General features: G+C 41.5%; 1 protein-coding gene across 1 annotated transcript; it reads left to right on the forward strand.

Annotated features, from left to right (window-relative positions):
• The first annotated feature begins 906 nt into the window (after positions 1–906).
• LOC134624318 (NLR family CARD domain-containing protein 3-like) lies at positions 907–53,668 on the forward strand. The gene is made up of 7 exons (XM_063469292.1): positions 907–943; positions 3,036–4,818; positions 7,176–7,346; positions 48,451–48,624; positions 49,371–49,544; positions 52,917–52,963; positions 53,139–53,668. Exons 1-7 carry the CDS (start codon positions 907–909, stop codon positions 53,666–53,668), a joined length of 2,916 nt encoding a protein of 971 aa, XP_063325362.1.
• Positions 53,669–57,824: the final 4,156 nt, after the last annotated feature.

Below are 57,824 nucleotides of genomic sequence, written 5' to 3' on the forward strand. Positions count from 1 at the left end.
GCATCTTCTTACTCTGCAAAAACATAACTACACTTGCTGTGGACCAATGAATGTGTAGACTATCACCATGAAAACATGTTGTTCGATATCAGAAAGAGTTCAGTCTCAAAGTCAGATCTGAGACCATTTAAAAACCTACAAAAATCTCTTGCTGTTGTTGTAGATTTCACTGCAGCTGACAAACCTTTACGGGACAAAGGCTGCTAAAAAGAATGAAGAGCAGGAACAATGCACAGCTCAAAGTCCAATACTAAAGTACACACTCAGGATAACCATTCGTATACTTAAGAGGTATATTCTTTAGTTAAATGAAGTCTCATACTTTTTTTTCTGAGCTCCAGCATGATTATCTATCACCACAGACAGTTGATAAAAAAACAGGCAAAACTGCCTGACACTTTCAGATTTTAAGATAGTTAGTTATTTGAGCAGAAAACTACTGGATCTTTATCCTATGCTTAAACTAATTCTTCATTATTCCTCTACAGAGTGGACCAGGAGAGCTCAGAGGTTCCTAGTGGTCAGTCTGCCCAACAGCATCAAACACACCTGGACTCCATATTTATAGTGAGTACAGGTACAACAACTACTTGTTGTACATGTTTTTCATCTATTAGTTTCACAGTCATCCCCATGCTGCTCTTTATAGACCGGTGGATTTTCAGTGTGTCCAGCATGGATCTGATGTTTGACTCCATGATTTCAGTCTGATTGGGTCATTCATAAAGTATTCTGTTCCAGATGCTGGAGGACAACATCATCACTTTTGTGAAGAACGAGCTGAAGAAGATCCAGAAGGTTCTGAGTCCAGATTACCCAGAATGCTTAGAGAGTCAGTGGGAGGATGATGAGCAGACAAGCAGCAGAGAGGCATTTCTAAAGCTCACACTGAACTTCCTGAGAAGAATGAAGGAGGAGGAGCTGGCTGACTGTCTGCAGAACAGTAAGAAACACAAGAAAATTTAAGCTTATTTTTACTAGCTGGGCCCACGTTCTCATTTTAGGTATGACAGCATTTTATTAGGGAAAGGTGAATGCTTGCACATGAACTGAGCCTTGGTTTGGGGAAGGCCTCAAAGGGGCCTTCCCCAGGGCGGGGGCAGCCATCTGCCGTACACTGGTTGGGGTGAGATAAGGACAACAGGACAAAGATAATAATAATAATGGATTGGATTTATATAGCGCTTTTCATGGCACCCAAAGCGCTTTACAATGCCATTATTCATTCACTCTCACATTCACACACTGGTGGAGGCAAGCTACAGTTGTAGCCACAGCTGCCCTGGGGCAGACTGACAGAAGCGAGGCTGCCATATCGCGCCATCGGCCCCTCTGGCCAACACCAGTAGGCGGTAGGGTAAAGTGTCTTACCCAAGGACACAACGACCAGGACAGAGAGGCCGGGGATCGAACCGGCGACCTTCCGGTTACAGGTGCGCTTCCCAACCTCCTGAGCCACGGTCACCCCAAGATAAGGGCAGGGAGAGCGAACATCATCACTCCATGGAGTGGAATGGATGAGCTCGGACAATAAGGAAGGAATTGCAGGAGAAGAGATCAAAGGAAACTGTGAACAATGGAAATCTTAATAGATGAATGAAGGGAACCCTCGATCAGGTAGCGATGTGGCTCAACATTGAACTGAAGCTCTAACAGAGAAGTATGCTGGATTTAAGATTTGAGGTAAGGCTTGACGGCTCGTAAAGTTTGTGCGAGCTTGTCTTTGAGTAGAAGATGGAGAGGGGGTGCTTAGCTTGTTAATCCCTTCAGATAAGGCAGCAATGACTAATGTGCTAATACCTGAAATGAACAGAGGTGACAGCAGCTGCTTGCGAAGGGTAATGAATCGAAAGAGTGATTAGAGGAAAATGATCTTCTACAATAATAACCCCCAAAATCGTCAGAGAGCAGATAGTGAGACTTATGAACTTCATGGCAGATGGTAAGCTGTTTAGACATAGTCAGAACCGTGAGTCGACTTAGATAGCAGTCTCAAATGATTGTGTGGAGGGTGGACGTTAGATGATGCTAGTGAAAGCACATGAGAAGTGAAGGGACACCATGAAGAATTATGTGCACAGCGCAGTTTGGATGTCTTAAGAGGAGTGATAGAGGACAGAGCCTGGCATCCTATGCCTGTGCTTTTCAAAGGAAGGAAAGATGGCAGACACGTTGGCATCTCTGTGCCAGTTTGAGAGGCTGGGAACCTGTCAACCCGGTACCAAGGTTTGCTGCAGAATTTTGCAAGGCAGGGATCAGGTGCTGGGAACCTGGCAACTCAGTGCTGACGTTTGCTGCAGAGTTTAGCAGAGGAGGAATGAGTGGCTAAGAACCTGGCAACTCTGTGCCGAAGCATGCTGCAGTTGCTATGGAGGGATGGAGTACTAGCAACTTTGTGCCTTTTTTTTTCTTTTAACTATGCTGAGAAACTGCCAACCCGATGATTAAAAAGCTTGCTGCTGCTTTTGCGAATTAGGATAAAGGAACCTGGCAACCCGGTGCCAAGGTTAGCTGCAGAATTTTTGAACGAGGGATAAGTGGCTGAGAACCTGGCAACCCGGTGCCGAGGTTTGCTGCAGAATTTTGCGAAGGAGGGAATAGGCTGGGAACCTGGCAACTCGGTGCTGCATTTACTACAGAGGAATGGAAAACTGGCGACTAAGTGCCTTTTTGTGTGTGTGTGTGTGTGTGTGTGTGTGTGTGTGTGTGTGTGTGTGTGTGTGTGTGTGTGTGTGTGTGTGTGTGTCTTCGCTGAGAAACTGGCAGTTCGGTGGTTGGAAGCTTGCTTCTACGTGATAGAAAACATGGCAGCGATGGAGAAACAGTTGAGTGTGGAGCTAGCGGCAGATTTCCAGTTTGCATTAACCTATATCGATGACAACCGGAAGGAGCGTGTTTGGAGGCGTGGTGCCGCTCCAATATAAATGAGACATTTACTAAAGTCTCGCACATAGATTAAGATCCATGAATGTGCACTTAATACATACTTGATTGAGACTTTTGTTTGCTTGTTCCTTTAGGAATTCCCCTTGGAGGTTTTCAAGATCATCTTAAGTCTGTCTTGAAGAAAAAGTTCCAGTGTGTGTTTGAGGGGATCGCTAAAGCAGGAAACCCAACCCTTCTGAATGAGATCTACACAGAGCTCTTCATCACAGAGGGAGGGACTGCAGAGGTCAATGATGAACATGAGGTCAGACAGATTGAAACAGCATCCAGGAAACCAGACAGACCAGAAACAACAATCAGACAAGAAGACATCTTTAAAGCCTCACCTGGAAGAGACAAACCAATCAGAACAGTGCTGACAAAGGGAGTGGCTGGCATTGGGAAAACAGTCTTAACACAGAAATACACCCTGGACTGGGCTGAAGACAAAGCCAACCAGGACATCCAGTTCATATTTCCATTCACTTTCAGAGAGCTGAATGTGCTGAAAGAGGAAAAGTTCAGCTTGGTGGAACTTGTTCATTACTTCTTTAAAGAAACCAAAGAAGCAGGAATCTGCAGCTTTGAAGACTTCCAGGTTGTGTTCATCTTTGATGGTCTGGATGAGTGTCGTCTTCCTCTGGACTTCCACAAAACTACAATCCTAACTGACCCTAGAAAGTCCACCTCAGTGGATGTGCTGTTGATAAACCTCATCAGGGGGAAACTGCTTCCCTCTGCTCGCCTCTGGATAACCACACGACCTGCAGCAGCCAATCAGATCCCTCCTGACTGTGTTGCCATGGTGACAGAGATCAGAGGGTTCACTGACCCACAGAAGGAGGAGTACTTCAGGAAGAGATTGAGAGATAAGACTCAGGCCAGCAGGATCATCTCCCACATCAAGACATCACGAAGCCTCCACATCATGTGCCACATCCCAGTCTTCTGCTGGATCACTGCTACAGTTCTGGAGGATGTGCTGGAAACCAGAGAGGGAGGTCAGCTGCCCAAGACCCTGACTGAGATGTACATCCACTTCCTGGTGGTTCAGGCCAAAGTGAAGAAGGTCAAGTATGATGGAGGAGCTGAGACAGATCCACACTGGAGTCCAGAGACCAGGAAGACGATTGAGTCTCTGGGAAAACTGGCTTTTGATCAGCTGCAGAAAGGAAACCTGATCTTCTATGAATCAGACCTGACAGAGTGTGGCATCAATATCAGAGCAGCCTCAGTGTACTCAGGAGTGTTCACACAGATCTTTAAAGAGGAGAGAGGACTGTACCAGGACAAGGTTTTCTGCTTCATCCATCTGAGTGTTCAGGAGTTTCTGGCTGCTCTTCATGTCCATCTGACCTTCATCAACTCTGGAGTCAATCTGCTAAAAGATCAAAAAATCACCTCAAATAAGTCTGAAATTAAAGAATCTGCAGAGAAAGACTTCTACCAGAGTGCTGTGAACAAGGCCTTAAAGAGTTCAAATGGACATCTGGACTTGTTCCTCCGCTTCCTCCTGGGTCTTTCACTGCAGACCAGTCAGAGTCTCCTACGAGGTCTTCTGACACAGACAGGAAGTAGCTCACAGACCAGTCAGGAAACAGTCCAGTACATCAAGGAGAAGCTCAGTGAGAATCTGTCTGCAGAGAAAAGCATCAATCTGCTCCACTGTCTGAATGAACTAAATGATTATTCTCTGGTGGAGGAGATCCAACAGTCCCTGAGATCAGGAAGTCTCTCCACAGATAAACTCTCTCCTGCTCAGTGGTCAGCTCTGGTCTTCATCTTACTGTCATCAGAAAAAGATCTGGATGTGTTTGACCTGAAGAAATACTCTGCTTCAGAGGAGGCTCTTTTGAGGCTGCTGCCAGTGGTCAAAGCGTCAAACAAAGCTCTGTAAGTAAATATGTGATCATACCTTTTGTGTGCAAACATTGTTTTGAAAAAAGGAATTGGCCACCACATCTTAAAAGAACTTAACTCTGAAACTGAATGGAATAATTTCAGCACTCAAAATCAAGTAAAACATACTTCTGTTTCGAAGCAGCAAAGTGTCAACTGCAACATTAGCCGTGAACCATGTACCATGCCGACTCAGCCTGTGTTTAACTTCCCAACAAAAAATACATAACTATGAAAAACTGTTTAAAAACTGATTAGTACAGTAACACATTTGCTTTCATATAAACAGTTTAGTTCTCATTCAGTTCTTCTCTGATTTTCTCTGCATCAAATTCATCCCCACAGCATGATGCTGCCACTACCAAGCTTACCTTTAGGGATGATATTTCCCAGGTTATAAGCTATAGCTGCTTTCCTTGGGACATGACTCTTGGCATTCCAACGAAAGAGTTCGAACTTTCATCAGACCAAAGAATTTTGTTTCTCATGGTCTGAAAGTCTTTCAGGTGCCTTTTAGTAAGCTAGTGGCAGACCTTCATGTGGTTTTTACTGAGGAGTACTTTGATCTGCCAATTCTACCATAAAGTATTGCATAAATGGCTGTACTTCTGAAAGTTCCTCAAAACTTCACAAAGCAAACCTGAAACCCTGTTAGAGTGAACATCGGAATCATCAGACTATTCAATTAGGAATATATAACAGATTATAAGTGGAAACAGGATACACCGGAACTCAGTGTTATGGTTGTTAAAAATTATGTACGTGTTATATTTATTTATTAGTTTGACCAATTTAAGATGATACGGAAACAAAATGCTGCCACCCCAAGTCTCCATTTCAATTTGTGTTAACGTGGGACTCAAACTATGAAAAAGTTTTAAATTGTATTGACAGGCCACGTAAAACCAGTGTTATGATATAAAATATACACAATGTTTTTCCCTGGATACTATCGTCGTGTTTACTGTGGGAAGAAATAGTAAAAACTGTGTATTCTAAGGAATGGGCTCGAAGCACTCTGCACATCTTTCCTTTTGGTGGAAAAATATACCATGTCAATCAATCACAAAATTATATGATTGGACGTGGCATTTGGTTGTTTAGGAACAGAGGGAAATTTTGGAAGTGATGGTAATGAGTGAGTGAGCATAAAGAAAGAAAGCGAGATTGTTTTGATACACACAACAATGACACAACGGCTGAATGCCACAGCTGCTGCTAAAAAGCAACCAAAGGCAGACTGCAGTGTAAATGCTGTATGCAGGTGGAAAACAGGAGGAGTGATAGACCTCCTGCTGTCATTCCTGCAGGTATCAGGGTTGTGATGAGCTCATCTGTCTTACAGTGGACAAAAACTATTTTTTGGAGTGGTGCAAATAATTAGTGTGGCATCTTATTTGATATAGAAAACCTGATTGTTCTGTAAATAGTTTTATTGTTAGAAAAAAAGTTACAAATTATATTTCCATTTCAAGTTTAACAAAAATCATTTATTAAACCTGTTTGTGGTTTTTACAGTAAAAATGTAACTTATTTTTTCTTATAGGATTTTGTTTTTTGACTTTTAGATCAATTGTGTTAATACGGTAAAAACAAATACCAGTAAATTCAAACATGTAAGGTTGTGCTGAAAAGAATGATACCAAACAAGGCAAGGTAAATAGTTTTTAAAGGGGAAATATAGAGGTGAAATCAAAAAGTAGTGAAAAAACGGCCAATCATGCCCCGGACGCCAGAGCGTTAAATACATTTCAAGGATTGCTAGCATTTTTTTCCACTCTGTCATTATAGGGTATTGTTTGTAAAATTTTGAGGTGACAAAAATTTTTTCTCCACTTTGCAATGAGGCTATAACTAAATTGGGTAAAGTTAAGTGCTCTGAATAATTTCTGCATGCATTTTAGATCTGATTCTTCGCCTCCTCTGAGAGGTTTACTAGCCTTATGTTTATCGCTCACAATGTTGCCTCCAAGTCCAGGAATTTTGTTCTTTTTCTATTGCATAAACTTTAGCTAATCATAGTTCAGTTTGTAACTCACCTTAAGTCTCTTTTCTCATTTTCATATCTGCTATGTCTGCCATAACACTATCTAGTTTAGAGAACTTGGATACCAGGTCTTTGGTCTGTGCCAGGGACACTTAACAGTCCCTGAGAAGAGATTTGTTTCGGCCAAGAAAGTGATCACTAGTGCCCTTACATCTATGCCAAAATTTGTATTTGGACAGAGCTCCACCCCAAAGTTTAGATAAATTTCTTAACCATGATGTGGGAATACAAATACCTTTTCTTTAATTTTGCCCAGGTTCAACATTTACAATGATTTACTCTTATCACAAATATTGCTTTTCAGAATAGGTGGCTGTAACCTTTCAGGGAGAAGCTGTGAAGCTCTGTCTGTTCTCAACTTCCAGTCCTCTAGTCTCAGAGAGCTGGACCTAAGTAACAACGACATACAGGACACAGGAGTGAAGCTTTTCTCTGCAGGACTGGACAATCCACATTTTAAGCTGGAATCTCTCAGGTTAGGATTCAGTCATTGCCACAGATCATAAAACATGGAATTGCATTAATACTTTAAGAGCTTACCCTTTATAAAATTTCTACAGTTAATTATTGTTTAACTGTTTTGTGTAGTGTTGGATTCTCAATTACTGCACAATTTTATAAATTTTTTTTAACATTCAAATTTGTTTGATTATGTTTAAGAATTCATCAAATAAGTGACTTCATTCACTGGCCCACTGGTTCACTTTGTGTTTGTGTTTATATTAATTTCCCTTCATTCTTAAAAATTGTAGATTTATGATCCAGATGAAGGAAGTGAAAAAATAGAATACCAATTCTTAAACAATTTTGAAAATGGGAATAAATAAATATTTAAAATTCTTTTGTAGAACAAAGAAGAAACAAACAAAAGTACACAGGCCAAAGGGAAATAAGACTGTTTACACAAAATGGGAAAGAATTTTGTTATACATATTTCTAAAGGATGCTTATCAAAATTACATTTTTATAGGGCACTATTCAGAGTGTAAATATACAATCAAGTGCTCTGAGCCTTGCATACTGCATGACACTTTATTGACTGTATGACTGTATTACAAATCCTGGTTGTGGTACACACAGACACAATACAAACAATGAGGAAATCCTCCAGTCTCCCATACACGACCCCCCCCCCCCCCCCCCCCCCCCCCCGGATCCACTGCTCCACCCCCTCCCTTGCAGCTCAGCCACCAATCACACTCTGCCACACAGACCTTACTTGACTAAAAGAAAACCTATGACTCAGTGCTTACACATGGATCCTGGAATGCCTAGAGCTATATAAGATCAACAGGACCCTAAGGGACGTCATCAGGAATTTGATGGGGATAGGGCGAACATAACTAGAGGCCTTCAAGTCAATAGCACAAGTCAACATCAAGTGCAGGATTTACCAAGGGAATGTTCTGTCCTTACTGCTGTTTTGCATAGGTCTGGACCTCCTGAGCCAGATCATCAGACTAGCTAAAGATACCAACTATGTAATGGAGTGTCCTTAGCCAGCAGCTCTACATGGATGAGATCAAGTTGTATGCCAGGAAGTTAATGAGACATTGATTCACTAATTCACACTACTTTAATGTTAAGCAGTGACATTAGAATATCATTCTATTCTATTCTATTCTATTCTATTCCGACTGGAGAAGTTTAGTGTGATGGTGGAAAAGCAAGGGAAGGTTGTCAGAACTGGGGGAATTGTTCTACCAGAAGCCAACACTGCAAACATCAAAATAGTTACAAGCACCTAGGAATCCCAAAGGCAAATGAGGTGTCTATGATAGCCACAATCCCCTGCAGAGAAAAGGCAGGTTTTAAGGAGTCTGCTGAATGGGAAGCACAAGATCCGGGCAAACAATACCTATGCCCTACCGGTGAGCAGATACACTGTTGGGATAATCAGCTGGCTAAAGGAGATGGTACAAGTAGAGGAAGATGACTGTAGTGATAGATGTTATACTGAGTTATAGCAATATCAGGAAGAAGGAATATGGGAAACCTGGAAATTACCATGGGATGAGAGAGGAGCTCAAAAAGATGTGGAGGGAGAAAGCAACAGTGATCTCTGTTGTAATCAGAGCACTCGGGGCAATAGCTTTCAAACTGGTCAAGTGGCTCCAGAAGGAGGAATGACATCTGAGATCTCTTTCCAGAAGAACGCAGTCCTAAGAACGGCAAAGAGACTGTGCAGGACCTTGGGGCTCTAATCGCTGTGTTGGCATTCTGTCCATTGAGTAAGTGGTTTAGAAGTTACAGGAGTTACAGATGTATGAAACAAAGTTGTAATACATTTGTGTGATGTCAGCAACAGGTTAGGCTTTAGAGGGTTAAAGAAAAACATAATACAGAAACAGCATGATTGAAATTCCAGAAGTTGATTCTGTTCATTGGGACGTAGCGTTTTGAGTGGGAGAAGCATTTTACTGCCCATCCAAGTGACCTTATTAGTCTCAGCTAACTGCAGGTTTCTCCAACCTTTATAAGTAGTACATTTGTATAATGATCAAAAGTAGCACCCCCAACTAACAATATGTGAAAACAAAACCCCAAACTTACTCTGCCTTATTATCATAATAAAACTTTTATTGTGTTCTGAATTGTTGCTGCTATAAATAAAGCTAAAATTTGCTGACTGCATGGAATGGGTGAGTGACAATCACTCTACACACACAAAAACACAAAACCCCGAAATAAAAAGTGTTCAGATGGATTGTTTTGTCTGCAGTCTCTCAGGCTGTCTGATCACCGAAGAAGGCTGTACTTCTCTGGCCTCAGCACTGAGCTCCAACCCCCATCTGAGAGAGCTGGACTTGAGCTACAATCATCCAGGAGATGGGGGAATGAAGCTGCTGTCGGCTGGCCTGAAGGATCCATGCTGGAGACTGGACACTCTCAGGTATGGAGAGGATGTCTGATAGAGGAACAAGAACACAATTTCCTCAAGTATCAATAGAGTATTCTAATTCTGAAATGTTTTCTCTGCTGTTCACTCAGTTCCTTTTTGTCATGTCTGTTACAAAAGCCAAGTTTGTTCTTTGATCAAATAATATACACTAGTCTAGTTAAATGATAATGACATATTTATGTTTCGGAACTCCAGGAGCTTCTCCAGAGAAAAATAACTCTCTTTTGTTTCCATTTATTCACCATTTGGTTCAAACTCTTTATAATAGTCATTTAATGAACATATTTAGATATATTCTGGATCCACTGAACCAAGGCCAACATGGGTGAAATATGACTTTCATTTAGCATTGCTCATTTTGAAATATTTATTTATAACTGTTTTTTTTATTTTCCATTAAATCATAAAATTGATTACTTTATGTATAAATAATTCAAAGAAACAAAGAAAATGTGTCAATTAATGTGCAAATCTGTATCCCAAAAAGTTGATTCATTCAGTGGTGCTAGTTTCAGTCATTGTGCAAATGTACTGTTTATAAGGTTGGGGAAACCTGCAGTCAGCTGAGACTGAAGAAGTCACTTGGATAAGTGACAAAATGTTTGTCTCACTGAAAACACTACGTCCAGATGAAAAGAATCAGCCTTTTGGGATTTACTTACCTGGATGATTGAACATGTGTCAAGATGCTAATTTGTATGTTTTTCTACATTTCATTTTTACATCAGAAAAAAACTGATGCAATTTCTTCTATTTGATATTCAGCTAAATTACCAATTTCTAAAGTACAAATAGTCATGGGAGATCTGCAAACATGCTTGCATGACAGTCAAACACAGATGGAAATAAACTCACTACCAAACATTTAGCAACAACATAATAATATAGAATCCAACTTTAATCAGTAAAAAAAATCAAAAAGAATTGCACATCATTGCATTGTTGCTCATTTATCTTTGAAATTCTAATATTCCCTGTGCAATTCCATTTAGCCAGTTGTCCTGTTGACATAAGTAAAGGAAGTGACATTGCAAGTTATTTTTTATATATATACAGACTGAACTTGTCAGGATAAATACTATAACTCTCAAAGCGGATAGTGTACAATTATATAGGGGAAAAAAATAAGCAACAATTCTGAAAATACTAAAATTTTATGATACTCCAGTTTCAATGTGGCATCACTGTGTTAGCTACAATTCTGCTTACTACTGCTATTAACCAAAAACATCAACCATATTGCATTGTTTTACTGCAACAATGTTGAATCACTATGACAAGTTTGAATCTTTGATGGTCTTTTCAGCTGGGTTTTGAGTTTGAGTTGGTCCTGCACTTCAATACAAAAGGTTAGAAATAATTTTTAAGCTATTTTTGCACCATATTTCCAGATGAGGCCATGACAAAAACGGCAGCACAAGGGCAAAGAATGCAAGAGAGACTCTAGGATCGAAGAAAAGAGAAAATATTAGTAGCAACTAATGGGAGGCAGACAAAAGAAAACAAAAATAACTGCAAAACACCCGGAAGCTGCATCTCATACTGTCCAGGCCTCATTAACTTGTTAAAGGTAAAAGTTCATGTGAGTGCCATTAAAAAAAGATTGAAAAACTGTTTCAAGGACTAAGATGGTAGAGCCATGTTGTTAATTTATAGATTTATTGCTGTAACAGCCAATCCAACAACTTCAAATAACTGAAAGACCCAGGATCAGTCCAAATCATCAGCAGTTTCATCCACGTATAGATTGAAGTGTATTTGTGAAAATGTTGGACTGTTCCTTTATCTCATACACATACTGTGTATGAGAGCCATGTCCATGTGTGCATGCTGAAAGAGACTGTGCTGCTCTGACCCCCCTCCTCCTTTCAGGGTGGAGCCTGCTGGAGTCCGATGGTTGACACCAGGTCTGAAGAAGTGTAAGTGTATTTTTAATGTGATTCATGAAAACAAAGCAGCACACATTCAACCATCTTCAAACTGTCACATCTCTGATGTCAGGAGTCATCATCAAAGTGTCAATCAATGAACAGATGATGGATCAATAACTGCAGCTGGATTGTGTTTGTTCTCTCATCAGATTCCTGTCAACTCACAATCGACACAAACACAGTACACACAAACCTCAAACTGTCTGACAACAACAGGAAGGTGACACATGTGGAGGAGGTTCAGTCATATCCTGATCATCCAGACAGATTTGATGTTTGGCCTCAGCTGCTGTGTAGAAATGGCCTGACTGGTCGCTGTTACTGGGAGGTCGAGTGGAAAGGAAGGGTGGACATGACAGTGAGTTACAGAAGACTCAGAAGGAAAGGAGGCAGTTATGACTGTGTGTTTGGATACAATGATCAGTCCTGGAGTCTGAACTGCACTGAAGAGGGTCCTGACTCTGTCTGTCATGATAACAGTCGAGCATCTATCTCTTCCCCGTCATCTTCCTCCTCCTCCTCTGTCTCTAACAAGGTAGCAGTGTATGTGGACTGTCCTGCTGGCACTCTGTCCTTCTACAGAGTCTCCTCTGACACACTGATCCACCTCCACACCTTCAACACCACATTCACTGACTCTCTTTATTCTGGGTTTTATTTATTTCCTGGTTCCTCAGTGTGTCTTTGCTGAGTTGAGTGTCTTCCTGTTAGAGAAACTCTGACTGTTGAACAGATAGTTCAGTCTGTACATGTCTGTCTCTTTCACTCAGAAACACGTTTTCAGATTCATGGATTCAATCAGTTGATGTTTTAAACTGTTCTAAATGATTCCTTGTAAACTTCTTCCTCTTTAGTGCTTTAAAAATGGAAGCTCCCATTATTCCAGGATCCAGGTGTAGTTTTTCAGTTTTTTTTCCACTCAAAACTTCACAGTGAATATCAGTATGTTTCTCTAAAGCCCACTCCACAACCAGCTCCTCTATATTTTGAACAAGTCTGAACTCATTAAAATGAATCCAAATGTTTGATTTCTCTTTCTCAATGTGATTTTTGTTTTCCATCGTGACTGAATAATGGACATCCAATAGTACTCAGTGTATAAAATATTAAAGACAGTAAGTGTCTCTCATGTTTCTGTCCAACCATTATCTTCCAGTTATCCTTTTCAGGTTTGGGGCTGAGGGAGGCCTTCTTAGGACGAGAGGCACGGTACTCCATGAACAGGTTCCCAGTCTGTCGCAGCGTCAATGCATAGACAAGGACAACCATTCGCACTCACATTCCAATTAACTTATCCCACTAATTGCATCTCTTTGGACTGTGGCAGGAAGCCGGAGCATCCAGAGAGATTCCACGTTTGAGCAGTAAACCTAGTAAATGTGGTAACTGAGGTAGTTGCTGCCACACAAATGGCAGAGAGAGAAATGCCAGATTGTCTGTACCGCCCAGTGGAACAATCAGGACTTGCCCTGGAACCCCTGATAGAAGGCAATGAACAACTAGTTCCTTGTCTGATTTGGCCAGGTACGCCTGATGTACACCGCCAGTGCTCAGACAGGGCTGTGGGCCTGCAGACACTGAGCCACTTCTCTGTCCAAGCTCTCAATGGGAGTTAATCACAACTTGACTGGAAGAGGTGGAAGTCAGACAGGGTTTTCAGCAGGCATGCCATTTTAAATCTGTGTCCTCCAGAGGCCCAAAGGGAAGGCGCTAATACACCAAGAGGTGACCAGTCTCTATCGATAGGTTTAGGCAGTCCTACTAGATGGTGCACGAGTCTCCTTTATAGTTTGAAGACAGGGGCAGGCGGCCTGAAGTGCGAAGTCTCTCCTTCTCAGGGGCCAGGCTGCCAGCCTCCGGTTCCAGACCAAGGAGGTGAGGCTAGTCCTTGTGGCCCCTCTCTGGCCCTACATGTCCTGGTTCTCAATGATCTCACCCCATCTATATATTTTATATTTATATATTTTATCACTCTCTCTCTCTATCGCTATATCTCTCAAGCCCAGAAATGCTGTCACCTGAGATGGATTCAGCCTTCACTTTTTCAGGGGCAGCACCAGAGCCTGTACATGAGAGACCAGCAGGGTGATATGGCTGTGGCACTGGCCTGACATTCCCTGAGGTGCAGAATCTGACGGAGCCCTACACCCTGCTTGGAAACCAGAATGTAGAGGAAGAAAAATCCCTCTACGCTTGGCTGTCTCCAATGTTCACCTCCCCTATAGAAAACTTTGCCACGATGGCTGCCAGTTCTTCCCAAAGGATGCAGGTCTGCTGGAGGTTGCCCAGTGAGCTGAAGGCAAGGGCAGTGGGGGGTCAGGGGGGTCGGTGGAAAAACTGCAGGCGGTGGCCCTGGGTTATGGTGGAGACCACCCAAGGGTGAACCCCAAGAGCCAACCAAGCAACGCTGCACTGTGCTGCAAACAGGGGAGGGGGCTGGGTGGCCTGGCCCAAAAAGATGGCAGTCTTGTTTTGTTTTGTTTTGTTGTTAGCAGCTAGAAGATGACAGTGTCCAGGGAGGCTGCTGATACAGGCTCCCAACAGAGCAGACAACTGCCCCCCACACACACAACACGCTAGCAAAATACCACATACAAGTACTACACACACAATCTGTTACACACGCTCACTCTTAAGTGGGGATCAAACCAGTTTCATGTCTGCACAGCTGTTTCATATGGGCCATGAGTGGCTACCTGGAGTGTCCTAAAGATATATCCAAGTTTAAATATTCTCATATAAAAATGAGTTGAAAATGCACTGCATATTACTACAAAAGTAGTATTTAACTTACAATTGTCAGTCTTCTCCTCTGTCATTTTCATAGATAAGATAAGATAAGAACAACTTTATTTATCCCGAGGGAAATTCTTTTGTCATGTACATGCTCAAAGCAGCAGGAGAGACCGAGGAACAGATGAAATAGATATAAGATATAAGATATACAATATATACAATAAGAATAGTGTACAGTAATATACAGTAGTAGGATAGTGCAAGACAAATAATCGGATAACTCTAACAAAGTAATATACATAACTATATCCTGGTGAATAAATAACTAAACTATCAGTGCAGGCGGTTCTAGAAAGTGACAAAGTATTGTGCAATATAATAAAGGGAGTAGCAGCATATGATGGGGGGATGGAAACAAAATTCAATAAATACTCTTGGGTAATATTGCACGGTCTGGAGGGAACAGAATAACATTGGTAATAGTCTTAGGAGAATCACCTACAGAGTGAGGAAGAGTTAAACAGTCTTATTGCCACCGGTACAAAGGATTTCCTGTGGCGGTCAGTTCTGCATTTCGGGGCAATGAGTCTTTTGCTGCGTTTGCTCCGATGGTCCATCATGGGGGTGTGCATGGGGTGGGAGGGGTTGTCCATGATAGAAAGAAGCTTTTTTAGCATTCTCCTCTCAGACACCTCCTCCAGGTTCTCAAGTCTGACACCCAGGACAGAACCAGCCTTTCTAATCAGTTTGTTCAGCCTGTTGGCATCAGCTGTCTTCACCCCACTTCCCCAGCACACAGCTGCAAAGAACACGACGCTCTCCAACACCGAGTGATAGAACATGGTCAGCATTTTCCTACCAACATTGAAGGACCTGAGTCGCCTCAGTAGGAAAAGCCGACTCTGCCCTTTTTTGAAGATAGCATTGGTGTTCTTGGTCCAGTCCAGTTTACAGTCCAAGTGTACCCCCAGGTACCGGTAGTCCTCAACGATCTCCACGTCAGCCCCTCTGATGGTGACAGGGGTAGGAGGAGGAGCCTGCTTCCTAAAGTCCATAATCAGTTCCTTTGTCTTTGTGATGTTAAGTTGTAGGTGGTTTAGCTCACACCACTCGACAAAGCTGTCCACCACACTCCTGTACTCTTCCTCCTGTCCATCCCTGATACAGCCCACGATGGCAGAGTCATCTGAGAATTTCTGCAGATGGCATGACTGAGATTTGTACCTGAAGTCAGATGTGTAGAGGGTGAAGAGGAAGGGTGATAGGACCGTCCCCTGCGGCGCCCCTGTGCTGCTCAGGATGTTATCTGAGCGGCAGCTCTTCAGTCGGACATGCTGTGGTCGACTTGTTAAATAGTCCGTAATCCAACCTACCAGTGGGGCGTCCACCTGCATTTCCGTGAGTTTATTCCCCAGCAGTGATGGTCTGATCGTGTTAAAAGCACTAGAGAAGTCAAAGAACATGACCCTCACAGTGCTCCCAACAATGTCCAGGTGAGAATAAGCCTGGTCCAGCAGGTAGATGAGGGCATCCTCCACACCGATACGAGGTTGATAAGCAAACTGCAGGGGGTCCAGCCAGGGCTCCACCAGCAGACGCAGATGTTTCAGGATGAGTCTCTCCAGCGTCTTCATGACATGTGAGGTCAGAGCCACTGGCCTGTAGTCACTGGGGGTCGATGGGTTGATCTTTTTAGGGACAGGAACCAGGCAGGATTGCTTCCAGAGTGATGGAACTCTCTGCATCTCCAGGCTCATGTTGAAGATCCGTTGTAGAACTCCAGACAGCTGGGAAGCACAGCACCTGAGGGCCCTGGGACTGACACCATCAGGGCCAGCAGCTTTGCCGGAGTGGAGTCTGCCCAATTCTTTTTTGATGTCATCTGCTGAGAGGGACAGGGTGAGACAGTCTGAGGGGGCAGAAGAGGGGGGAGGAGAATGGAGAAGATGGAAAGAGCTGGGTGTGGAGACAGGAGACGCAGGGCAGTCGAACCTATTGAAGTGCAGATTTAGGTTGTTAGCACTTTCGACGTCCCCATCCATCCCAACACCTCTCTTTTGTCTCAGGCCAGTGATAGCCCGCATTCCATTCCACACCTCCCTGGTGTTGTTTTCCTGCAGTTTGTCTTCCAGCCTCCGTCTGTAGGACTCTTTACCCTCTGCAATCTTGGCTTTCAGCTCCTTCTGCACCAGTTTCAGCTGATCTATGTCACCATTTCTGAAAGCTCTCTTTTTCTTGTTCAGGGTTGCTTTGATGTCTTTGGAAACCCAGGGCTTATTGTTGGGGAAGCACAGAATAGTTTTTTTGGGGACTACAGTGTCCACACAGAAGTTGATATAATCTGTAACACAGCCTGTCAGATTGTCAATATTGTCCTGATTGGAATCAAAAAGAACATCCCAGTCCGTTGACTCAAAGCATCCCTGCAGAGTCTCTTCCGACTCCCTTGTCCATGTTGTAACCGTTTTTGTGGCTGCAGGTTGTCTCTGAACGGCAGGTCTGTAAAGGGGCTGGAGGTAGACCAGGTTGTGATCAGCCCTGCCCAGAGGAGGGAGAGGGCTGGAGGTGTATGCCCCAGCAGCATTGGCATAAAACAAGTCCAGTGTTTTATTGTCTCTTGTTTTGCAGTCCACATACTGCTTGAATGTAGGTAGAACAGTGGAGAGGTTCGTGTGGTTAAAATCGCCCGTTATAGCCACAAACGCAGAGGGACTACGATTTAGTAGGTCCGCTGTCGCAGAGCTGATGACGTCATACGCCTGCGCCGCGTTGGCATCAGGAGCGATGTAAACAATGACGACAATGGCGAGGGAAAACTCACGCGGTAAATAATATGGTCGAAGACCGACTGCTAACAGTTCGATGTGTTTGTTACACACAGCCATCCTCACCTTAACGTGACTGGGGGAACACCAGCGGTTGTTAACATAAAGAGCGAGTCCTCCTCCCCTCTTCTTCTCGCTGCTGCCTGGGTCCCTGTCCGCTCTCACACACGTAAATCCGTTTATATCCACCACCTGGTCCGGGATGTTTTTGTGCAGCCATGTCTCCGTGAAACACATAACACTGCATTCTCGGAAAACTTTCTCTGTCCTTGTTAGCATCGCGATCTCCTCCATCTTATTAACCAGCGATCTGACATTGCCGGTCACCACAGACGGGAGAGCAGGACGGAATCTTTTCCTCCTCAGTCTTCGCGTTTTCCCCGCTCTGCAGCCACGGTAGTTCCTCTTGATCACCGCGGGGATCTCATGCTGAACACCGGCATGGCTGTGCTGTCTTAGCCCCAGCAGCTGGTCCCGGCTATAGACAAAGGGGCAGCGTGGGGTCGCGGTCATCTCAGTTGTTTTACACGGAGATTCGTATCCAAACCCGGCTAAAAACTTCTCGACTACACAAGAAGTATAAACTAAAAAACTAACTAAGTAGACAAAAAGAAATAAATAAGAGGAAAAGAAAGAAAGGGGAAAGTAATTTTCAACTGCAGAGAGCATGCTAGACTGGCTGCCATCCGAGACAGCGCCGGAAGTGAAACGATCTGATGTGTTGTGAGATCTGTTGTGAAATGCATTCTGGGATATTTGGCTGCACCAAGTCAAGTCAAAATCGATGCATGCTCGATAACAGGAGCCACAACACATGCAAGGATTTTGAACATACTTAGCTTGATGCATATTTTAAATTGGAACAGTATTTATTTACCAATTTGTTGATGGCACGTGCAAGTACACTGCAAAAAAAAAAAGTGCTGTTTTTACAGGAAAACGCTGACAGCTGGGGTCACCAGGGACTTCCTGTAAAAAATACAGCAGCACAGTATATCGCTTTACATATGCAATATGTAAATTGATTTACAGTGAATGAAACTCACATTAAAACTGTTAAATCTACAGAAAAAAGAAGTTATTTTCACAAATTGATGTTATATATAAATAGACTATTTCCTGTATCTTTTACAAGTAATAAATGCTTATTGTGGATCCATAAATTGTAAAATTAACAGGGAAATATCAAACAAAAAACTAATTTAAAATGGTAGAGCAACAGTGAAACTGTGCATATTATACATAAAATCTATTATGTTATCTATTATGTTATGCTATTATGTTGTATTTTTATGTTTTAATGTAAATTTTTAACCATACACCAGCAAATTTATTACTGCTAAGCCTACACCCAAACATGCAAAAATACATCTTGAGAAAACACAAGAGAGGAAAATGTCACTTTTGGGAAATTTATTTTGCAGCCAGGTTAGCCAAATGACAGCAATTGGATGCATTTTTTCCAACTAACAATATGCAGGGCACACAGCAACTACATAATTCAATCAAAATATAAGCTATAAAAGCTGTGGAACATTCCTGCAAAGCAAGAACCATGTTCATGAAACAAGCATTTGTTAGACCCTCTACCAGAAAAAGTTAAATAACCTGTTAAGACTTTAAAACAAAAATCACATGTTGTGCCAAAAATAAACATAATCACCATGCAACACAACACGCACCATGCTGTCACCACAACCATGTCCTTGGTCAGAAAACACATCAGGAAAACCATGTGGTGAAACAAAACTACACTGCAGTAGCAGCATGTTTTTTTTTTTTTTTTTGTAAAGAACGTTCCTTCAAAGCAAGAAAATCTTCATGAATTGGCTTCATGCATTCGACCAGTTAAAGGTTTCTGTACACATTGTGGAACAAAGTAACACCAACACTCCACAGAGAGTCAAGATTTAGGCTTAGCGCCACTCGTTGTCGGCGAGATCCTGAATCAGGGTGAGCACTCGAGGGTTCACACTGAGACGACGCTTTGAGTTTTTGTTCTCTACTTTGTTTCCTTTTACTGGGTTTATGGAGAAGAAACACCTGTAGAATAAAATCATATAAAAGTTTATTAAGCATTTTATAATTGATCAGTTAAAATACAAGTACAAAGTAAGTAAAAATTAAATATACACACAGTCATGGCCAAACTGCAACAACAATTGGTTTCACCACGTTCAAGACAAAGTATAACCAAAATGCTGTGGGGAAGTGAACAATGCATGGTCAAAAGTATTGGCACCCTTCACGAGTGTCTTTTGCAGTGATATATCACACTAGCATTTTTAAAATCCAAAGCAAAGGTTATAGGTAGTCAGACGTCAGCAAACCTTTGGTCTAGCCCTGAGTCTCGGCCAGACTTGGACCCGGATTCAGACTGATATTTTATTAAAACAAACACACACACACACACACACACACACACACACACACACACACACACACACACACACACACACACACACACACACACACACACACACACACACAGAATCTGGCTCCAAACCCGACCGAGACTCAGAGCCAGACCTGGACTCCAACCATATCAAAGCCAGACTCCAGATCCCACAGTCTCAGTTATGAGAAATAACAAAGCCATATTTGCTCACCTCTGAAGAAACTCTAAAGTGGAAGCCAGCTCAGATGGATAATGGATGTTAAAATTGTAGTAGCTCCTGAACATGAGGCACAGTGCAGAAATGAAGGAGGATATGTTTGTGCTGACGAGGTTCCGATCAATACTCAGCATGTATCTTCTTGACGAATAGCAGGACTGTCCTGTGAACAAATTATTTAACAGGTTATATCAATAAGCACGGCAGTCACATGACATTCTATAAAAAGTGCACTTAAAAAAAAAAAAAAGAGAGAGAGAGAGCTATTAAACAGACTTACCACACACAATAATAGTGGGTGTCAGAGGCACTTGCTCCAGTTGTACCTCAACTGCCAGACATGTATCTTCAACACAGAAAAGCATGGACTCCTCCTTCTCTTCAAAGTAGCTGAGCAGAAGCAGGACCATCTCTTTCACATCATCTGAGCAGCCACTCTGCGGTCCCCGCATCCTCTGAAGCCTTGCATAAGTCTGAAGGAACGCCTTGCTTTTGCTGACAGCAACTGTGGTCATGTAATCCAGAAGCCTTTTCCCCTTCAAATCCAAATTTCGTGTGAATGTCTCTTTGAGGTCAATCCCAGTAAGTTCCTTGAAGTGGACAGACATGCCAAGTTCATCAAACCAAAACGGCCACTCCTCTCTAAGGCATTTGATACTTTTCCCCTGATTGACATGTTGACGTTGTGTGTAATAAGTGGACTTCATTACACTTTTTACCTCATCTGGATTGGCATCCGCTTGCTGGAACATCACCTTGAGTTTTTCCATCTTTTGCATTATCAGACAAAACTCCACTCTGTAGAGTGAGCAATCATTATGAAGCAGTTGGTTTTATTTTGTGGATTCAAGCTGCTCTTCATACTTTTGGCCACCAGATGTCACGAGAGAGGACTGTGTTGAAAAGCTTCGAGTAATGAACCGTTTTTCAATACAAGCTTCAATGCTTCAGAAAGCTTCATTTGACCATCACTAGGAAAATCGTTTTTTTTTTAAAAAAAAAAAATTAAAGAGCCACCCTAATCCACAGTGACATACAGCTAAATTGTTCCCTCTTTCTGCAGCTGAGCTCCGTCTGACTTTCCCCAGCAGACGTCCAGCACATACCAGCAGATTAAAACTTACATATTAACGTTTAAATGATACTGCATACTGTCTGTAACTGGTAAATCAGGCGTGTCCAACTCCAGCCCTCGAGAGCTAATGTCCTGCAGCTTTTAGATGCATCCTTGTTCCAACACACCTGAATCAAATGAATGGCTTGTTACCAGGCCTTTGCCAAACTTGATGGTATGTTGAAGAGCTAATCAAACCATTTGATTCAGCTGTGTTGGAGTAGGGACTCATCTAAAAGCTGCAGGAAGGTAGTTCTCAAGGACTTGGACACCCCTGTAATAAATCATCGTTTATTTATTTTACAAGAAGAAACGTCCACGTTATTTGGAGAGAAAAAAAATGTCAGGTATACAGCATAAGCCCAGATTTCACAGTTTTGCATTCACTGTAAAACGGGATTGGTGTTCATGGCCAGAGTTAAGTTACATCAAGTTTAATGTAGTGATGTAGTGTACATCAGCAATTTGTTGCATTTCAGCTAATAATGCTTAGATTGATTCACTCAGTTCAACCTATATACCAACGTTCTCCTGTCTAGTATAAAGATTTGATAGTGTGCTATCAGCATAGGGGATGGCAATCAGCCAAGGCAGCTGTGAAACATCTGTTTCCATCTTGTTGAGTTCAGCTGTTTAAATGAACAAAGGGCAGCAGGTCAGCTGATCACAGCCTGTACTGAACCTCACATTAGAAATCATTGTGAGCTCTTATTCTGTTCTCCATGCTGAGCCACTACAAAAGCTCTGAGGGTTTCCCCAAACCGTTTACCATGTAAGCAACAGGAAAGAGTTCTTTTTAAGATATAGAACAGATTCAAGGGGACAACTAGGATTTACATTACAACAACATTCGGATTATCATCTAATTATATTATATTATATTATTAATTAGTGATGTACCAATACTACTTTTTTGAAAACGAGTACGAGTACTTGCATTTCAGTACTCGCCAATACCGAGTACTTAATAAAAACATGATTTAAATTTACAGGTAACAGCTTTAGTCATATAATTTAACAAAAAACAAACAAACAAGGCACTGGTTTGGAATTAAGAACATTTATTTAAAATGAAAAGCATGTTGCATGCAACATATTACAGAATAAATAATTATAAAAAAAATTTTTTTAAATTTGTTCGTCTGTTTCTCCATTTAGAATCTCACTAGCACAGTCACAGCTGGGACATCAGAGGCTAGAACGTTGTAGCTACTCACTTTTTTATTTTTTTCCTCAAAAGGGGTGAGGATGGCAACAGTCTTCTCCATGCATGCTGTTCCAGCGTGTCTGTACGTCCTGCTGCAGTGTCTTTATTGGCTGGTTGAGCTGTCCCTGAATGTCCTTGAGGCGGGAGTAGGCTAAGGCGGAATGTTTAAAATAGCCAACTATTTTCCGCCTCGCTGCTATAGCATCAGCTATGCTCCTCTGTGCTATTAAGCCCTCGTGAACAGCCAGTTGGAGCGTGTGCGTGAAACACGGTGGACTTGGGAGCCCTGCGTCATTCATGGCTTTAATCATGCTTTTGGCATTGTCACGAAGCACAACATGTAGTGATGTTTTATGTATACCCCATGTCTGGAGCATTTCCTGAAACACATGCACTATAGCCTGGCTGGTGTGCGAGCCGCAGAATTGTTTGGCATGTAATATGGCTCGTTGCGGTGTGAAACTCCACTGGGAGGTTAGGGTAATTAGTGACAAGGGGCTAACACTGCTTGTCCAAATATCCGTGGTGAAACTAAACCCAGAGGAGCCTTGCAGCAGGCTGTGGATATGTTTTTTCAAGGACTCGTTTAGTTTAGGCAACTCCGTGTCAGTCATGTAGTGGCGGATTGGGCATCATATCTGGGCTCCAGAACATGTAGGAGACGCAGGAATCCAACATTTTCTACCTCCGAGAGTGGCTGGTCACTCAATGCAATGTACTTGATAATTGCCTGTGTTATTTTCACAGCACGTGGAAGACCCTTAGAACTGAAGATTGATAGTGGGTTTTTCCCCGCTCCCCCAATGAGGGACAAAGGACCCTACATAATAGCTCTACATAATCACATGAGCCAAGGTTTGAAAGCGGGTGTGGGTCAAAATCAGCGAGGGTTTTAGGTGAGCTCATTGTGAAACCTGGCCCCACCCTATGATGTGATTTCCTGAGGTCAGATGGCCCAGGATGTAAGTGGGTGTTAAGGCATCTGGGAAGGGAACTAAATACCGGATTATAGATGGCAGACAGTTGGTGTTGCAAACCACCGCCTCTGTTCAAAGATGGTCGCTCACAGTGGTCCTAAATGGCTTTGTTCACTTCTCTTTCAAACCTCTCTGTCCAAAACGTGAACATTGGCATCCTCAAAAGAGTGACCTTTGTGGTTTAGATGCAGATGAACTGCCGAGCTACTTGCTGCTTGCTAAGAGGTGTATTTTGTGGTACAAAGGGCATTCAGCCCCGGTATTTTCAATCTCCAACATGGATTTATGAAGAACGTAAAGGAGGAACGGAGAGCTAAACGTCCAAGTGTGTCTCTGTGGACAGCCCGACGACCTGACTGCAAATGATTGCTGTAATAGGTGTAGGCTGCTTTGGGATTCCCATGATGCACTGTGTATTTCTTCTTCACTCATTATGTGTTAATAGACATCTCTGCACTGAATAATATTTGTTATTAATCTCTCTCTCTTCCACAGCATGTCTTTATCCTGTCTTCCTTCTCTCACCCCAACCGGTCCAGCAGATGGCCCCGCCCAGCAGCCATTTGCATTCAGTTTCAGTGAACTGACATGTTACAGAACAATACGCAAACGAACACAGGAATTGTATGTGAATGTAAAGGAGAATGCAGTTGTTTTTGCTGCCATACACACACTGGTAAAAGCGAGAGCTGTCTTACAAATACTCATCGAGGATGACTCTAAGGAAGGAGAGAAGGACAAGAGAGGAGGAGACATGGGACTGATCAAAGGAAGCCGGATTGAAGGATGAGGAAATGAGAGTAGGAAGTTTGATGCATGGCAGCTTTTATCTTTGGCATTTCTTGAGGATTCAACCAGAGAAATGGGAGCAAATGGTGTGTTTCCATGACAGGCTGGTAGTATTAATGTAGCTCCAGATGCAGTTTAAGCATCTGTCTGTAACGTGTGGACATGAAGTCAAAGTAAAGTCACATTTTATTTATAGAGCACCTTTCAAGACGACCATGACAAATCATGACATCACACTGGTTCATCCTCGACTTAGGAGCCCTTTCATGCTTAAATGCTTCAGAGGTCAGAGTCTTCACAAAGAAACTGGAGCTTCTCAGTCATCCAGGTCATGCTAGTCATGGATGAATAGGAGCATGTAGTCATCCAGGAATAAAAATGAACCAGGATTATTTCCCACAATCAGGATACCCCAGTGGGGGTGGCGGCAAGGTCGCCCAGGCCTGCAGCAGTGCCGGCAGCTCCGCCATCCTCCCCAGGTGGCATTCGCTCTCCTTCCACAGCTCTTCCTGTTGGTGGCGCACCTCTGCCACCTGCTCCTGCTGGGTAGCCGCTATTTCAGGAACCCTCTGGGCCAGTTCCTTCCTCTGGCTCGGTTGTAGGCCCGCCATGCGACTTCCTGGGTTTCGGCACCACTGTGGTGTGAATCAGACACGGTGGGTCCAGAGAGTGTTGTTTTGAGCCATTTTATCTACCACGAATGCAGCTCACAAGCTGCCAGCCGCACATGCAACACATCACAATCCTTACTATCCTATCCTCCCATGTCACTTTAAGATCACTTTAGTTTGTTTATGTTTACACAGCTGAAGGACATCAGGGTGAGGAGGGCAGTCTTATGCTCTGACTCCTGATTATTCACAGTGTGCAAGATAGGTTATCATGATGATGTACCGCAATGAAAGTGATCCTCCTTCATAGACCTGAAGTCGGTCTTAACCACAAATACTTCTACTTAGTTCTCACATATCATGATGATATTTAAATATGTCCACTTCAACTGAAAACAAAGCTCAGTGTGAACACACCTTCCTTTGATTGCTGACACTCACACTGATACCAACAGTGATGTGTTTACTCCAAATAAGTCTTTTCTATTTATGTAGAGACACAGAATGACAGTATGATTTCTTTCTGTTGGTTCGTGAGAAATTTCATGGCAGAAGTTCAAATCAATGAAGCAAGAAAGTAAAAACAAAAATGAGTGTGAATGAACATTGTTTGTTATGTAAGAGTGGACGTCAGAGGAAATGGGAAGAGGAAAGGAAAAGGGAAAAGACACAAAAGAAGCTTCACTTTTCACATCAGAGTCTCTTTGTCAAGAACTCGTAGGATGTTGTTAAATCAACTCGGCTGCTGCTTCTGCTCAGCTCCTCCCACCTGTGCTGCTTCAGGTGGAGTCCCGCTTCACTCGTCCGTGTTTAGTCCTCAGGTGTGGAGTGGAACTTGTTGTTGGTGTGTGTGTTTGAAGACACTGTAAGTGTGTTTGCTTCCTCCTTTAAAAATTTGACTGTTTGTTTCTGCTGTGTGATATTTGGACCTGACGTTTAGCTCTTATTTCAGGACAAACTTTGATTACTCTTGTGTTTGAAGACAATTCCACATGATTATAGATTTTTGATGAACTGAATCCACTCAGGTTATCAGTTAGTAACTCTGCACTGAAACATTTGTTACTGTGATAAACGGTTTAAATAAATATGTGTGAAATTTAAGACACTGATCATTAACCTGATGGAACAAGGATTGTTACTTTAACTGGAAACAATCAGATAAAATCAGTCTGTTGTTAAGAAGTCGATATTCGGGTTTTACGGAAGTGACGGTAAAATAACAAGAAGCAGAGCAACTCCAGTTCAGTTCAGGGTCAGTGTAAGCAAAGAAAATAGAGAAGAATAGATGAAAATATCTTTCACAAACACATGAACATTTTTAGCATGTTTAAAATCCTGTACCTGATAATAATATCTGCATAAGGAAGGCTAGTGTACATTAAGAAAAGTATTTGAACTTGGCACCTTTTTCATGTCTTTGTGTCACTGCCGTGTCCACTAAATAAGTTTGCTTGGATTATTCTCTTTTTAGCGTTTGACACTTTTAATCATTAATGGTTGGTCTCCTGTGTTTCTCTCTATTTTGAGGTCCCAAGTCTGTAGATGTTTTTTGATAAACACTTTGAATTTTGTCCTTTTGAACTGTTTACAGTCTCCATGAGCGCTCACTTGATCTTCTTTCACTCAGTTCTCCTGGATTTGGTTACAAACATCTGCCTTGAGACGACTTTTGTTGTGATTTGGCGCTATATAAATAAAATTGAATTGAATTTGCCAGCTCATGCCAACAATCTTATGTTAAATACATTTATGTAGTTCCCTAGTGGCACAGTTAGATGAGCTGATACATATTTACAAACACAAACTTCTGTTTGTTGTAATGAAGTATTCTTAGTGAATCATGAAGTTAAAGTCTGATTAGTCTCACAGCCTCAAACATTCATTCCTTTTCCTCCATAATTAAAAAATCTGTAAGTTGCAAAACCTAAACCTTTTAGATTTGCTTAAAATTATAGACACACTAACTATTCAGAAATGTTGTCCGCTGTTTTGTCCCTTTGAGACATTTTATTCCATGGATAAGATCAGAGACTTTTTAAACCCTCAGTCTCTGCTAAGTCGCCAGTTCATTAAACATTGTCCTTTTAGAGCAGGTATACTCATGTAAAGGTCAACATCGCCACACAAGACACAATGAGAAGCAGATAATCACAAATGAACATAAATCAGTTCTCATCATCTGATATCAGAGTCCTTATATATCAAACACGCAGTGAACTCAGCCTCTTGTAAGTCGGTTGGAAATTTTCAGGTGTAAAGATCTGAACCACTTTAACAGGATCAGATGATTGTGTGCAGGAGATCAGGTCTGAGTCAGTCCGGTCATGGTCAGCAGAGGTGAAAACCTACAGAGGAGGAAGCAGACTGATCCTGACTTTTCATGTTTTCATTTAAGAAGGAATCAGATTTATTCACCAAAACAGACAAAAGCATTTAAAAAAGGATGAACAGAGTAAAATTTTAATAACCTGGGAAGTAATGAGTCACACACATACTATTATACACTCAGACATGAGGAAGTGTTCAGTAAACATTCCTCTGCTGACAGCTGATGATGGTGGAGGGACAAAAACTGATGGAGCAGATAGATCAGAACAGAAAGTGAGAATTTTTCATTTACTTGACATAAAGTAAATCTGATGCATAATCTGAATTAACATATAAATCAAATAAGTGGATGTGTGTTACTCTTCATGCAGCTCTGTTAAATAACACGTTTTGCTGTTGATAATTGAGAGAGATCAGCTATGCTGCAAACTGAAACTATGCTGCATGCAGTTTCTAGTTTTTCTAGTTTTAAATTCCACGAAGAACCTTTCCTTGGCTGTAAACACCAAACCAAAAAACAAAAAAAATTTTCTGTTTCTCACGAACATGATGGAAAACAGAGGAGAATTAATCCTAACTGTAAGGACCAGCTTAGGATCACTACTTCTCACCTGACTGTGTTCATGGCATAAACATTATAGGGATATTACAGAAACTGCTGTAGTTTACAATATAGTTTTGGTAACATTTAGTTATGTCTGTGTCTCTGAATTAATTTAATTCTAATGTGAAGAACTTTGTCATGTCTGCAGATGAGTGATGGTCTAGTAATAAAGTCTATTACTTCTGATGGTATTATAGGTACTCAGTGTTTGCCTGACAGTTTTACCTTGGGCTTCCTTCTCTCACCCCAGCTGGTCTCAGCAGATGGTAAATGGCCTGTATTTATATAGCGCTTTACTAGTCCCTAAGGACCCCAAAGCGCTTTACATATCCAGTCATCCACCCATTCACACACACATTCACACACTGGTGATGGCAAGCTACGTTGTAGCCACAGCCACCCTGGGGCGCACTGACAGAGGCGAGGCTGCCGGACACTGGCGCCACCGGGCCCTCTGACCACCACCAGTAGGCAAAGGGTGACGTGTCTTGCCCAAGGACACAACGAGCGAGACTGTCCGAGCCGGGGCTCGAACCGGTAACCTTCCGATTACAAGGCGAACTCCCAACTCTTGAGCCAGATGGCTATGGCTCCCTGAGCCTGGTTCTGCTGGAGGTTTCTTCTTATTAAGAGAAGTTGTTAGTACCTCCAGCACAAATAAATCAGTTCACTATGAGAAGTAATTTTCTAAGATATTGTCAGATTAGGGAGATCTTATGTGAAAGGGCACACAAAATATTAGCAACCACCACTGAAAAGACTCACCTCTGCTTTTGAGCCCAGATCTAAACATGTCTCAAATCAGCTGGCTCATAGACCTCAGGTTCATGTCATTTTATGGAAATGTGTGAAAATACTGTAACAGGTACCGCAGCAAATGACTTACTCCAGTGAATAATTAAGTAACGTACTGGATTACTTTTAATAAAAAACATCCAGTAATGTGTAATACATTACTTTGTTTTTGAGTAACCACCCTAACGCATCATGTGAACTTTACTCTGACTCAGTCTGAGCAGTCAGACGGCATATTTTTGGAGTGAACACATGAAGGTGTGGCCCACACACACACACACACACACACACACACACACACACACACACACACACACACACTGTCTATTACACGCTTTGACATAATATCTGGTTGGAAATGGATCCTTCTCTAAAGCTCGATGCTCATGTGAACACTGTGCTAAAAAAGTTGACATGACTCTCAAGTTCAAGCCTCTTCTGTCCAAACACAACCTCGAAATATTAACACAGTCTTTTGTAACGTTTCGTCTCAATTAGTGAATTTTTAGGTAGAATAAGCTAGGAGTCTGTTGCTCATCCACAGTTGGTACAAAACACTGCTGCTTAATTTTTATCTAGTGGAAGCAAAGAATTCCTTATTCAGTGTCAGCTTACCTTACAAAATTTTGTTTGTTTCTGAATCCATGTTAAGATCCTTTCATTTGTCTCTAAGTCTGTTCATGGTTGTGCCCTATTTTATCTGTGGGAGCTCCTGTTCCTTTGTATCTCTCAGGTCAGCAGTCCACTCAATGTAAGGTCAGAGCCTTCATAGCTGCAGCTCCAAAATTGTGGAATGATTTGCTGTTGATGTCCAGCTACTTCACGTACTGTTATTAAATATAATTTAAAAACACATTTACTCCTCACCTTTGACCCAGTGTTTCACTATAATATAGTCAAATAAATTATGTCTGCCTGATCTGGACTACAAACACTGTAAAAAAACAAAACAAAACTTTTTTATGATCTGTTTTAATGACACCATGGAAACAAGTTTATATCTCTCTATGTTCATTTTGGGGGGTTCACATTATATAACAGTAATGTAACAGTTTAATGTTATTTCTGCACAACTGCTTGAACACAAAAGCTGAGAATCTGCTCTTTCAAAACTGCATCACTGTCTAAAATTATATATTAACTGAAGTGAATTTAATACAGTAAATTTTTTTAAAAGTTGTTTATGGCAGTAAAAACTTCACAATTATGCACTTGAGAAAAGTCATGTGAAACTTCGACTGGAAAGTTTGCTGTGTGCTGCATTCAGGAGCAGCATGGAAACGTCCACTTATACAGCTGTTCTTCAGACCTTAGAAACCGTTTAGATCACTTTGAATGTTGCCCATTAAAAGTATGTTCTTTTACCAAGTCATGCTGAGATAATAAATCAGAGTCATTATCAGGAACCTTTATTGATAATTATGAATTTGTAGAAAGACACAAAGTCATGCCATTTTGTGATGTCAGATTAAACTTGTCTAATTTCACTTTCTTCATCTAAGTGGGTTCATTTTATTAACAAAGTAAAACAGAAACTCATCTAAAAATCTACCTCCTCCCACTTGTCCACCTTCAGATGGAGTCCCGCATCCTTCCAGGTAGAAGCAACACCCAACAATACACTTACTCTGACTCAGTCTGAGCAGTCAGACGACATATTTTTGGAGTGAACAAACTTCATTTGTTCACTCCCACAAGTTTTAGTGTGGAAACACACAGAGATCATTTTGATTTCAATCCAGAGTCATTTTCCTGCCTCCATCAGTGTATGGAGGAGGTGGAGAGGAACTGCTGGTCCACAGTAAGGTTGTCAAACTGTCTGGTGATATGCATCAACAGCTGTTCGGTACCCGGGTTGAGGGAGGCCAGGGAGCTGAACTGTTTATTATAGATATATAATAAAGACTAGTTGTGTGAAGTGCTTTGAGAGGTCAGGTAGAGTAACAAAGCTCTGTATAAGAAGCAGTCCATTTATAATGTTGAGAAGGAGGAAGTACTTTAAATTAAAAAAAAAAATCTTAATGAGCATATTTTCAAAATGTTTTAAAAAAGCTGTTATATAAAATCCTGATCAGTTGTACTCCAATAATTTATATTTCTGGATAATAATGCTTAATAACAGTTATCAATATCTTTATTAAAGCTAAAGTGGAGATGTCGGTGTCTGTATCTCAGTGTTAAACAGGAAAGCAAACAGTTTAGAACAAAGAGATATTTCTTGAAATGTATGTGTTTTACCATATTATAAACTAAAATATTTTCATCACACTGCAGGAATTGTGAACTGCAACAAATAAAGTTTGCAGTTCACAATAAAAATACACAGCAGTGGAGAACAGACTTTATCACAGTAGATGTCTTTCTGAAAGTGCTGTAACTAAGTTTAAGAATATAATCCACCCATTGTTATCATCTTCAATGCCCTGTACCAACATAGAGCAGAGCAGCTACCTGAACGCTACCTCCAACAGAGGTCGATTATCTTGTAACCTAAAGCGGATAAATCGTAAGCTGAAGAGTCACAAGTGTCACAAATTTAGAGGATCATCATTTAGCCTGGAGAAATAGTTTGCTGCTTTATAAGAAAGCCCTCCACAAAGCCAGAACATCTTACTATTCGTCACTGATTGAAGAAAATAAGAACAACCCTAGGTTTCTCTTCAGCACGGTAGCCAGGCTGACAAAAAGTCAGAGCTCTACTGAGCCAACCATCCCTTTAACGTTAACTAGTAATGACTTCATGAACTTCTTCACAAATAGAATTTTTATCATTAGAGAAAAAATTACCAATAATCATCTCACAGATGTAATATTATCTACAGCTACTTTTAGTACCATCGATGTTAAGTTAGACTCTTTTTCTCCAATTGATCTTTCTGAGTTAACTTCAATAATTATTTCCTCCAAACCATCAACGTGTCTTTTAGACCCCATTCCTACTGCTAACTCTGCCTCACACTGCTTTCTGACTGCATTCAGCTGACACTGAGATGAAGCAGCTGATATTTGGACAGCACACGATGGAAAGGAGGATTTTAATTGATGTGCACATGAATGATTTGTGTTTCTTCTGCAGGTGAAGGTAGAAAGTGTGTGTGAGCTGATGTTAATTCAGTAGCATGGATCAGTGTGGGGACAGAGAGGAGGGAGTCCCTCCCTTAAAAAGAGCCATGGAGAGCCAGACCAAAGCTCAGAGGTGAGATGACCATCTCTAACTGTCCATGACTCTTCTCCATGTCACAGCTCAGCACTCACATCACTGCTCCATCATTATTCACAGGAACCAACCTGGACCTCCACCCAGGTCCTTAAAGGCTGATGCATCTAAACATGGAGACATTACTTTTAATAAAGACGAGCCTCTGTTTGCTGCAGAGAGGTGAGCTGTTAGTAACATAAATTCTATGATTTAACTGTTTGATGTTGTTGGATATAAATTGCAAACACATCATTCCGTCAATCCCATTCAAACTGTCTTTTTAAAACAAGCGTTTGGTTTCTAAACAACCGAAAATCCACTCCAGCAAACAGGAAGTGAAACACGTAAAAACATTTTACTCTGACATGATATGTAGCAGAAAGTAACACACTGAAAAACTTGTGATTGCCTCTATCTACCTAAAGAGAGGGAGAGGATATAATAACTATAGATATAAATAAATAAATGAAATGAGCAAGCTGCAGAGACTTGTTAATATTGGAAATATCTTCATCAGATCCAGAACTGACCCAAAGAGAGGAAGAAAAAAAATTAAAGCCCATCTGAAACAAAACGATCACCATTTAATGCTGAAAGAGAAATAACAGAAAGGAGCAAACACCCCGCTTTTCTTTCTGTGAAAAGCACGTGTGTGTGTGTGTGTGTGTGTGTGTTTGTAGCAATGCACAAAAATAGTGAGAAGCTCTGCTGTGACATTCCTGAAATACAACAAACACTAAATTCAGTGGTACTCTTCTTGCTGTGTTTGACTTCTGGGGTTTTCTATAGTATCTGCAAACAATTTTATAAAAATTCATGGAGGACACTGAATCTTTACTTCAGCCATTTTTTTTAGCCACAGTAAAAACCAAAAAATCACAGAGTACCTGCAGAGGGTCAGGCAAGTCCTAGGGAGTCAGTATATATATATATCTATATATATATGTATATATATGTATATATATGTATATATATATGTATATGTATATATATATGTATATATATATATATATGTATATATGTATATATATGTATATATGTGTGTGTGTGTGTGTGTGTATATGTATATATATATATATATATATATATGTATGTATGTGTGTGTGTGTGTGTGTGTGTGTGTGTGTGTGTCATCAGGGGACCAGCGGGCTGCATTTCATGCTGTAAGGTTTTGCTCTATTTAATTCTTCATGACTCCTCCACAGAGAGGGCCATCAAACACACCTGGACATATTTCAGGTATGTACATGTACAACACCTACTTTTACATCTATTTTGCTCACAGCTATCTCCATGCTGGGTTCTGGCTCACAAGGTAGAGCTTTCTGTTGAACAGAATTTTGTGGTCAGATTTGTGTCTCCACTAAACTGCAAATATATCGGCAGTCTCAAGCATGTCTCAGTATTTCAGCAAGAAAAGCAAACCATACGCTTTGGCAGCTGGGCAGGCGCCCCCCAAAAATAAATGGAATAAAATGCCATTTTATTTAAAAGCGCCTTTCAAGATCGAGTACACCTTACAAGTAATTAGGTAACAAAATTACAGTATGGCCAATAACACTTGAACACTGGGTCTGTGTCCCAGCGTTTTCTGTTTTTTATTGTTAATCTTTGATTTCTTGATGTCTTTGTTTGTTCCTAGGTTTTGGTTCTGTGGTTATATAAAGTGCCTTGAGGCGAGTTTTGGTTTAATTTGGCACTATACAAATAAAATTGAATTGAATTGTCAGTATCGGGCCTGTTTTCTCCATGTGTCCCTTTTAGTTCTGTGTCTAGTCTGTGTCTTGTGAATTGTTTCTTGTTTCCTGTTTTACTTTGACAGTTCATATCTGATGTCAGTGTATTCAGTTTTGCTTCCCTTGTCTCATCTTGTCAATTACTCCCAGCTGTGTTCCCCACCTGTTTGTAATCTCCCTGTGTTCTTCTGTTTGTATTTAAGTCATGTCTACTCTAGTTGCTGCTCAATTTTCTGAGGATCATGAGTATGGGAAGTGTGGTGTGGGAGCAAAACCTACATGCTGTAATTGTGGAGGGGAACACTGTGTTGCTTTCTGGGGATGTGAAGTATTGAGTAGTGATGGGCAGATGAAGCTTCATGAAGCACTGAAGCTTTTCATCCAATTGGTTCACCCCAGCGCAAAGCTTTGTGAAGCTTCATTTGCTCTAGTAGGACATCTAGTGGACGTGAAAATATTAGTTGCCATGAATTTGACGAGTGTGGCATTTTGCACACAGCCTGTAAATGTCAACAACAAAAGGAGTGTGTAAAACATGTATATTGTAGTGATGGCAGTATGCTGTGTATATTTATACTGGCAGTATGGAAAATGATCATTTGGAAATGCTTAAAATGGAAATGATCATTTACTGTGAGGTGTGGTTGGGGTGTGGAAAGTGGTTGTGCTTTTGTAACGTGGACAGCTACACAGTCCTGCCTCTTCACATTTTATTCTGTAAAAACTACATTGTCACTGCTTTTATGACCTTTTTAGTGGGGAGAACATAGCTAGGATTTAACGATTTAACATATCTTTTAATTCTTTTGTCCTCCACAATGCTAAATGGCTGGGAGTCCTCAATCACCATGCTAACCAGGTCTCCATCTATTTGAGATATTATGAAAATACATCATCTGTAGAAATGTACATACCTTGTTGGGAGGAATAAAATCAAAATGTTCCCACACAGGGGAGGACATCCTCCTCTTCTTAGCTGGCTCCATTCTCTCCTGACTTTCTCTCCTCACTCTCATAAACCTCCAAACTGTCTCCAAACTGTCTCTAACTCTCTCCAAACTCTCACTAACCGTAACTCTCCATCAAACACCCACATTTTGAATGAAGTCTGAGGGGTTTATATCGCTGTCATAGCTCGCGGCAAAGTTCGAACCGCTTTATGAACCAGTCACGTGGTTTAGCCGGGCAGCGAGGCTTCGGACGTCATCATTTTCAACTCCTCCCATAAATGAAGCAAGCCTCGATACGCGCTTCGCGGAAACGCCCCCTCCATTACTCGACACACGCTTCGAAGCCTCGATACAGAACGTCCCATCACTAGTATTGAGGCAGCAGACAGTTATTCAAAAAACCCCCCAAAAAACATGGTTGAAGCTTTTTTTGGATTTTAGAGTTTATGTGTATATTGCTGTTAGATATGGTACGAAAGAAAGAAATGGTGGTGGGTTTCTTACGTCGGTTAAGGAAGGTATTCCTTACAAGATTACAAGGTGACAGGGAAGGGGATTTGGAATATGTAGTAATTAATGTTTGGATAGGAGGGAAAGTGATTATGGCTTTTAATTTTTATAATCCTTGTAAAAAGTTAGTTAAATAAGATAGAGGAAATGGACATGGCAGGAAATATTATATGGTGTGGGGATTTTAATGCACACCATTCCTTATGGGGGAGTGAGAAAACAGACTACAATGTGGAATTGTTAGAGGAATTTCCTGACAATAAAAATCTTGTATGTTTGAATGATGGGGGAAAAAGACGCAAATTGATATTAGCTCTGGTAGGGAATCCATATTAGACTTAACTTTTGTTTCTAGATCTTTGGCCCCATTATGTGAATGGTAAGTAAACAATAAGTCATTTTGTAGTGGTCATTATCTGGTAGTGAGTAAAATAAGGATTGGTCAAATACAGGTACCTGAAACATTGGGAGGGAAGTGGGTGTTTGGGAAGGCGAATTGGGGGAAGTTTAGTAGGTTGTGTTAGAGGAAGCTTTTTACAAGTTAAAAATCATTTGCATGTTGAAAGTGTGAATCAAGAAATCAAAGTATTCTAAGCGCTGCTGAGGAGGCTTTTCCAAAGACATCAGGAAAAGTTAGGAGGAGAGCAGTTCCATGGTGGAATGACGAATGCAAGCCAGTGGTTAGAGAAAGAAAGCATTTAAGTGGGTCAAACGTTCTCATAATTTTCAACACTTGTTCAAAATGGGGGGGGGGGGGAGACAGAGGAGACTGGAGTTATCCAATTCTTGATAAGAATAATCAAGTGGCTGCATCTGATGGGGAAAAAGCTGAGTTGTTGGCAGGCACTTTTGCTGATATACATAGTGGGAGAAATTTGTGAGATGAAAGTAAACGAGGAAGAGAGAGGACCAAAGAAAGAAATCTTGAAACTTTAGGGAGGAAGGAAAGTACTGAAGATGTACTGAGTTGTCCCTTTTCTATTGGAGAACTGAAAAGAGCTCTGGGCAGAACCAGGAAAAGTGCTCCTGGGAAGGATGTGTTATGTTATGTTGAAACATCTAAGTGATGTATGGAAAGTTGGGTGTCTCCCAGAAGCACTAATTATACCAATAAAGCAACCAGCGAAAGACCATAGCGATCCTGGAAATGACAGGCTCATTGCTCTGAGTTCCAATATGTGTAAACTGATGGAAAGGATGGCGAATGACAGATTGGTACAATTTTTAGAGTCAAGAAATATATTAGCACCCTATCAGAGTGGTTTTCATAGAGGAAGAGGGACGATGGATTCTGTATTATGTTTGGAAGATGATATCAGGAAAGCGCAAGTTAATAAAGAGGTGGTGGTTGCGGTCTTCTTTGATGTAGAAAAGGCATATTATATGCTTCGGAGAGAGGGTCTACTGATTAAGTTACATGAAGTAGGGATAGGAGGAAGTATGTTTAATTGGGTATTAGATTTTATAACAACCTGTTATACCTGTATGGGAAAGAATTAAAAAGGGTGGCTTGTTTTTGTTTCTTGGGTGTGGTTTTTGACAAGAGATTAACTTGGGAAAAATCACGAAGCACATTGTGGGGAAAAGTAAAAAGGTTCTTAATATTTTGAGGTGTTTAGCAGGACTGACATGGGGTGCTAATTTTTATGCACTTAATAAATATTTATATCACGTTAATTCAATCAACATTAGATTATGGGTGTGTGGTTATAGGGATCAGCGGTTAAAACTTCCTTAAAGAAGCTGGATGTAATCCAAGCTCGAGCACTGAGACTTTGCACAACAGCAATATGTGCTCTACAAGTGGAATCAGGAGAAATGCCACTGTATATTAGAAGGCAACAGCTGATGGTTAGTTATTGGATAAATTTGAAAGGTCATAAGGAAAACCATCCTGTTAAGAAAGTGTTAGAGAATTGGTGGGAAAGAGGAACGGTTATTAAAAATAGTTTTGGCTGGATTGGGGATGACCGACCGAGAACTTTTAAAATGACAAAGACTTCAGTCAGTGTTGTGGCCTTTACGACCTATATGGACATTGAAATACATTAAAGTAGACAGGTCATTAACAGATACTAAGAAGAGGAAAGTGACCACAGATATTTGTCAAAAAGTTTATAACAGATTTGGAGAGCAAATAAAGTGATTTTTTTTTTTTTTTTTTTTTTTTTTTTTACAGGTGGATCAAAAGATCCTAGTACTGAAGCCACTAGTGTAGCAGTGGTAAATCCGGAGTTAAATATCAAGATTGCAAAAAGAACATCAAATCTTCTGGGTATATATGCAGTTGAGTTATATCCCATACTGCTGGCACTAGAATTGGTGGAAGACAGCAGAATCTCAAAAGAACTGATATGTAGTTATTCATTGTCAGCATTATTAAGCATTGAACAAGGAAACACAAATACCCATCAACAGATTTTGTATGATGTTCTTTTTGCTCATCATACATTGTCTTACCAAAATAAACATGAAGTAATGATGTGGACTCCTGCTCATGTGGGTATTTTGGGTAACGAAAGTGCAGATAGGGTGGCCAAAGCAGCTGTTAAACGAGTCGATATAGATGTACAGGTACCATTGTCAAAATCTGAAGGGAATCTGCCAGGAGTTTGCAGCAATGCAACATTTTTGGATGCAAGCTGCCATTAAACCTGAAAGAAGAAGTACTAGTTGCTGGTCTGTCTGCGTATCTACTGTGTGTTTTCCCTGCTGCCAACCATCACATACCTTCGTCTACCTTCCTTCATGTTCTGTTTTGCTGTTTTGTAGTTTGGTTTTGTCACAGTATAGTTTAGTTTTAGCTCCATTTTGCCATTTCCCCCCTTGTGCTTTATGTTACAATAAACCACAATCACATCTCATGGAGTGCGTGCGCGTGGATCCTCATTTATTTACTCCACACGGCTCACTCCATTCCCCATGACATGAAAGATAACATCCTACATTATACTACATAGTATTAGGTAGCATTGTATTGAATACTGCATAAAATGAATAATAAATCTTTTTTTTTTTTTTTTAAATAGTTTTTAGGGCTACTTCATTTTAATATAGGGAGGGAACTAATGTTGTGAATGTGGTGTGTGATAATGTTCCAGTGGACACTTGGCTGAAAGCACTGGAGGGTAATGTGAGCACATGGGAAAATAAAAGAAGCATATAAGGAGGAGTACATGGAGGACTGGTGATGTGCAGAATATCAGATACAGAGATTTTACTTTATGGGGAGACTTTGAAGAAAGAAGCAGAATCTAAAATCAGTGGGATATTTCACAGGAAGCCAATGAAGTGGTTGAAGGGCTGTAACATTGAGTTCTATTAATGACACAAGAAGCTGAATCTTCCACCAGCTGAAGTCTAAGGAGACATTTGTGTGGTAATCTAGAAAGGATAAATTATAATAATCCATATGTAATATAACCAGAGCTTGTACGAGAATAGAATAACAATAGTGTTAGCTATGGGGAATGAGAACTAATATTATGTAATGGGAAATGTGATTTTAGAGAGCCAGGGCTGGAATTTAATTGAGGGATCATGTATATTTTACATAATTAAAGTTATTCCCAGAAACATACCTTCTCCTATGCTCTTCTTTTCTCTCCTGTGTGAGAAAAGCGTTTGGGTCATTAATAAAATATTCTGCTCCAGATACTGGAGGACAAAATCATCACTTTTGTGAAGAACGAGCTGAAGGAGATCCAGACAAGCCTGAGTCCAGATGACCTACAATGTTTTAAGAATCAATGTGAGGATGAAGATGTATTAAAAGGTGTGGATGAAGAGAAGAGTAAGAGAAGCAAAGAAGCATTTTTGACAATTACAGTGGACCTCCTGAAGAGAATGAAGCAAAATAAGTTCGCTGAGCATTTGCTGAGAAGTGAGAATTATTCTCTAAATATAAAACATTCAACAGTTTCTCAAGAAATAGACATAAATACATTCAAAATATGAGCGCGTGATGAATCTTGGACTTTTTGTGTGTTTGTGTGTGTGTCACTCAGGAACCTGCACTAGGAACTCCCAGTGGTGTCAGCATGAATTGAAATCTAAGCTGCAGAAGAAGTTCCAGTGTGTGTTTGAGGGCATCGCTAAAGCAGGACACCCAACCCTTCTGAATCAGATCTACACAGAGCTCTACATCACAGAGGGAGGAACTGCAGAGGTCAATGATGAACATGAGGTCAGACAGATTGAAACAGCATCCAGGAAACCAGCCAGACCAGAAACAACAATCAGACTAGAAGACATCTTTAAAGCCTCACCTGGAAGAGATGAACCAATCAGAACAGTGCTGACAAAGGGAGTGGCTGGCATTGGGAAAACAGTCTTAACACAGAAATACAGCCTGGACTGGGCTGAAGACAAAGCCAACCAGGACATCCAGTTCATATTTCCATTCACTTTCAGAGAGCTGAATGTGCTGAAAGAGGAAAAGTTCAGCTTGGTGGGACTTGTTCATCACTTCTTTACTGAAACCAAAGAAGCAGGAATCTGCAGCTTTGAAGACTTCCAGGTTGTGTTCATCTTTGATGGTCTGGATGAGTGTAAACTTCCTCTGGACTTCCACAAAACTTTAATCCTAAATGACCCTAGAAAGTCCACCTCAGTGGATGTGCTGCTGATAAACCTCATCAGGGGGAAACTGCTTCCCTCTGCTCGCCTCTGGATAACCACACGACCTGCAGCAGCCAATCAGATCCCTTCTGACAGTGTTGGCATGGTGACAGAGGTCACAGGGTTCACTGACCCACAGAAGGAGGAGTACTTCAGGAAGAGATTCAGAGATGAGGAGCAGGCCAGCAGGATCATCTCCCACATTAAGACAAAACGAAGTCTCCACATCATGTGCCACATCCCAGTCTTCTGCTGGATCACTGCTACAGTTCTGGAGGATGAGCTGGAAACCAGAAAGAGAGAACAGCTGCCCAAGACCCTGACTGAGATGTACATCCACTTCCTGGTGGTTCAGGCCAAAGTGAAGAAGGTCAAGTATGATGGAGGAGCTGAGACAGATCCACACTGGAGTCCAGAGAGCAGGAAGATGATTGAGTCTCTGGGAAAACTGGCTTTTGATCAGCTGCAGAAAGGAAACCTGATCTTCTATGAATCAGACCTGACAGAGTGTGGCATCGATATCAGAGCAGCCTCAGTGTACTCAGGAGTGTTCACACAGATCTTTAAAGAGGAGAGAGGACTGTTCCAGGACAAGGTGTTCTGCTTCATCCATCTGAGTGTTCAGGAGTTTCTGGCTGCTCTTCATGCCCATCTGACCTTCATCAACTCTGGACACAATCTGCTTGAACAGAAACAAACAACATCCATATGGTCTATATTGTTTCGAAAACAAGAACCAGAAAAAGAAGTAAAATCTGCAGTGAAACACTTCTACCAGAGAGCTGTGGACAAGGCCTTACAGAGTCCAAATGGACATCTGGATTTGTTCCTCCGCTTCCTCCTGGGTCTTTCACTACAGACCAATCAGACTCTCCTACAAGGTCTGCTGACACAGACAGGAAGTAGCTCACAGACCAATCAGGAAACAGTCCAGTACATCAAGAAGAAGCTCAGTGAGAATCTGTCTGCAGAAAAAAGCATCAATCTGTTCCACTGTCTGAATGAACTGAATGATCGTTCTCTTGTGGAGGAGATCCAACAGTCCCTGAGTTCAGGACGTCTCTCCACAGAAAAACTGTCTCCTGCTCAGTGGTCAGCTCTGGTCTTCATCTTACTGTCATCAGAAAAAGATCTGGAAGTGTTTGACCTAAAGAAATACTCTGCATCAGAGGAGGCTCTTCTGAAGCTGCTGCCAGTGGTCAAAGCCTCCAACAAAGCTCTGTAAGTACATATATGGTCATACCTTCATTTGTCAAATATTAAAAATTATCCAGCTGTCAAAAGTTCTGTAGAGCCGGTCATTATCTAATATATGTCTGTAAATTGCTGCATTCATCTTTAAATGCAGCTGCATTCAGTGTGTGAATGGGTGGATGACTGAATGTGTTACTCTGTTTGTGTCGGGGGACCCGATCCTTGGGGTGGACCAGTTTTTGGCGCAGCGTGTTTTGGGGTTTAAAAGCCACAGAGACCCGGTGTTTAGAAAAAATGCGTCTCAACTGTTCCGATACTCCTGACACATATGGGATCACTACAGGTTTTCGCCTGGGCAGCGGTTGTCCTTCTCTCCTGGATCGGCTGGAGCTTTCTTTAGGTGCCTTCCCAGCTTTGACAAAAGTCCAGCTGGGATAACCACATTTACTCAGGGCCTTCTTGATGTGCTGTTCTTCTGCCTCCCTGGCCGCTGTGTCAGTGGGGATGGTGTTCGCTCTGTGTTGTAGCGTCCTGATGACACCCAGTTTGTGCTCCAGTGGATGATGAGAGTCAAACCTTAGATACTGATCCGTATGTGTAGGTTTACGGTACACGTCAGCCTTTAGATGTCCCCCATTACTGATGGAAATCTCACAGTCTAAGAAGGCTAACCTGCCACTTTTCATATCCTCCCTGGTGAATTTGATGTGTCGGTCCACCGAGTTAATGTGATCCGTGAAATGTAGTACGTCCTGAGATTTGATTTTCACCCAAATGTCATCCACATATCTGAACCAACGGCTAGGTGGTGTTCCAGGGTAGGATAGCAACGCCCTCTTTTCCACTTCTTCCATGTACAAATGGAAGACTCCCAAAAGTCTGCAAATGAGCTCTTCAGTTAAAGGCTTCCGGGCAACAAAAATCCTCTAGAAGGCACAGCATCAGTTGCTTAATGAACGGGTGAGGCAGACAAATTTTACCATCGACATGCTAAAATCTCAAGAGGAGCGGATCCGACGGAGACTGACTATGCTTTTAGATGAGAATACTCTTAAAAAGGTGTTTAACTTCACTGAGAAGGCTCGTCTAGCACAGCACAAGAAGTCTAAGACCAGGCAACAAAGGAAGTTTGACTTACTTTTTGTACGTCGGAAACCACCACAAAATACGGAGAGTGTCCTCAGTGGCCAGAAGAGACAAGGATGCGACATGGAGGATGTGGACAAGTGGGTGAAGAATTTGTCTGACAGACAGAGAGAAAAACATCCTTGCTAAAGGGTTGAATTTTGCCGTCACACCGAGACAAATCCCGCTAGTGGAGCTGATCACAGCCACAGAAACAGCAATTCGTAACAACAATATTGCAGAAGTGGAAGCAGAGCAACTACGGACGAAAGTTTCGGCCTGTCTCAGCAACGCAAAGCCCCCAGCATCCAACATCACCATGGAGGAGAGGAAGGCACTCACATCACTTAGTGATGACAACAACATCATCATCCTTCCGGCAGACAAGGGTAGGTGCACAGTATTGCTTAACCAGAAAGACTATCATGAGAAGATTTTGTCACTACTCAGTGATGAAAATACCTATGAGCCCCTGAAACGAGACCCAGGAAGTGGCTACAGGAAGAGGGTCATAGACTGTCTGAAGCAGTTAGAACAAGACAAGGCTATCGACCGGACCTCATACCACAGGCTGTACCCAGGGGAGTCTACACCAAGTCTGTATGGTTTACCGAAAATACATAAGCAGGGTGCACCTTTAAGACCAATTGTCTGCATGATCAACTCGGTCACCTATAACATCTCCAAGTTTCTGGCTTCGATCCTCAACCCGCTGGTGGGCAGCTCTGAACACCACATCCAGAACACCCTGGATTTTGTTGAGAAGGTGAGAGATGTCATTATGGAGGCAGATGAAACCATGGTCTCGTACGACGTTACATCTCTCTTCACTTGCATCCCAGTCACGGAAGCGTTGGAGGTAGTCCGTAAGAGATTACAGGATGACACCAACCTCAGCAACAGGACCACTCTCAGCATCGACCAAGTGTGTTTGCTTTTGGAACTGTGTCTTCATTCCACCTACTTCACATACAAGGGTCAGTTCTACAGGCAGAAACATGGGTGTGCCATGGGCTCCCCAGTTTCACCCATCATGGCCAATTTGTACATGGAAGAAGTGGAAAAGAGGGCGTTGCTATCCTACCCTGGAACACCACCTAGCCATTGGTTCAGATATGTGGATGACACCTGGGTGAAAATCAAATCTCAGGACGTACTACATTTCACGGATCACATTAACTCGGTGGACCGACACATCAAATTCACCAGGGAGGATATGAAAAGTGGCAGGTTAGCCTTCTTAGACTGTGAGATTTCCATCAGTAATGGGGGACATCTAAAGGCTGACGTGTACCGTAAACCTACACATACGGATCAGTATCTAAGGTTTGACTCTCATCATCCACTGGAGCACAAACTGGGTGTCATCAGGACGCTACAACACAGAGCGAACACCATCCCCACTGACACAGCGGCCAGGGAGGCAGAAGAACAGCACATCAAGAAGGCCCTGAGTAAATGTGGTTATCCCAGCTGGACTTTTGTCAAAGCTGGGAAGGCACCTAAAGAAAGCTCCAGCCGATCCAGGAGAGAAGGACAACCGCTGCCCAGGCGAAAACCTGTAGTGATCCCATATGTGTCAGGAGTATCGGAACAGTTGAGACGCATTTTTTCTAAACACCGGGTCTCTGTGGCTTTTAAACCCCAAAACACGCTGCGCCAAAAACTGGTCCACCCCAAGGATCGGGTCCCCCGACACAAACAGAGTAACATAGTGTACGCTGTTAAGTGCCAGGAGGATTGCCAGGATTTATACATCGGGGAAAACAAACAACCTCTAGCGAAGCGGATGGCACAACACAGAAGAGCAACCTCATCAGGCCAGGACTCTGCAGTTTATTTACACCTACAGGCCAGTGGACACTCTTTCAACGATGAGGATGTACACATCCTGGACAGGGAGGAACGCTGGTTTGAGCGCGGAGTCAAGGAGGCCATTTACCTGAAAAGGGAAAGACCATCTCTGAATCGAGGAGGGGGCCTAAGGGTACATCTTTCGCCATCTTACAATGCTGTGATTGCAGCCATTCCCCAACTCTCTGTGAATGGTACTCATGGCCATTGATCAGTGGTCTTTGATCAGTGGGTTTTGGTCAGTGATTGTTGATCAATGGTCATGGAAATTTGCATAATTATGATTAAGGAACTGACCTCCCAGCCCATTGTTCCTTTAGTGGGCTGGTTTCAGTCATTATGCAAATGTACTGTTTATAAGGTTTGGGGAAACCTGCAGTCAGCTGAGACTGAAGAAGTCACTTGGATGAGTGATGAAACGTTTCTCCCACAAAACGCTACGTCCAGATGAACAGATTCAACTTTTGGAGATTTACTTTCCTGGATGATTGAGAATGCATCAAGACCTCTCTCAAAAATAGGACCATATCTAGACAAGCCTCTGCCTTTACAAATTACAACCAATCAACTGGTGGACTCTATTCCCCTTCTAGAAATATCTATCAAATGATCTGTGGAAACGGGATACACCCAATGTTTCCTCTAAGCTGCGCGCATGTGCAATTGCGCACTGCTTTTTTTCCCTCTCTCTTTGTCTGCTAGGGTGCACAGTGCGCCTCTCAGAACTATCAGATGGAAAATAGGCTCACGTGTCTGTTGGTTTAAATTAAAAAACAGATTCATTCCATCTTATTAACAGTTACTCATGTTATTTTTTTTATCATCAACAATTTTTATTTATTTCATTTTAAACTTCAATAACAGATCTTAAGAATAACTACATAAATAAATAGTGAAAAAAAAAACAAAAAACAAAAACAAAAACAAACAAACAAAAACAAAAAGAAAGTTATCCTATTCTTTCTTCGCACACCAATCCCCACACCACCACTCTGTCATTACTCCTCTGTTCTTCAAGTTACAGAAAGCCAGCTTGTAAAGGGGGACCAAATACAATCATATTGACGCAATTTGTCTAATAAACCATAAGTCACTTTTTCGTAAGACGCCAACTTAGCCATTGTCATTAGCCACTCTTCATAGGGAGGGGGGTTCTTTTTCTGCCAATGTCTTAGCAGGACCCGTTTGGCCGTAGTGAGAGCCAGAATAATCCATCTTTTTGTATAACTGGAAAAATCTCCATCAGAAAGTTCTGTGGTTATACCAAGTATGGACAGTTTGGGTGAGATACCAAATCTCCTTTTTAAAACACTGAAAATTACCTCCATTATATTTTCCCACCAATCCTGAAGTGCCGAACAGCTCCATAAGATATGTTAAATTGAAGCATTTTGACCATCACATCTCCAACATTTGTCCGTAGGGGCCAGGTTCCATTTATACAATTGTTGCGGTGTTCGATGCCACCTATGGATTATCTTAAGTTGAATAAATCTACTGCCTAACAGTTACTCATGTTATTATTATTGTCCATTATTCTCCAATGACATTATAGTACTACCACTCTCTACCATTATGTTTTTAGAATTGACTTCCAGTGACATTCTTTTTTATTCTTATTGGATGTTAAAAGAAATCATTCTTTTTCCTTTTTTTTTTTTTCTTCGCCTGTCCCGTTTGGTTCTTTTGCCATAAGAATTATTGTCTAAAAGAAAAGAAAGATGCCCAACGGATTTACCAAATGGACCATCCCAGCCTTGCCGTATTGGTCTATTTGATTCACCTTTGCTTTTATTGTTTATGTTATTTTATTTTCACTTGCTAAAGACAGGACAGACTTGACTGGGGAAAAGAAAAGGGAGAAAGAAAGATAGAAAGAAAAACATTCATGTCTTTTGATGTTTGAGCTGATAAATGGTAGGTCTGAAATCTCTAGATTATTGCAAAGTGCTTGTTCTACATCTAGCCAAGGTTCGTCTAAGAAGGTATGGTTTGGCCATCAATTGTGCACTGCTGGCACGGTCTTTGCGCACAGAAACTCTGCCTTGCGCACAAAAAAAAAAAAAAAAACTAACCTGAATTGAAATTAAAATTAATACTTTAACAATTCTGTTTTGCATGGTTAGTCAGTAAGTGATTGGCTGCTCCCCGTATGGGAGAATGATGCCACCTTATCCCATAGTCCAGCTAATAATACGATTCGCATTCACATACACAGGTAATCAACGTCGTTGACAGGCTATGACAGCGTCCTTATGTGCCGACACCGGTGTTTTAGCAAGCAAAGCGGCGTGGCTGATGTGGAGTGAAGCCACGTTAATGACAACGTGTACAACCATTGGAGATGTGAGCAGGACAGACGGAACAACTGACGGAAAAAGTGTGGACTTTATACCAGTTTTTAAATTGTGTTGATAGGCCACGTAAAACCAGAGTTATGATAAAAATACATGCAATGTTTGGTTTTCTTCCTGAATACTATCGTTTATATTTACTGCGGGAAGAAACGGTAAACTGTAAAACCGTTGTTTTATAAGGAAAATGCTTGAAAACACTATCCGCCCGTGAGCTAAAACAAAACCAAAAAAGCCCCACCCTTTCCTATTGGTCAAAAAATGTACCATGTTGACCAATCAAAAATGATATAGCAACATGGCATTTGGTTTTTATGAAGGGTGGAAGTTTTAGGAGTGACAACGGTGTTTTGAGATGTGAGAGATTTGTGACGTTTAGCGCAAATCTTGTGTAGTTAGTGTGTAGTGTAGTCAATAGTTTTGTTGTGTGTCAGAACAATGAGGCGACTGCTGAATGTTACAGGTGTTACAGGAGTGATACATCTCCTGTTGTCAGGCCTGCAGGTATCAGGCTGTTGTTCTCCTTTATCTCATAGTGGACAGAAATTATTTTTTGGAGTGACACAAATAATTTGTGTGGCATCAAATTTAATGCAGAACAGCTGATTGTTCTATAAATAGTTTGAAATGTTTATTTAAAAAAGAGATCAACAGCTGCAAAACACTTTGTTTGCATAACTCAGTTACTTTTTTTAAAGAAGTAACTATATAATTAATTGCCCAACATTGGTCATTATATACTGTATTTTGCAGACAGAGAGTTACAGGACACTTCTTCAGTTGAGAATCAGAGAGGAGAAACACACACTGCAGTTAGTTACTTGCAAGCAAGGGCAGCCACAGAACTCGCACAGAAGTGCGGGCTCTGAGACTCGCGCCGTGCCTCTGCCCTGTTCTTTATTTATACATCAGTGGGTGTTTGTTCTTTACATTGGAATGTGGATGTTTAGGTGTGTGTGTGTGCGTGTGTGTGTGTGTTCATAACCGACTTCCTAACCTGCTGGCCTGGAAGTCCAGCAGTTAATCTAAACAAAATGCACTTAGCCTAAAACAGACATAGATACGTTTATCCTATCATAAAACAATAAAACAAGGTATGACCTCTCCCATGCTCCCAGGATGTGGGTTTGAATACCAGAACACCCTGGAATGCACACAAAGCCTTTTACAGCCTACTGAAGATCACACATCCTATCACTACACAATCGATTATACACCTCTAAGCATATATGGAAACTTATATCATTAAAAGATTATACTGACACTAAGTACAATTTCCATTGACACATCCGTCGACCCCAGAGGGTTAAGCGGAGGCTCCCAGGGGATTGGCAAGCAGTCACTTGGTGTGCTGACCTCTGGCGAGGACACAGCTAGACCAGCCGGCACAGTAACCTCAGGCATAGCAGGACCCTTGCGTGCCTTGGCCTCTACCTCCACCACCTACTAATGAGGCCCTTTGCACGCCCCCTCAACCTCCACCTCCGGCCGGTCCGTGAAGACATGCTGGTCGATCCGCGGCCCTCCTCCTAACGATGATGGGTGCAGGCCTTTGCCAGCCAACAGCCTCTCTCTCCCAAGGAGTGGTGATGGGCGCACTGAGAGACTGTATCCCGGCTGGTTTCACCCTAGAGGCCAGCACGGGCGCTGCACAGTCGAGGGTCGTGGGTGGTGGCAGGGGGAACCTGGAACCAATCCAAGCTGCCAGACTCGCAATCCGCTGCATCCGGCACTCGGATTGCTCTTGCAGTTCTTCCCACCAGGCATGGTGGTGGTGTCTTACAAAACAAGACACCACCAGCTCGGCTACCTTTTGGGCCAGCTTTTTCCCTGGCTGGCCCGGTCCTGGGTCTGCCGCAACAACAACACAACAACAGTTTCATGCTTTTCAGCATTCTGCTTCATTTAACACTTTTTTCCAGTTGCTGTACACACACCGTCGGCTGTAGCTTGCAGCCCAACACATATCAACAACAACAACCTGATGACTAAAAGCACAGCCTTTTAAACCAGCAAGGCATGATTGACATGATTAATTCATTTTGGAATAAGGCTCTAACATGACAAATTGTAGAAAACCGAACTGAGGTGAATACTTGCTGGCCAGGAATTTTGTTCTTTACTTCAATTACACATACTTTAGTTAGCTAATCATAGCTCAGTTTATAACTCGCCTTCAGCGTAGTCTTTTCTCTCCTCTTTCATCTCTGCTATGTCTGTCATAACAACATCTAGTTTAGAAGACTGGGACTCTAGGTCTTTCATCTGTGCCAGGAAATGGAGCAGTTCAAATGAACTCCTCCAACAAGTGTGATCATACCAGAAGCTTACTGATCACCACCAAAAGCTTCTGGTGGAGCTGCAACTTGCTAAGGGACACTTGACTGTCCCTTAGAAAAATTTGTTTGGGCCAAGACAGTGACCAATAGTTCCTTCTTTTAATGACACCAGGTATATTTAGACAGATAGGTTTAATTGTTTTTTCACAAAGAAAATTTACAATCTTTTATTAGATTTAGGTATTTTTCTTAACCTTGAATTTGGTTTTCTAGGTTACACATTTACAATAATTTAATCTTATCACAAATATTGCTTTTCAGATTGAATGGCTGTAACCTTACAGGGAGAAGCTGTAAAGATCTGTCCTCTGATCTCAACTTCCAGTCTTCCAGTCTCAGAGAACTGGACCTAAGTAATAATGACCTGCGGGATTCAGGAGTGAGGCTTTTCTCTGCAGGACTGAAAAATCCACATTGTAAACTGGAATCTCTCAGGTCAGGAATCAGCCATTTCGACTGATCATAAAATATGAAATTGGATTGGAGTAGACTCTGGACTACTGTAAACTTTTTTTCATATTCAAGTTTTTGTATGTTTTATATTTCATTTAAAATGTGAATTCATTCACCGGTCCATTTGGAGGATTTAGGGCTATTTTGTGCTTGTGATGTACCAATTCCCTTTTATTGCTATGAATTAATTGTAGATTAAGAACAAACTGCAGGAAATGAAAAAAGACCTTAAGACATTGAGAATAGTTACAAGTACCTTGGAATCCTACAGACAAATGAGACTTCTGGGAAAGCTACAACCACCTGCAGAGAATAAGGCAAGTTCTGAGCAGTCAGCCGAATAGGAAGTATAAGATCCAGGTGATCAATCAAACCAAAGATACCGAGCAGAACCCTCACGCCCTAATCACTGTGAATGGCAAAGCTGGCGCCACTGATTAACAATGGGCAAAAAAAATAAAACAATAAAAAAAACCCTCATTGTACCTCATTCTTAGTTAGTGTTTTCTCTGCCTCTGTTAATGTGTGTTTATAATGGAGCACTGTAACGAAAAATAATTTCCCCTAGGGATCAATAAAGTATTCGGATTCTGATTATGTGTTCTCAATTGCTGCTGATACAAATAAAGCTAACATTAACTGAATTCACAGAATGGGTACATAGCTTTCAATCTCAAAAACAAAACATAGGATTTAAAAAAGTGTTCACACCATTGTTCTGTCTGCAGTCTGTCAGGCTGTCTGATCACAGAGGAAGGCTGTACTTCTCTGGCCTCGGCTCTGAGCTCCAACCCCTCCCATCTGAGAGAGCTGGACCTGAGCTACAATCATCCAGGTGACTCAGGAGTGAAGCGGCTGTCAGCTGGACTGAAGGATCCAGGCTGGAAACTGGACACTCTCAGGTATGGAGAAAATGTCTGATAGAGGAGGAAGAATTTTGATTTCCTCAGGAAATGATAGAATATTCTGATTCTGAAATGTTTTCTCTGTCAATCACTCATTTCCTTAGTGTAAGTTATATTCTTAGATTTGTTGTTCTTCATGGTTTTGGCTCTCTTTATATGTTCTGCTTGTGATACATATTCTTAGATCCTAGGTTTTAGATTTCTGTTACTTGCCTACTGTTACTTATGCCTTTCTCGTGCCACCCTTGTCTCTATGTTCCCTCTGTCTCCCCAGTCAGTCAAGTCTCCATGTCTCAGTGTCAAGTCTGCATCTTTGTGAATGTCTCTTGGTTCCTGTGTTACTTTCACAGGCATGCATCACATGCTCTGTGTTTTCAGTTTTCCTTCCTCCACATCTCATTATGTGCGATCACTCCCAGCTGTGCTCTCCTCCTATGTCTTATTCCCTCGTTACTACCTAGTTTAAGACCCATGTTTTCCTCTGTCCATTTAACATTGTTAATTTTGAAATATTTATTAATAACAACTATTTTTTAAATTTTCCATTACATTACAAAATGCTTTATTTTCATGTGTGGGAATCTCATGCAAACACATTTGTGTGTCTCTCATGAGCATTTGTACAATCTTTGTACTATTTAGCTTAATAGTACAAATTTAGCTTATCTGCCAAAGATTCAGCAACAATATGATAATATAGATACCTTCCTTAATTAGTGTTATTTTTTCTAAAAGAATTGTACAACCTATCTCTGAATTTCCAATATTTCACCATGTCCTCCATTTAACCTGGTGTCCTTTTGGCATATCACAAAGGAAGTGAATTTACAAAACTCTAATGAGGAACACATAGGAAAGAAAGGCAAATGTCTGTATATTATCTTATTTAAGCTTTTTATAGTCACATTGAACTTGTCAGGATAGATACTTTAACTCTTTTTAAGTAAAGGATAGTGAACAATTATATAGGCAAAACTAAGCAATAATTCTTAAAATATTAGAATTTTATGACACCCTAATTGCAATGTGGCATCACCGTGTTAGCTAAATAAGGAGTTTTTCCTGCTTTTAACCAAAAAAATAAAATCCTGTTGTATTTTTTACTGCAACATGGTTGAATAAATGTGATGCGGTTAAGTCTTTCAGGGTCTTCTTTGAGTTGATCGTGCTTTACAATGTAAAACATCAGAAATACATTTTAAGCTATTTTTGAATTGTATTTCCAGATGAGGGCATGCAGAATCACTGGCGGTAAAAAACACAAGAAGGAATGCAGACCCAGAAAAAAGGGAAATATTAGTAGCAGTGAATGTGAGGAATGGAATAGACTCTGTTTCAAGACTAAAATGGTGGAGCCATGTGTTAACTTTATAGGTGTTTAGTGATGTAAAAACCAATACAACAACTGCCTGAAAGAACTGACAGACCCAGGATTAGTCCAAATCATGAGCAATTTGATCCACATATGGATTGAAGTGTATTTGTGAAAATGTTGGACTGTTTCTTTATCAGTGTGTAATGTTGTGTTCATTTTTCTTTCTTAAGGAAGTACAGGAGAACGACTATCTTTTAAAAGATTTTATTCGCTTCAGCAGTTGAAGTTGAAGTTACAGCGTGCTGGACCTCAATGTGAACCAGAGGTCTGCTTCACAAAAAGGACGGCCCTGTAAGAGGGCAATACAGTGAATTGATGCTTTTGACCCCTATTACATTGAGTGCCAGTTCTTTATGAACACAACAGCAATGTGTAAATAAAATTAAACAAAATTTTATTCCTAACGAATCTCTCCTTTCACATGTTTTCTATGTGTGAATAAAAGGAACATGTGTTTTGTTCAGCCTGCTATCCCACAGCTTTCCATCCAGTGTGATACTCAGCCTTTTTCCTTTAACTGGAGAGGATTCTTGTGGTCAAGTCAGTGCTAAATCAGCTGTTGGCCTTCTTCATGTAGTTACTGGGTCTTACAGACCATCGGCCTGTCCCCTCAGAAAGACGCATCAAACGAGCACAGATATTTTATCTTCTAAAAATGATTCAGTGTTTCTTTTAATAATGAAATCCTAAGCAACATATGAGCAACGAGGGGCTTCAACTTATCTCTCGACTCGAGTCCTGAATCCTCCTCACCTGAACCCTCTTGCTTGCCTGATTTATCTCTGACCCCAACCAGCAATGGCATCTGATAGTTTGGTGGAACATGTTCTTCCTTTGCTGCCGTTGTTATCAATTGGTTAATACGAGTCCTCAGACATGGGATTAGACAACATCCATAGCAAGTCATAATATAATAGCTTTATTTTTTTCCAAATGTATTAGTCAACCACTCATCCAGAGGATCTTCAATCCCTGAAAACTATTTGATATTTGATATACCTTCATCAGTCCCACAAGGGGAAATTTCATCTCTCAGTTTCCATAATCGTTCCAATGCCCTGGTAACTGACCCGCCGAGAGCTGTATTATTTGGAATATACATACAGCAAGCCAACCCAGACACTGAACACACCCCTCCTTTTTCTGCCAAGAGCATATCTAACACTTTCCTATTCTGGACTGTCATAAGTGATGGGTGTTATCCAAAGTACTATAGACTTAAACCCATTAACTATTGGGTTTGCCAATTTATAAATAAGAAAAGTGTATTTATTAAGCGCCTTTCGTAGACAGCAAGTCACAAAGAGCTGTAACATGAAAGTCAAAAATAAACAGAACATTAAGTAACAAAACAGACAATATAAACAACACAAAAGGCTAAATGTAAATAAAAAGGTTAAAAAAATAAAAAGTGTTTATAAACAGAACGCTTTGAATGTTTGTTTGTTTTTTTTTATCTCAAACTCCTTTCCGTATCCCTATTGATTTGTATATGGGCAGGGCTTACCTCTTCTACTTTGGTATGCAGATTCCAACAAACAACAGGCTCTGCTTACCTTTATTTTGAAGGCTTTCTATGAGCAGAACCAAAACCAGTTGTCTCCAGTTTGACACTTGACGGCAACTCCACCAGCTCATGTCTCCCCTCTTCCAAAAAGAAGAAATCACCTCGGGGTCACCACTTTGTTATGTTCATTTTTATTTATTAAGGACAGGAAAACGACTATCTTTTGAATGATTTGCTTCAGCAGTTGAAATTACAAGTTAGTGCGTGCTGGACCTCAATCTGAACACGTGGTCTGCTTCACAAAAAGGATGGCTCTATAAGCGGCCAATATAGTTTTATACCACTATTAGAACAAGTATTATTATGACTCTACTTCTGGGAAGCAATGTGGTGGTCCTACCGTCTCCCCTGCGGATCTTCGCCATGTAATGTCCATGTGTGCATGCTGAAAGAGACTGTGCTGGTCTGACCTCCCTCCTCTTTTCAGGGTGGAGCCTGCTGGAGTCCGATGGTTGACACCAGGTCTGAGGAAGTGTAAGTGTGTTTTTAATGTGATTCATGAAAACAGAGCAGCACACATTCAACCATCTTCAAACTGTCACATCACTCATTCACATCTCTGATGTCAGGAGTCATCATCAAAGTGTCAATCAATGAACAGATGATGGATCAATAACTGCAGCTGGATTGTGTTTGTTCTCTCCATCAGATTCCTGTCAACTCACAATCGACACAAACACAGTAAACACAAACCTCCAACTCTCTGACAACAACAGGACGGTGACACATGTAAAGGAGGTTCAGTCATATCCTGATCATCCAGACAGATTTGATGTTCATCAGCTGCTGTGTGCAAATGGTCTGACTGGTCGCTGTTACTGGGAGGTCGAGTGGAGAGGAAGGGTTTATATATCAGTGAGTTACAAAAGTATCAAAAGGAAAGGAGAGAGTAATGACTGTGAATTCGGACTCGATCATCAGTCCTGGAGGTTGCACTGCGCTAATGATGGTCCTGTTTATGTCTGTCACAATAAGAAATTTGCATCTCCCTCCTCCTCCTCCTCCTCCTCTGTCTCTAACAGAGTAGCAGTGTATGTGGACTGTCCTGCTGGCACTCTGTCCTTCTACAGAGTCTTCTCTGACACTCTGATCCACCTCCACACCTTCAACACCACATTCACTGACACTCTTTATCCTGGGTTTTGGTTAAATTATAATTCCTCAGTGTCCCTGTGCTGAGTGGAGTGTAAAGAGTGTCCTCCTGTTAGAGAAACAGTCTGACTGTTGAACAGATAGTTCAGTCTGTACATGTCTGTCTCTTTCACTGGAAACACATTTTCAGATTCATGGATTCAATCAGTTGATGTTTAAAACTGTTCTAAGTGATTCATTGTAAACTTCTTCCTATTCAGTCCTTTAAAGGTGGAAGTTACCATTATTCCAGGATCCACGTGTTGCTTTTCTTTTTCCGCTTCACAGTGAAAATCAGTGTGTTGTGTTTGTGTGAAGCTCCGTGCACAACCAGCTCCTCTGCATTTTCAACAAGTCTGAGCTCATTGAAACAAATCCAAATGTTTGATTTGTTTTTCTTAATGGGATTTTTTCCAAACTCTCCACAGGCTCTCACTGTTTCACTCATTGTTGGAAGCTCATCATTTGAAAATGTTTCAGCCATATAAGCTGAAAATATTGGCTCAATAGTTCAAACTGGATATGGCTTATTTAATAAACAGCAAACCCTGCATTAAAACACTGTAACATTGACATCTTTTCCACAGAGACAATTTTAACCAGAATATTTTGTAGTGTGTTGGTAAGAGCTTGGATATGAGATTTTCAAATAAGATTTATTATTATTATTACCTGCTTATTTTTCGTTCCTTATTTTGTAATGTCCTATGTTAGTGCTGTTACGATATAAATATATATCCTTAATGCTTATTTTCTGTTTATATTGTTTTATAGAGCCCAGTGTAGGAAAACGCCCTCGTGAGTTAGAATGTATGCCAAAAGTCACAGAGTAGACTGCACGTCTTGTGCAGAAAACATGAAGTATAGAAAAAGCGGAACTAACTGTGTGTGTGTGTGTGTGTGTGTGTGTGTGTGTGTGTGTGTGTGTGTGTGTGTGTGTGTGTGTGTGAGTGAGTGAGTGAGTGAGTGAGTGAGAGAGAGAGAGAGAGAGAGAGAGAGAGACGTGCAGCAGAACTATATAACCATGCTAGCTTCTAATGCTTCCAGACCTGAGCTTGTGAGATCGTGTGGCGGGTCTCCATTTCCGGAAATGTAAAAATAAAGATCATTTTTTTGAGCTTGACCACTCTGAGTCCAGTCTTTCTCTGTCGCCAAAAGAATTCAAAAGAACGGAATTTAATAATGCCTAACCCTATACTTACCTGCTGATTTCATGATCGTTCATGAATTCATGAACCTCTGTCAGTGCGCCGCAGGGTGGCTGTGGCTACAATGTAGCTTGCCATCACCAGTGTGTGAATGGGTGAATGACTGGATATGTAAAGTGCTTTGGGGTCCTTAGGGACCAGAAAGGCGCTATATAAATACAGGCCATTTACCATTTTTACCATTTAAGAGTTTTTATATGTCTTTCTAGTTTCACTGCAGTTCAATTATGTCAGTTAAACATGATTGCTGTGTACGAAGTCATGAAACGAGCAAGTATGCTCAGGCTGTCCACACCTACATTGGTAGTTTTTTGAAAACACAGCTTTTTCTATGCGTTTGGGCCTTTCGTCCACATGTAAACGACGTTTTAGATCACTGAAAACTGAGATTTTTAAAAACTCCTGCCAGGGTGGAGATTTTCAACAACTTGTTTTGCATGTACGTGTTGACAACATGCATGCCAACCCTCCCAATTTTTCAGGAGAGTTCCGAATTTCAGTGCCCCCCCCCCCAAATTCTCCCGAATTTCTCCTGGCTTTCCACCTGGACAACAAAAATGAAAAACCGTATCCCAGAATTCATAGCGCAACCCAACCAATTCCAGTTTCCAACAATGGCAGCAGGCACTTAGTTTTACACTATCCACTCTGCCATAGCCCGGTTGCAGACTCAGCACCTGAGTGCCTTTATTGTGATCTCGGGTGACTTCAACCATGTATCACTGGACAATACACTTCCAACATTCAGACAATATGTGGACTGTCCGACCAGGGGAGAGAAAATTCTAGATCTGCTGTATGCTAATGTAAAGGATGCATACAGCTCCTCCTCCCTCCCCCCACTTGGTAGGTCAGATCATAACCTGATTCACCTCACCCCCTGCTATGTGCCAATTGTGAGGAGGGAACCTGTGACCATGAGGAGCGTTAGGAGGTGGTCAGAGGAGGCCTTAGCAGAACTACAGGACTGTTTTGAGGTGACCAACTGGGAAACACTCTGTGAGCCTCACGCCGAGGACATCAATTGGCTTACCGAGTGTATCACAGACTACATAACTTTCTGCACCGACTCCATTGTTCCAGCTCAGACTGTTCATTGTTACCCAAATAACAAGCCGTGGGTGACTAAGGACATCAAAGCCCTCTTCAACGACAAGAAGAGGGCTTTCAGAGGGGGCAATAAAGAGGAGGTGAGGAAGGTCCAGGTGTCACTAAAGGACAAGATCAGAGAGTCTAAGGACAATTACAGGAGGAAGCTGGAGTGGAAACTCCAGCAGAACAGCATGAGAGAGGTGTGGAGGGGCACGAATACCATCACTGGATTCAGGCCAACCAACAGCAGAGGAGCTGAGGGAGGTGAGGATAGAGCTAACGAGTTGAATCTGTTTTTCAATAGATTCGACGGTACAGTGTCTGCTCACACCCCCACAACCTCACCTGTAGTCAGCCTGGAATCCAGAGCCACACCACTGTGCCAGCCTCTCTCTTCACATGTTGCCTCCTGTGAGAGTCCTGACACCCCTCCCCCACCCATCACCTTCACTCAATACCAGGTTGAGAGGCAAATGAGGAGACTTCACTCAGGCAAGTCTGCTGGACCAGACGGAGTGAGTCCCCGCGTCCTCAAGGCTTGTGCCCCCCAGCTGTGTGGAATCTGTCATAAACTGTTTATGCTGAGTCTGAGTCTGCAGAGGGTACCAGTGATGTGGAAGACATCATGCCTCGTCCCTATTCCAAAGACACCACGTCCCAGTGGCCCCCAGGATTACAGGCCCGTGGCACTGACCTCCTACGTCATGAAGACCCTGGAAAGGCTCATCCTGGACCAGCTGCGACCCATTGTGAGACCACATCTGGATCCCCTGCAATTTGCCTATCAGCCTTGTCTCGGAACAGAGGACGCCATCATCTACCTGCTCAACCGTGTCTACACCCAGGGGCGATTCTAGGATTAGAGCTTTGGGGGTGCTGAGCACCCAGAGAGCTGCCCAGCCAGGCAAGATAAACTTTACACGTCACAATGAGACTTCTTCCCTGTCTCTGTCAGTCCCTGCATCCTTAAATGTCTCCAGTTGTCCCAAGTTCTCTCTGACTGTCTCCTGGGTGCATTTAAACCCCTGTTCCTCCCTGTCCTCATCGTCTGTTGTCTTCGTCTCCGTTATTAGTCATCATAATTTTACCATCTCTGTGCAAGTCTGCAAATTTCTTTCTTAAATCATATGATTCTTAAATTCAACAAGTCTCTCTGTGCCTGGGTCCTTGTCTCAAAACATGACATCACTGTTTTGTACATTTTAACACAATTTAATCCCCACATTTGTGAAAGAAAAACAAAACACTTTTTTTGAAAAGTCTGTAACAAAACCATCAAATCTGATAAAGCTTATTTAAATGCTGCAAAAGAAGAATGGATTGGAATAAAAAAAAAATACATATCCTAACCTTAATTACTGGGGGAAAATGATGAATGATGCTCATAGTGAGTAAGAAGTAAACTGAGTGCATTTGGACAGAGATTCACTTTTAATGTGTATGTATAATATAATACAGATACATAAAAAACACTCCCAAAACAGAATAAATTATTACAAATAAAAATCTTTACTGCAGATACTAATTTTACTAATTTAATAATACTAATTTTGTGTTGTAAGATTTATGAGTTTCATGCTTTCATAGTGGTACTTGGGAGAGTTTGACATTTTTATCAGGTGGCACACACTGTAAAAAGTTTGAGTAACACTGATAAGTGTATGTGTGCTTTTGGAAAACATTTTAAGCTGCAGTACAGAATCTTTGAAACAAGCTAGCTTAAAACACCTTTAGAATATAAACAGAGCATCTGCTTCTCTTTACAGCTCCTCACTCCACCAGGGCTCCGTTTGGCACTTTCTGATACTGTACTGCGGCAGTCATACAGACAACTGGACGGTCCAAAAGTTGGCCTACCTATTACTGGCTGAGGTTTTAGTAGAGTTGTGGCTGAATAAAAAAAT

Source organism: Pelmatolapia mariae, linkage group LG3_W, assembly GCF_036321145.2.
Source record: "Pelmatolapia mariae isolate MD_Pm_ZW linkage group LG3_W, Pm_UMD_F_2, whole genome shotgun sequence".
NCBI lineage: Eukaryota > Metazoa > Chordata > Actinopteri > Cichliformes > Cichlidae > Pelmatolapia > Pelmatolapia mariae.

Bases quoted from the DNA above. Each gene is read 5' to 3' on its own strand.
- LOC134624318 (XM_063469292.1), top strand. From the start codon at position 907: ATGAAGGAGGAGGAGCTGGCTGACTGTCTGCAGAACA. The intron at 944-3,035 runs GTAAGAAACACA...TTCCCCTTGGAG, and splicing joins GGCTGACTGTCTGCAGAACA to GTTTTCAAGATCATCTTAAG. The intron at 48,625-49,370 runs GTCAGGAATCAG...TTCTGTCTGCAG, and splicing joins TGTAAACTGGAATCTCTCAG to TCTGTCAGGCTGTCTGATCA.